Source organism: Sorex fumeus, unplaced genomic scaffold (assembly GCF_029834395.1).
Source record: "Sorex fumeus unplaced genomic scaffold, SorFum_2.1 ptg000044l, whole genome shotgun sequence".
NCBI classification, from domain to species: Eukaryota; Metazoa; Chordata; class Mammalia; order Eulipotyphla; family Soricidae; genus Sorex; species Sorex fumeus.
In genome coordinates this window covers 52,577,510-52,649,598 of record NW_026606101.1, presented here as the reverse complement: position 1 = coordinate 52,649,598, position 72,089 = coordinate 52,577,510, and the positions used below count along the sequence as shown (strand labels likewise).

Sequence of the window (72,089 nt, the reverse complement as noted above, 5' to 3'; positions counted from 1 at the left end):
ATCCACACAATTATGTGTCAGGCTAAACGGTAAACACCCAGAAATCTACCACTTTCCTATATGCAAACAATAAAAGAAAGCAAAAACTTTAAAATCAATCCTTCAAAATTAATTCTCAAATATCTTAGAACCAACTTAGCAAAAAAGTGAAATTTGATGAAAGAAAACCATAAAACAATACAAAACAAAATAAAAGAAGACAAAGAATGAAAACACATCGCCTATTCATGGATTTTCAAAGGATTACAGGATGGAAGGCTTCTCTCTACCCAACTTTCAACTAAACTATAGAATCTCAGACCAATGGAATAGAATTGAGACAGAATCCAGAGACAGATTCTCAGGTATATAGGCAATTACACTATGATAAAGTCACAAAAAGTATGAAGTAAAAAAAGAAGTCTCTTCAAGAAATGATATTAAAAAAAATTGGTTGGTCATATGTAAAAAGAGAAAAGCAAACAAACAAAATAACTCCCTCAAACATGTATCTGACACCAGGGAAAAGTGATTTGAAAATATATTAAAGTGTTTCTGTTTCTTCAATTTCCTAGAAAAGTTTGAACACACATAGTATGAGACCAACACCCAAGGATAGGAGAAACAAGGGCCAGAACAAATGGTCCATGGTTAGAAGCCTGTCTAAAGGGCTGGGGCAGAGAGCAGTTGGGATAGAGAAGGGATCTTTATGATGACACTGATGGTTGGAAGGGGTTGGTCTGGATGGTAAATGTGTGCTGAAAGTGGATAAAGGGCCAAACATGATGGCATCTCAGTATCTGCATTTCAAAACAAAATGCGCAGAAGGATAGAGAGAGAAAACAGAGAGGAGAGAGAAAAAGAGAGAGACAGAAAGAGAGAGAGTGCCTGCCATTAAAGCAGGCTGCAGGAGGTGGGGGGGTTACGTGAGAGATATGAGGGATATTGGGGATGGGAAATGTATACTGGAGGAGGGATGAATGTTGGAACATTGTATGACTGAAGCCCAATCATGAAAGCTTTGTAACTGTATCTCATGGTAATTCAATAAAAATTAATTTAAAAAATGTGTTAAAGAGACTAGAATGATAGTAGAGTGGTTAGGCTGTTTGCCTTGTGTGAGGTTGACCCAAGTTTGATCTCAGCATTCATTATTGTCCCTGAGCACTGCCAGGTATAGTTCCTGAGTGTAGAGTCAGGAATAAACACTGAGTATCACAGATGTGACACCAAAAGACAAAAAAAGGGAAAATTAAAAAAAAATGTATTAAAGACCTTGAGGGACTATAACAACAATACAGGGGATAGGGTGCTTGCCTTGCATGGGTCAGCTGGGGTTCGATCCCTAGTCTCCCATATGGCTCTGAGTAAACCAGGAGTGATCCCTGTTCACTGAGCCAGGAGTAAGTCCTCAATACCATCAGGTGTGGCCTCCAAATCAAAAAATAAAATAAAAAGACCTTGATAAAAGACATGAATTCATAAATTGTACTGGGGAAAACACTCAGAACAGTTTATGACATTAAATCTTGAAGCCAAGCAGATGGAAGCAAAGATGGGAATACATAAAATGAAGAAACTACTACACCACAGAACAAACAATGATTGGAATAAAATACACTCACAAACTGTGAGAAAGTATTTTTCACTACTCATCTGACAAAGGCTTAATAGCCAAGACATAGCAAGCACTTGTAAAACTTACTAGAAAGAATCAACTCCGGTCACAAATAGGAGAAGAGATGAACAGAAACTTTCTCAAGGAAGACAAACCAACGGTCAATAGATATATATAAAATGCTCTGTGTAACTGCTTATTAGGGAAATGCAAATAAAAACAAGTGTCACTGGTATGCGTAACTGGCACACAAAGAACTATAGCCAGTGCTGTTCTGGATGTGGGGGAAAGGAATCTTTATCTACTGTTGATGGGTTCAACCATTTTGGAAAATATATGCAAATGTCTCCAAAAAACTAAAAGTTGAACTTCCATACGACCTCCCAACTCCACTTTTTGGCATCTATTTCAAAGGCCCCAAAACTATTCAGAAAATACCTGTTCATTGCAGCTCTATTCACAATCGCCCAAATCTGGAAACAACCCTTGTCCAAGAAGAGATGACTGGATGAGCAAACTATGGTATAAATACAAAATGGAATACTTCCCTGTCATGAGAAAAAAAGCCAAAAAATCATACAATTTTCCACTATGTGGATGGAACAGGAGGACACATGCCGGTAGTATCATCCAGAATGAGAGAGACAGGTGCGGAATGATCACCCCACATATATGTGGGGTATAAGGAAACACAGTAAGGGAATAAAAAACATCCGAGAGTCTGTGAAGTGGTGTCCAGAACTGAGTTTACCATAATGAGAAAATAGGGGTTTGAGTATGTGCATGTGTATTGTATGTATGTGTGTGTGTGTGTGTGTGTGTGTGTGTGTGTGTGTGTGCATGTGTGTGAGAACCCTGAGACAGTGGTGGAGAAAAACAAACACTGTGGCAGGGGATGTGGAGTTGGAACATGTGTACATGAAACTCTATCATTGACAGTATTATAAATCAGGGTGAGTAAAATAAGAATGTTTTCATGTATGAAATACCTTAATATTAGACTAGGATCTATAAAATTTATCAGCAAAATTATAAGACAGGACTTTCCATGATGTAGACTTATGGTGTATCTTCAATGAATCAATGCCATTGGCTAAGGAAGCAGTAGGTGTAAACAAATGAGACTCCATCAAATGAATTATTTTCTGTACTGCAAAAGAGATGATGACTAAAATTTAAAATACCTTCCTGTGAGATTCCCTTCTACATGTTGTGTGTGGTTGTATTTTATCACAGAATACTAGACCATTGAAGAAAGTGATCTTTGGATTAGGCAGACCAAACCCATTTCCGTAAATGATAGTCCTGAGAAAACATGCCTAAAACCACACAACCAATCAGATTTTAACCCCAAGCCCCAAACCCCAAACCCAGTCATTTTCTAACTGAGTGGGTGGTATTTGTTGTTCTTTTTCAGAGATCTTACTGAATCAATAACTAAGAGGACAAACAATTACCCATTAACTGCTACACAGAAAGTCAATACACATCTCCACAGTTTTATCTAGCTCCTACTAATACATGGATCCCTGGGCTTACAACAGAGACCAAAGTCCCTCAAGAATAAATTTGTTTTTACCAGAGTCAATCTGTGCCTGGTCACTGAGGAGGACATGAGGAAATGAGTAGCACCTCTTTGTGGTGAGTTGCCACTGAGTAGCAGCTCGGAGTGGAAGCATCAGAACTCAAGAGTTGCTAAATGAATGGATGAAATTTATCACTAGCTGACTGACTTCAGGCATAGTATGTCTCTGATTCTCAATTTTCCCAGAAGTATGATGGGGACCATCTATATTATAATAAAAAAATGAAAGCATGTCTATGTTGTGTGCCAGTTAATTATAAATCACAATAAATCAGAATATTTTCCCCCTTTTTAATGAATCACCCTGAGATTCACGATTACAAACTTGTGGGTCAGTGGGTTTCAGTCATATAATGTCCATCTCCTGACTTACATTGCTTAGTATGACCTCCTCTAGTTTAATTCACGTTTGCTATAGAAGGACAGATTTTTAATTTTATTATAGCTGAACTGTCTTCCATGATATATGTGATCACTTAATCACTTAATCACTTAATCCCCGTTATTCATCAATTTACTCGAGCGGGTGCCAGTAACGTCTCCATTCATCCCGGTTGTGTGCTAGCGTAGCCCAATGGTATCTGTTCGTTCTAGGAACATGCAGAGCCTCAAATCGATCATTCAGGGTCTTGACAAAGAAGTCTGACCATCTTGGAGGTGGGCGTCCACGTGATCTTTTGATGTCCTGTGGAATCCAATCAGTAATGGCTCTAGTCCAGCGGTTGTCTGTAAACCTCATTACGTGTCCAGCCCATCTGATTTTTGATGTCTTGGCAAATGAGACAGCGGCCCTGATTCTTGAGCGTTGACGAAGATCAGAACTCCGGATTCTATCTCTCATTTGAGTGAATCGTGATATTCCAAGCATAGCTCTTTCGATTCCACTTTGAGAGACCCGAATAGCGTTCTCATCCTGTTTTCGTAGGGTCCAGGTCTCTGAGGCATATGTTAATGCAGGAAGAACAGTGGAATCAAAGAGATGTGCTCGTAGCTGGAGGTTCTTTGTCCTTTTAGTTATTTCTTCAATGCTCTTGAAGGCATTCCAAGCCGCTCTCTTCCTCCTGCGCAACTCAGGTGCCAGGTCATTTATCATGTTGATTTCTAGACCTAGGTATATATAATTGTTGCATTCGGAGATGGTGGTTCCATTGAGAGCGAATGGAGCGTCAGGAACAAGGCTGTTTCTCATAAACATTGTCTTCATAAGATTCAGCTGTAGTCCGACCTTTCCACATTCACGGTCAAAGTCGTTCAGCATTTGTGCCGCTTGGCTAATGTTTGGTGTTATTAGAACGATGTCATCAGCAAAGCAGCAGTGGTGTAGTTGCTGACCATCACTCTTCACTCCCATGCTTTCCCATTCTAGTCGTCGCATGATGTTCTCGAGGGTGGCACTGAAGAGTTTTGGTGAAATGGTATCACCCTGCCGAACCCTTCTCTTGATATGGATGATTACTTCTTTGTAGAATGGTGAGATCTTGGTAGTGAATCCGCAATAGAGCTTACGAAGGATCCTGATGTATTGAGTTTGTACGCCCTGATTGGCTATGGCTTCCATAACCGCTTCCGTCTCAACAGAATCAAAGGCCTTCTTTAAATCAATGAACGTTAGACAGAGCGGCATCTTGAACTCCCGAGAAACCTCAATGAGCTTAGTAATCGTGTGGATATGGTCGATGGTACTGAATCCTTTTCGGAATCCGGCTTGTTCACATGGTTGTCCTTCATCTAGTGTTCTGCTAATCCTATTCAGGATGACTCGAGTGAACAGTTTGTAGATGACAGACAATAGGCAGATTGGGCGATAGTTGCCAATATCGTGGATGTCTCCCTTCTTGTATAGTAGTACAGTCCTGCTGGTTTTCCATTGGGATGGAACATTGCATTAAGACAGGTAGCGTGTGAAGAGCCGAGCCAATGTATTGATGAGTACTGATGGTAAGTTCTTCAGGTGTTCAGGTCTAATCTTGTCTGGGCCAGGTGCTGGCCCAGACAAGATTAGATTTGTTTCTTTACGGATGAGATGGCATGATGGATTTCGGAAGGGAGAACATTGGGAACGACATATCCATCATGTGATATGTGGTATGTGGTCAAGTGGATGTGGCTATTAAAGAGATCTGAGTAGAAGTCATGAATAATCTTCTCCATTGCCCTTCCGGAAGATGTGATAGATCCATCATGATGTCGGAGGGCAGTCATCTTGGTTTTGTAGTTGGTGAAGGACAGGCGGGCATTACGAATGCTTTTCCCAGCTTCTGCCGCATCTACCAGTACTGCTGCTCTCCTGTTTTTAAGGTCATCCTTGATGGCTTCTCTGCACTGCTTTGCCAGTTCGGATGTTCGCTTGTGGTTGCCTGAGGCATGTGCCAACCCACGTTGGCGAATCAGTTCAAGAGTGTTCGAAGAAAGGCGGTATTCTGTGGTTATCTCTCTCTTGGCATTCCTCGCACAATCATGGAGGTGCTGAATCATTCGATCGTATTCCTCATCAATGTTGTCAATGACGGCATCTTCCCATGTTGCCGCAACAGAGCCAAAGAGCTCCCAGTTGGTGGTCGTTTTGGGAGTCCTCTTCTTAAACCTTGCGTTCTTTTCTCCTCATTCTGTGAGGTAGAATTTTGCACGAAGAAGACGGTGGTCTGATCCCGTTTGGAATTTTGGGACAACAGCAACATCGGTTAGGCAAAACCGCCGATTGAATAGGATGTGGTCTATTTCATTGTGGAACCGTCCATCGGGAGACTCCCATGTCCAACGTTTAGATTCAGCCTTTTGGAACTGTGAGTTACCATGGAAGGTTTTGGTTGACATGATGAACTCAGACAGTCTGTCACCCTGTTCGTTCCATTCCAGGCCATGGGTCCCAATGTGGAGTTCATCGACTGATCTTCTTGGTCCTATCTTGGCATTAAAATCACCGACAATGATCTTGTAGAAGGTGTGATCTTCTTTATAGAACTTCTCCAGCTCCATGTAGAACTTCTCAGTTTCTCTTTCACCATAACTGGATGTTGGTGCATAGACAACAAAGATAGAAACTGCCGGTAGTGAGCCACATCTATTCAAGTGTAATTGTCTGATTCAGGTTGTTAGGCATTCGAATGAATCAATCCTCGTGGCTAAGTTTGTGTTAACAAGGATACCGACACCACCGACGCCTCTTTTATCACATGTTCCAAGGAACAGTTCTTCTCCAGTGTCGAAAACAGCATGATGTGATTGATGTCTTTTCGTTTCGGTCAGACCAATGATGTCGTACTTGATCTTTTGCGCTTGTACCATAAGGTCTTCAATGGATGCAGTAGATGCCAGCATACGAGCATTAAAAATACAGACAATCATTTTTGTTTTTCTGCGTTTTGGCAGCCTATTTCTGCCTTGGTATTTTATCAGCCTCTCCTTCCATATCCTTCTCGACTCTGCGTATTCAGGGTTAGGGGAATGAGATCCATTTATTACTGGATTTGGCATATCAATTTGGTCTATTTGTCATAGACCACGGATAGCTTGCCAGGCTCTGCCATGCGGGTGGGATATTTAAGGTGCCCTGAAAACTTAGAGAAAAGTAAATAAATAGTTGCGTGGCCGCGAATGCGGCCACGCTCTCCCGGGAGCTTGTTGTGATAATCTCTGGATCCTGGCCATTGTTCGGGTTACACGGCAGTTGGAGGGCATAACTGTCTAGCTACTGACAGGTCCAGTCCCAAACCGTGCAGGCTTGGAGATCTCAGCCCCGGGTCCCACACACCTGGTTTCCTCTGCCAGTTCTGTTATGCCTGAGGCTTATCCAAGTGTGTGGAGAGTGGCCCCAGTAAGGCCTTGGCTGGGGCCTGGAGGTCTTCAGCTGTTGGGCCCTGGCGAGGATAGTCAGGCACAGGGTAGGAGACTCTGCCTTGTGCTCTCCCGGGAGCTTGTGTATATATATATATATATATATATATATATATATATATATATATACACATACATATACATGTATATCACATCCTCTTAGCTATTTCTTCGAGCATTGAAGAAATAGCTAAGAGGACGAAGAACCTCTGGTACCGGGCACATCTCTTTGATTCCACTGTACTTCCTGCATTAACATATGCCTCAGAGACTTGGGCCCTATGCAAACAGGATGAGAACACTCTTTTGGTTCTCCTAAAGAGGAATCGAAAGAGCTATGCTTGGAGTATCAGATTTTACTCAAATGAGAGAAAGAGTCCAGAGTTCTCACCTCTGTTGACTATCAAGAACCAGGGACTCTGTCTCATTTGCCAAAGCGTCTGAAATCAGATGGGCTGGACACGTAATGAGATTTGGAGACAACCGCTGGACTAGAGCCGTTGCTGACTGGATTCCACCGGGATGTTAAAAGACTGCATGACTGCCCACCTATGAGATGGTCAGATTTCTTCGTCAAGACCCTGAATGATCAGTTTGAGGCTCTTTGTGTTCCTAGAACGAGTAGACGCCATTGGGCCACGCTAGCACATGGCAAGGATGAATGGAGACGTTACTGGCGCCTGCTCCAGCAAATCGACGAGTAACGGGATGTCAAGTGATCAAGTGATCACATCCAGCTTTTATTTCAAGTAATTATAATAAGCTACCCAAGAAAAGGGTTTTTGTTGTTGCTGTTGCTTTGGTTTTTGAACCACACCTGTCGATTTGCCAAGAAGAGGTTTCTAAGTAGGAAAGGTACTGATAAACTATGTATTCTATGGCTGGATAAAGGGATAATGGTGTGGTGTGACGTGGCAACATATAATGGAAGAGGTGTAGAATTGCATCTGCATCTTATGAACAATATAACCTCAATTTAAAAAAGAAAAAATTCAGTGAATGAAAATTCTTGGAAAATAAAGATTTCAAGGTTTCTGCCATAGAGTAATCTCATTATATCTCTATGCGTGTAAGTCAAAGTATAATAGGTTTACATATAATACGGATATGGTAAATTTTCACTAATTCTTCAGGGACTTACAATTTAGCACACTGGTCCCAGGGAAATTGTGTTATTAAATATTCACCAATGTTGAGTGAAATAACAGTCATATTTTGTTAATCTAGACGTAAAATATGTTTGAAAAGCAATGTGAAAAATCCCACAAAATACAAATCTCTTAATTTCTCAGACTCCAATTACTCTGCAACTCAGGTCTAACCATAATTTTTTTTTTGCATACCCATTTGTGTTCACGGCTTCCTCCTGGCTCTGAGCTCAAGATTGACCCTTTGTTGACTTGGGGTATCATATGGGGTGAGGATCAAACTCAGTTTGATCACTTGCAAGGTAAGCAACCTATCCATCGTTACTATAACTCTGGCCCCACCATGAATATTTTTTCTGTGTTTTGCAATTTTGTCATTCTCTCCTTCACCCCTCTTTCAGCACATACATAAAAGCATAGGTAAATTCTATCTTTTAACTTGAATTACTTAAAGCTCTTGACAGCTTTGTATATCATTGTGCCTAAATAAAACTTTTTAAATGTAAAACTTAGTACTTTGAGTCAAGTCTGTTTGGCTGAGTCACATTTCTGCATCATGTATTTCCCAGACCATGGCTGAAAATAGGCTGAGTATACACCACATGTGTTGAACAACATTGGGTTGTCCTTGCTCTTCCCACAGGGAGCTTAGGTTTATTGAGTTACTCCTACAACAGTGTTCCTGAGACACACCTAATTCCATCAGGCACTAATAATCCCATATTGCTTTTCTCTTCCCTCTATGTCCTTTGTGTGGTTTAGCAATGTCCTTTTTTGTATAGACACAAGAAGACAGTTCATGCTATGATTTTGTAGCTTGGGAGTTAATTGACTTTAAATAATACTTACTCCTGGACATCCATCATATTTACTTGACTTAAGCCTCAGTTGCCTTTACTTCCTAACACCCTCAAAAGGAGGGTCTTGGCAAGGGACAAAGATGGACCCAGGGTAATCTGTAAGATACCCTGGCATCAGAAAGGGTATAAGTGCTAAGTGCCATATAAAGTATAATAAGTTAAGAACACGGTCATGGAACAAACTTCTGTCATGACCCAAAAAGAAGTAACTGAATAAGGACCCTATTGGGGTTAGGAAAGACTAACCTGTCCTGATGACTCTAGCCTGGGATAGAGAGAGAGATGTCCCCAGGAAGAGCCAACCTGTAAGCTTAATATATCTCTTACTGTGTTCATACAAAATGACTAGAAATATTAGTAAGAAGTAAATTTACTACAACTGTTTCAATGGATTACTAGCTGAGGAAAAGAGAAAGCAATACAACCTAGATGGAATTCCAGCCCTTGAGCAGATCTCCTGGTAATCTAGAGAGCTGAACTCTCAGATGTGATTTTGGTCCATGGGTTAATCTCCTAGAACTTCCCCTAAAGTGAAGGAGTGGCTTTATATCTGTTTGTTGTTCTGAAAATGTTCAACCCCACCTATGTGTACCCCCACTCTTCATGACTTCTATATAACTATGCTGTAAGGAGTAAGAGGAGAGGAAGACTATGAGGAAGTCAAAGACTATGAGGATACTAGGATGATGGAACTATGATGACTGGGATTATGACAAAACTTGACTATCACTGTGCTGTAAGGGTGAGATCCAACTATGCTAGGGAGGAGAGAAAAATAAACTATCAACCAGCCTGGGACCCTGTTTCTTCATTACCCTAGTCCTTTGTTCATCTGTTGTGGTGGGCTGACCAAGGCAACAGTTCTCAGCCACTGAACGCTCCAGTCCTATGCCCCCATGCTTTTCTTTTGAAACTCACAACACATGCCTATAATCATTGCCTTCTTACACAAGCAGGTAAGAATAACTGGAAGCAAAATTTATCTGCTGCTTTCAGGAAAAAGGCCAAGGCCTAGATGTCCTTCTGTGGAACTGCCATGTTGAAGGACATAAATCATGCTTTCTTCTTTTTTTTAAAAAAAAAACACACATTTATCCTTCATGTAGCTTTATGCTTGCTTGTGTCTATATGTGTATATGCCTTTATAACTTAATTTCAAAATGAACAGTAATTTGTATTTCTTTTATTAGTGAGAAACCATGAGGTACAACTGTAGACTTACAAATTTTGTCCTTGGGTTTCAGTTACACAATGATCAAATACCCATCCCTCCACCAGTGCCCATTTCCCATTACCACAGATCCCAGTATCCCTCCCACCCCCCATCCTCCCCATTCTACCTTGCCTCTATGGCAGGACATTCCCCTCTGTTCTCTCTCTCCTTTTGGCTGTTGTGGTTTGCAAAAGAGTCATTGAGTGGCAATCATGTTCGGTCTATAGTCTACTTTCAGCATGCTTCTCCCATCCTGGGAGGATCCTCCCAACACCCTTTATTTGGTGCTCCCTTCTCTATCTGAGCTGCCTTTTCCCCTAGAATGTGTGGCTGGCCTCCAAGCCATGGAGCAAAATTCCTGGTACTAATCTCAGCCACTCTTGTGTGTTAGTCTCCTATTTTGTTACTTTATGTTCCCCAGATGAATGCAATCTTTCTATGTCTATCCCTCTCTTTCTGGCTCATTTCACTTTCTCAAAGAAGAAATACGAATGGCTAAAAGGCACATGAGTAATTTGCATTTATAAAAATATATGTATTTTTAGAAAATGTGGGCACATGATTTACAAGACCATTAATAATAATTTCAGGCTTTCAATGTTCCAACTCCATACCCAGCACCGGAGCCAGAGTCTCTGTACGGGTGTTCCATAGTTCTCCTCCAACAATCTCTAAACTACCCTGGCAGGAAAATTGCTTTTTAAATTGAATTACTAAAGTTTGAATCCCGTGCTCATTTCGGCAGCACATATACTAAAATTGGAACGATACAGAGAATATTAGCATGGCCTCTGTACATGGATGACACACAAATTCATGAAGAGTTCCATATTTACAAAAAAAAAGTGTAGATCCTATGTTTGCAGTAACAGTAACACTCCTGGCTTTGAAATACAGATTTCTCTCATCTTGTTATCTTCACTTTTTTTAAATGTAAAGAAAAATTCTAATAGATGCAATGATGGGTTCTTTAACAGGTGTTTAAGATAAATTTAAGATCATTGTAAATTAATGATAAATATTTATCTAAATGATAAATTCCTTTGGTTTGTTTTCCCACTGTCTTTACCACAGGCACCAGACACAGGTCCATGACCATTGACCCATAAGGGGCTGAATAGTTTGCTTGTTTGTTTGTTTTTAATATAGTAGCTTTTTTTTAAAATCCCCAACCCTGAGCTGCCCGGCAAGCTACCGAGAGTATCTTGCCCGCACGGCAAAGCCTGGCAAGTTACCCGTGACGTATTCGATATACCAAACACAGTAACAAGTGTCACAATGGAGACATTACTGGGCCCACTCTAGCAAATTGATGAACAATGGGAGGACAGTGACAATGACAGTGACCCTGAGCTGCACAATTTAAAAACTACAGCATACCAGGCCAGGGAGACAGAAACAATCAAGGTTGGACATGGTTTAGGCAATACCCAACTAATACATTTTTGATTCACTTTGGGGTCACACTTAGTAATATTCAGTGTACAGGCTGTGCTAGTAGTTGTAAGGGTTGGATGTGTGGCTCCCAGTATGCAAAGCATGCACTTCAGAGACCAGACAAATAGTACAGAGATTAAGGCATTTTCCTTACACACAGCCAATCCAGGTTTGATTCGTGGCCCCAAACACAATCCCCTGAACACTGCCATGAGTTATGCTTAAACACAGCAGGATGTGGCCAAAAACAAAAAACAAACAAACAAAAGAATCAAAAGCCCTTCAGATTGTGTCACCATTTCCACAGATGGAAACCAGAATGACCTTTATGTTTATGGGCTATATTTCGAACTTCTGGGGAGAAGGATCACATGACAGTTTTGTTTGGTGCCAGAGACTAAACCCAAGGCCTCACACACCCAAGGGAAATGCTCAACCATAGAACAAGAACCACAGTCCTCAGGTATTACTCAGCTATGTTTCAAAGGTCATAAGAGTGATGAAATCCCTGATGGGACTCAGTTTCTTCTAAATTCTGATATTCAGGAAAGTAACTTTCACTACAAACTGCTTCCATACAGATCTATCAGCAAATATATAGCTGAAAGGAGAAATATATGAGGTATTGAATAACAAAAAGAGAGAGTGAGAGAGAGAGAAGAGAGAGAGAGACAGATGCAGGCATACACAGAGTCCAATAGCTTTTAAAAATTTATTTATTAATTGCATTACAGTGCAAAACACAGTTGCAGAGTTGTTTATGATTAGAATTCAGTCATATAATATTCTAACACCCATCCTTTCACCAGTGTACATTTCCCACCAATTCCAGTGTCCCCAGTTTCCATTCAGCTCACCAAGAGCCTGATGTTTGGCTGAGGCCTTAGAGGTCTTGGAATCAAACCACCCAGAATACAAGTGGACAAAGTAGTGTCACTACTTCACTTCCAGCCAATATGCCAAGACCAAATACAGTGACTTTTTATTTATCACTTTGTACATCTCATTTATCTCTAGCACTCCCCCACGACTGCTGTGGGATTCTGGTCCCCTGGAATCACCTATGTGGCTCTCAGGGGGGAAGAACAAGGTGGTTCGCATCCCGGGCTGGTCCTGGACACTCGGCAGAGCGCTGTTCCTTTGAGGGAAAAGGTAGGACAAGCAGTTTCTCCTCCAAAGGCCCAATGAAGAGGAAGGAGACATCCAGGGCCTGTCCTTCGGGATCTGTGGTTAGGTCCAGATGCACAGGGAACTCCTCCACTGGACTCGGGTCCTGTGACTGTTCAGGCCTCTCGTCATCCAAGTCAGGAAGTTTCTGGACAGTTCCTTTTGGACCTTTTTTGGCTTCTGCTTCTTTGTTCCCAGGGTCTTGCACCTTGGGGAGCTTTGCAGCCTTTTCACCTTCAGCAGCAGCGTCCTGAAATAAAGAGACTTTCACATGAGGGGCCTCCCCAGGGAAATTCCAGCCCTACCTGGGATCTGGCTAAGCTGTGCTGTGCCTTCCCATCAGAAAGTTTTATGTGGAGATCAGACTGGGTGATGGACCTCTGTTAAAGCGATAAATGTAAAAGGGGAAAGGTCAGGGTGCCAATAACTCTTGGGAGCTTGATGGCAGGTCGTGTGAACTTAGATCTGAACATGAGTCTAGAGAGGACTGTGGTCTGTTCCAGGTCCCACTGAACCACTTCCCTGCTCCAGTAGAACCATGGAAGCCCCTATGTGATGGTTTTTGCTCTCCCAGGTCACTCAGCCTCAACACTCAGGGCTTTGCACACTCTTTCCCAGGGATCTGCAGGAGGAGCTGTTGCCATCCCAGCTACTCAGGAGGTCGGCGAGACTCAGAGAGGCAGGATGTGCCCTTGTCACACAGCTCTCAAGTGGTGGAGCAGGACTGGAACCCAAGTGGCTGATGTCAACCTTCCCCCTAGGCTGATTCACGGAAGTGCTAAATAAATCCTCTGCAAAGGGAAGGGATATTCCAGAACATGAACTTTTCTGTATTAGTCAGTGTAAGGGTCTTAGGAACACTAAATTTTTTTGCCTGGGAAACCTGAGGCAACCAAGTTAACAGGTCTTTATTGTGAAGAATAACTGACTCCATGGGACAACAGCTAAACAATTCTTTTAGCTAAACAGAAAAAGGAAGTCAAATCCTTTCTGACATCTACCCTTTGTGTGTGGGATAAGACACACTGAATAAAATGGTAAGCAAAAGTGTTGGGAAGATAAAAGTGGAGGATGGAAGGGTATCAGCAAAATGGTGGATAATTGCCCTGTTCTTCTCAGAAAGGTAAATGATTAGACTGAAAATACATATACCTGTGGTTCAAAGAAGTCACAGTTCACTACAACAATCTTGTCTGCTTTGATTTCTGTCAGAGAACCTTCGCAAAGGCCAACAGGCTAAAGAAAACACAATAGTGTGTGAGTATTACAAGTATCAAGTCTTACAGAGAAATTAATGTTCTACTCCTTCTTTAGACGCTTGCCAATCAAAACTAAAGCTTTGGTCTTTGCCATATAATAGGCGAAAAAGTGCTAATTCCATCCGGGTCATTCCTAGGAAAGAATGACACAAAGTAAACTAAATTGAATAAGGAGAAACCAGGAACTGGATTACCAATTTTTGAATAATATAAAATTATTTATAGTGGGTAAAAATCTGTTTCTATATAACTTTTTTTTTTGCTTTTTGGGTCACATCCAATGATGCACAGGGGTTACATCTGGCTCTTGCACTCAGGAATCACTCCTGGCAGTGCTGGGGGCACCATATGGGATGCTGGAAATTCAACCAGGATAGGCTGTGTGCAAGGCAAATGCCCTACCCACTGTACTATTACTACAGCCCCATGTTTCTATATAACTCTTACCTCAACTTATCAATAGCACTTAGAGTGTATCTGCTACTATTCTCTACTTCCTGCCTCACAATTTTATGAGGAGAAGGTTAGAATTTTCTGAAGTTGAAAAAAATCCATTACTGCAGGTAATCTTTGCAGGATGGTATCTCACACTTTTCTCTCTCCTTTTTATCCTCAAGACACATAAGGTAGGACTTCTTAAAGAATGTTTTGCAGGGAATGCTGGGATGGATACTATAGTTTGACTGTAACAACCTGGGATGGATGTACTGAACTTTTGCAAATTATTGGTTAAGATGGTGTTGGTTAGAAGATTCACAGAGATGGAGCTTTTGCATCTACCTGTGAGCTCTGGAGTTAGGGACCATATTTTCCATCAAGATTTATATTTCTTACTTTTTTAGAAGGAAGAAAACAGATGGTGATAATGATCTATATTAAAAACGCCAGAAACAGAAATGTTGGCAAGTCTTGAATCCGTGAGAAAAGATATTAAAAATATTAAAAACAAGTCTATAAGATCCAGCAATCTCACTTACAGCTATTTGTCTGAAGAATACAAAATCACAAATTCAACATGTACATTTGCATACCCATGTTCATTGCAGCAAAATCTACAACAGTCAGGTATAGGAACAACCCTGATGCCCATTGAGAGATGAGAATCTAAAGAAGATTTGGTATATGCACACAATGAAGTTCTAGTAATCTCTAAGAAAAGAAAAGATAAAACCTTTTCTTTCTGGAGCAACATGGATGGAATCAGAGCTTACCATGCTAAGTGAAATTAGTCAGGAGTAAGATAAATACTGTACTCTCTCACTTGTACATCAATAGAGAGAAGCACTAGAAATAAATATCCAAATATAAACACAACCCCATGGATTCAGACTCCAGAATTATGATTTTCAGAGAGACTGAATGAAGGGAATAAAAGAGTGGTGAGATACAATGAACCGTGGTAGACTGATATCAGTACTGAGAAGGTGGGAGAGGGATGGCGAACATTTTGAAGAGGTGCGAAATTATATCCCTAAATATTGTCATAAAAACAATGTGACATCAATAAAATGTTTGTGCTCAGTAAAAATGAATGTAGAGTACAAAATCCACAGACAGAATTTTTCCATATATTGTGGTCTTATAAAAGGTTCACTCCATTGTATGACTGAAACCTGATTATGAACAGCTTTGTAACTATGTATCTCACAGTGACTCAATTTAAAAAAATTTAAAAAATAAAATAAAAAGTTCTTTTATGAAGACAGGATAGAAATTAGTGGATTAGCAGTTTCAAGGTTTACATGTGATAGGGAAAGAGAAATAATTAAAAGGTAATAGACTTTTGGGGGGAATAAAGAAAATATTGTAAAATCAGATACTGATGATTGTATTACAATTTTTACATACTAAACATTTCACTAAAATATGCAAGTGATAGGCCTGAGTGGAAAATATAGTGGCTATTTGTCTTGCATGCATCTTTCCCAGGCATGATCACCGATCCCACATATGGTTCCCTAAGCCCCACTGGGAGTGATCCCAAGGCACAGAGCCAGAAATAAGTCCTGAAGACACTGGGTATGGTCAAACCAAAAGAAATAAAATAAAATATGCAAGTGAGGGTGTAGCTTGTGGCTGTGACTTATGCTGTAATAAGAGTTTCTATACTTTATAGGTAAATGGGTGAGGGGGTGTACAAGGGGCTCTTGATGCATTTTCCACCATTGTGGTACACCACACATGTCAATTGGCATGATATTTCCTCAGTGTGTTTCACTAGTGGCAGCCTGCCCTGTGTTGGATACACTGAAGGTCTATTTAACTTTGTTCTCCTAAGGAGTGAGGCAGGGAACGAAACACCACGCTGTATTCTAAATGCAGCTGGTTTTGTTCAGATGAAAGTAGAACCATCATAACCACCGATTCATGTCTATTTTGTAGTCTCTTGTGACAATTGTTTTTGCAAAGATGTAACATTGCTGATGCAAGCTGACCTAAAAATAAACACTTATTCATGAGATAGCACAATTTCTACAAAGTAATAAAAGGATCTGGTGCAAAATAACACCTCATGTAAAATTCATGCTCAGAGATATGCTCAGAAATGTAATCAATCTTGTCACATAAATATAATATTTTGAAGACATTCAGAAACACTCACCACCGGGTCTGGGGACTGAAGTGCGCAGGTACTATCCATGGATTTGGTACACGGTTGTGGTATCTCTTTGATTAAATATTCCACAAAGTTAGAAGGACCATTCACCCACTAGTATGAGACAAGAGTTGAGATACAACAATAAATCTTTTGTATGTGGAAAATGAGTTAGTGTTGACAGCATCTTATTGACTGAATTATATATTCCCAGAGTCAATTTCAAAACAGGTGTCCTGTTCTCTTTGATACCCACCATGATCAAAGTTTGTATTATGATTCTGTTCTTTTGAAAGCAGAAAAAATCATACGGTTTTTACCTTTTAAAGGACTAGAATGGGCTCTGAAAATCTTCCCATGATTAGGAGGACCAGAGCAGGCAGGGTGCTTGCCTTGCATGCAACTGAGCCGGGTCTGAATTGCTGCCCCAAACAGTTCCCCAATCCCCACCAGGAATGGTTCTTGAGTGCAGAGCCAGGAGTAAACCCTGAGCACTGCAAGATGTGGTCCCCAAGCAAAACAAGAAAACACAGAAAATTCTTTCCATGATTGAGCTTATTTTTCCTCAAGCACATTATTATTAGATTAGGTTTTCCTTAGTATTGTAAAGATCACCAAAATCTAATGTAAATGAGCCTGCATTTCCCTAAACCAATAAACCCCAAAATTCCTCTGCTCCAGGACTTAGCATTGAGCAGGAACTGGTCTGCTAATTAATCCATGGTCCACCAGGAATGACAATGTATCTCTAAGTAGGTTACCTAAGTATGATAACCAGGGAGATTTTCTTTTTGCCTTAAGGCCAATGAAGGTAAGTGTAGAAATCTCTGTCTTTAGATAAAATAAATAAAAATACCCACAACCAAACACGATTGTTATGGAAGAGTTCTATAAAGCAAAATATGAAGAAAATACTCTTTATTTGTTATCCAATAACTTAATAACCCTCAGCTTAGGGGCAATGGCAGCAGTTCAGTGACACATTATTGGTATAATTGGGGTGTTTTCATCTTACCTGACTGGAAGCCCTTGTGACTTCAACAAGAGAATACTGCTTCGATGTGTGTTGTCTGTTGTATTTTGCAAGAGTCTCAGTAACAGCTTCCAAAACCTTGGGATCTGAACCATCAAGAGAGCTGGGGCTGGGGCAGTCAGGACACATCCTGTGGATTGATCTTCGAGAAACTGTTGATACCAAGAAAATGGCTGTCACAACTAGCACATTGAATTCTTAATGATTTCTAATATTCCATAAATCATGTAAACACAATCGAGGTCGAAGGTGAATAAAGTATAAAATTGTCACTGTAGGAAAGAAGTGAAAAGTTATTTCCTGGAAAGAAAAGGAAAAAAGGGAAAGTCATTTTGGAAAGAAGGGAAAGTCATTTTTTGGAGAAAAAGTTAACTCTCAGCAAAGATTTCTATAATATGAGAATGCGTACATTCAAAATTTAAAAAAATAGAAGATATTTCCATTCAGACAATTACTTACCCTATAAATTACATTCAAATCCCTGTTACATGATTATTTTAACAGAAACACTTCCTTCCATCAATTAGCTCAGTATCTTTTTTTTTTTTAATTTTTGGGTCACACTCAGCAATGCACAGGGGTTACTCCTGGCTCTGCACTCAGGAATTACTCCTGGAAGTGTTCAGGGAACCATATGAGATGTTGGGAATCAAACCTGGGTTGGTTGCATGCAAGGCAAATGCCCTACCTGCTGTACTGTCATTCCAGTCCCCTAGCTCAGTATCTCTTTAATTACTGCTTTGCTAAGGCAGATTGAGTATCTTTAAGAGTTGAGGCCTTGCACTGTCATGTCTTATTTACCTTTTAGTCCATCACTAGTAATTTATTCATTTATCTAGATGAATGAATGTGTGAATTATTTAATGAGAATGGAAACACAAGCTTTTTGGTTAAAAAGTCATCTGACAGGCTAATGAAATACATCAATATTCTGAGTGTAATCTTTGTTTGTAGGAGGTCTGGGTTAGATTCCTGGCACTACATATAATCCATTAAGTATCACCAGGAGCAACTTTCAGAGAGCCAGGAGCATCCCCTGAGCACCATCATGTGACTCCAAAACAAAAGATAGAAAGAAATGAAAATACAAAGAAGACACAAAAAATACTGTGAGATCACTAGAGAGAATAATTATACTTATTTATATACTTATTACTTCTGATAGTAATGCGGCAGGCTGTGAGAAACCCCATGTGGATGTTGGCTATAAAACTTGTCTGGGGCTTGATTTTCAAAGTAAACACATTGTTTTGCTCAACTGTAGACTCACTGGATGTATGCTGGAGAATCCCACACCCTGTGAGAACTAGCACAATTCTTAGAGGCTGCTTCCTGACCTCTCATATCTCTGGTACCTGTGACTTTCATTGATGTCTAGATTTCTAGGCAGGGGCGGGGGGGATGTCTCTGAATTGCATAGACAAGTCTTGTATGACAAGGACAACACTTAAATGGCTAATAAAACCTTCTCTCTGTTCTTCTGTTCCTCAAAGGACAAGCACTGTTATCATTTGGTGCTTGTTAGAAATGCAGAAGTCAGATCCCATCCTCAATCTATGAATTAGAATCTGCCCTTGAACAAGATCTACGTATGTATTCACATGCACATAATAATTTGATAAACAACCAAATCCTGCTTCCCCAAGCCTCCTATGCTGCCATCTCACCCAGTGTGAAAGCGTCTTGATAATTCAAATGTCATTAGCTTCAGACTCACTGTAATTTACTTATTCATTAAAGTTCTAACTAACCAATGGACTTATATAACTAACTATAAGAGAGCTATTGATGGGAGGAAGAAAAGAAAAAATATTTACATAAATTATGGCATAAATATATACATAATTGCAGAAGTCTCTAAATCTAGAAGTATGTGTTCCATGAATGTTTAGGCTAAAGTGTTGTAGAACAGTAAAGCAATATGTTTCTCTTGGAAGCAGAAAATATGGAGGAAACTGCATTGGCAATAGCTCTAAAGGATACACATGAATTTCAAGGACAAAATGATCAGGGAGAACACCCTCTTTACAGGGAGAGACACAAAAAGACATGGAGATTGGAAATTGGAAATTGTAACATCTCTCGACAGTGAGGCATCCAGAGAACTGAAACTCAAGGGGCACAGAAGAGAAATAGTGCAGAGATGGCAAGACGGCTACTCCAGAGAACAGTTGCACAAGCCTGGTATTTAGCTCAGGTGAAAAATTTTGCATTTTAGATCTAATACATGTGGCAGCTAATCCTTAGAAAGATTTTGTGTGAAAAGAAAAGCAGTGAAAATATTAAAATTTTTAAGTATGTTGGGCCAGAACGATAGTACAACAAGTAGGGCATTTGCCTTGCATGTGACCTACCTGGCTTTGATACCCAACATCACATATGGTCTCCCCAGCACCGCCAGGACTAATTCATGCGTGCAGAGCCATGAGTAACCCCTGAGCAACACTGGGTGTGACCCAATAAGCAAAAAAAAAAAAGTTTTAATAATCTGCTCTTATGGTAGTGAAACTTAGGACAGGAAGCTCCTCTACCTCATGGATAGAGCTAAGTGCTTTCTCCACATCTTTTATTAAAAAATCAGACAGATTTTTTACCTGGACGAAGAGTACAATTATAAGCCACTGTATAGAGAACTCTTCTTGGTTTGTTAATATAAAATAATGCTTTGCATTGGCCATAAACCTAGAAAAAACAAAAACATTTTAAGACAGATTAGGAAAAAACTGCGCCTTTTAAAATTCCTCCATGTAAAATTGACCGTTTTTGGGTAAATTCTTTTTTAAAAAAATAATGTAGGAGTATTGCTATTTTTTCAGCCATTGATAAAGCTGATGGAATTGGGCATGAACTCCACATTACTTTTTTATTTTATTGTATCACCATGAGATAGAGTTGCAAAGCATTCATTTTTGGTAAATTTTTTATGTATGTATCTTTATTATTTTCATTTAAAAGTTTTTATTTAAAAAGAAGTTCTTAATGAGGTAACATTGGTTAACAGAAGCAGAAAAGTTTATAAGGTTTAGGTTATAATGTTACCTCACCACAAACATAATTCTAGTATTTGTCCAAACAGTGCATTGGTCCTTCATGAATTAATTTAGAAATCATTTCTTTACTTGGTTTTGGGACCACACTTGGTGGAACCAGGAGCTACGCCCAGGGGAGTGCTTGAGAGCCACATGGGCCCAGGCCTCCATCATGCAAAGCAACAAGTGTCACAGTGCAAACAGGCGACTTGCTTTCAAAACTAATAGGTTCAGTTTGAGCAATTTAATTATACAAATTAATTTGATATGTCAGCCACCTATTTTATTTATTAACACAATCCTGGACCTATACACTTTAACTGATATAAATCTAAGAATGATGGTGAATAAAATGAAAACTTTTTTTTTCCAATTTACTTGCAGTCATCCGACCCAGGTTCAATTCCTCCACCCCTCTCAGAGAGCCCAGCAAGCTACCAAGAGTATCACACCCGCACGGCAAAGCCTGGCAAACTACCCGTGATGTATTCGATATGCCAAACACAGTAACATCAAGTCTCACAATTTGTTGTGAGATGTTACTGGTGCCCGATGGAGCAAATCGATGAACAACGGAGGACAGTGCAGTGCTACAGTGCTACTTGCAGTCATCAAGAGGCTAGATTCTGTTCTTTTGAGCAGCGGGGGGGGGGGGGGGGGGGGCGTTCCCTAGAGATGCTCAGGAAGGCCTGAGGGTCCCTCCTGACAATACCCAGACAAATGGACAACAAGAGGGTGAATGTGAGGCCCAGAGGATGAGATGCTGCTTTGGCCATTCCTTGCTGGGGGTGCCAGGGACTCCCTGGAGGTGCTTAAGGACATCCAGGGCCCCACCCAGCTGTGCCTTTGAGCCTCCCGGGCTGCATGCAGAGATGACTTAGGGACCATGTATCTGGGGATCAAACTGGAGTCTGCCCAAGGTGTGTGTTGTAATCCCTGTATGGTCTCTCTAGCCTCAGTATTCAAAAATTTGTTTATTTAAAATAAATTTTTAGTGGCCGGGAAGATAGGACAGTGAGTAAGACATAAGAGTTCAATCCTGGGCACCCAACATGTCCTCCAGACAATGCTAGGAGTGATTCCTGAGTGCAGAGCCAGGAGTAACCCTTAAGCATTGCTGGGTGTGTCCCAAAATCAAAAACAAGAAAAACAACAAAACCAAAAATTTATTTTGGTTTCTTTTATTTTGGCATTGGGGTGACAGCTGGCAGTATTCCAGTTCTTTGCTTGAGAGTCATTGCAACTCAGGAGTTGGTGTGGTGCCAGACACACAAAGAGGGCCTCCAGCATGCACAAGACTCACAACACACACTCAACACTTTTGTTCTCAGGGTCAAGAACAAAATATGAACTGTAGATTCTCTGACTTATCTGGAAACTTCAGCCTGAGCACTTTTGGTCCACAGTTCTAAATTACATATCCGTATTCATTAAAACAAAATCTGCACTGTACTACACTGTCCTCCCATTGTGCAACGATTTGCTCAAGTGGGCCCAGTAACGTCTCCATCATGAGACTTGTTGTTACAGTGTTTGGCATATTGAATATGTCACAGGTAGGTTGCCAGGCTTTGCTGTGCGGGTGAAATACTCTTGGTAGGTTGCCATGCTCTCCGAGAGGGGTGGAGGAATCAAACCAAGCTCGGCCAGGCTGGCTGCTCGCAAGACAAATGCCCTACCACTGTGCTATCGTAAAATAAATCAAAGAAATAAGCTCTCCCTTCCTACTTTCTATCATAATCCTTAAACACACACAGGGAGTGCTTCATCTCAGGGTTGTTTTCTCAGGCTTAGACACCGGCTTAGAACCTCTACATGGGTTCTGGTGGTAGAAAGAAAAATTGAGGATGACTTTCCAGTGCAGTCCCAGAAACCTCTCCAATTAGTTCAGCTCAGTGTCATCTATAGGATTGGAATTACTACAGGGGCTGTCAATGAGGAATTACTACAGGAGTTTTCAATGAGGCTGTTACAGCTGATGCCCCATGCTGAGCAATCTGCATCCTGCAGAGAGGCACCAGTTTCTCCCCCTGGAAGTCCCCAGACACAAGCACTTACTGTCTCATGCAGGTGCCTGCTCTTACAGTCCCTCCAGGACTTCCGGCTGAGCACATGGCTTCTGGTCTCTAACACATCCAGGGTGAGATAGAACAGAGAGCCCCCGGGTTCGTCATCCTGTGGGCATGGTGAAGTATTAGAGGGCATTCCCCAAGAAGCACAAAACCCAAATGATGAGTCCCCAAAGTTTCTGTTTGAATGACAAGGTCAAGCCCATGAAGTTTGTGAAACTTGCTCTCAACTCTGGAACACCAGAAAAGTGTCAAGTTGGATAAGTAAATACCAGCACTTGTCCCCAAGAACTGTCCCCAAGAGATTTTTTGCAGAGAGCAGAAACTTCTATGTGTCTCTCTGATTGGGGAGCAGGTGCCCACACAAGTCACAGGGTTCTCCACACTCACATACCTTGGCCCCCAAACCTGTACAGCACCTGCCGGAGAGGGGCCTCCACTCACCTGTCTCTGTTCACGGACATCGCTCACTCGGTTGAGACTGAGGATGTAGCCATCCTTTCGGTCCTTGTTGATGTCCTCCAGGGCAAAGCCAGCAAAGGACAGCACATCCGAGTCATTGCAGCCACGAGAAAGAAAAGGGAAGAGGTTTTTGGTGGTCTGCTGAGCTGGGAAGGCAGCGCTGTAGCTTGTGGCCAGGGCGCAGAGCGCCAAGGGGAGCAGTAGACCCATCCTGCAGGGAGCATGGGCTGGGTCAGTGTGTGGACTCGCAGGAAGTGGTTGTTTATAAGGCTCTGGTGGACCTTCCTGAACAGTATTGTAATTTCCGCTGAACTAGTGACCAGGATCTGAAACGTCATGTTCTCTTCTATCTCCTTGTAATCCCAATGTCGATTTCCCTGAGTCAGACCTAGGGATAGGGTTAGCCAATTTTCCTAACCTTAGACCCCATGTGCACTCGATAAATACATCCATGTAAACATATTTGTTTCCTAATATTTTCCCAGGAAATCAATATACACACATTGATCAAGGACATTGGGAGGTCATGATTATATTCTGATTTGTGTTCAGGGCATATTTTGTGGTAGAATGTATGGGTTTGTATTTTCTCTCTCTTTCATTTTTTAAAAACATGTTAACATTTAGAAAGTTTTTACAATATTGTTAATCACACCTTTTTAGTATGCATCAATCCAACATCAGAGAATCAGGCCCAGCATCAGAGAACCCACTTCCCTCCACCTGCTAGTATCTCTAGGGGCACTTCTAATGCTCCCATCCCTCACCCCAGGAAAACTCAGTTCAATAGACAAAATTTTCAGTTCCAATGAGTTTGACCATTTGTTGTTCCCTTACTATTCCCCCCCTCCTTTGTCAGAGAGATCTCTTTGTGAGCTTGTGTGAAGAAGATGACTCCTATACCATGTAGATGAACAGAGCTAATTGTCTAAAATTCCACAAAACTGTATATCAACTTTTTATTCAAAAACTAAAATTTTTAGACACAAAGAAATTTAAAGATTACTATGGATGATAATTCTGTGCTAAGACATTTTGGAGTTTACATCGAAATAGGTAAATTCTACAAATGTAACATTTAGTAGAGTGAAGAGAATTAACAAATTTAAAGTGGTTAAAAAATTAAAGGGTAAAATCTAAACAGGACTATGAAAGTACTAACTGTGTTTCATCCTATGAAAGGGAATATCAGAAATAATTATATTGTAGACACTGCTTAGATTCATGCATTAAGTAAAAGATACAATAAAAGTTTCTGGATATGAAAGAGTCTTAATCACACAGAACATTCAATATAAATGAGACATTAATTTGCTATTGAAAATATGTAAAATCCGTTAGAACGTTTGAAGTAAACATAACTTTCTCTGTCTAGTCAAGGACCACCATCAGCACCATGAGTGAGTATCATAGTGCCACATTCTGAGAAGTTTGAAAATTGGGGATTTAAGGACATTGAAATGATCAATTAAAAAAAAAGATGTGGGTTAAGGGTGAGAGAATGAATCGCAGTGGTCAAAGATACAAACTTCCAGTTATCAGAGGTCTTAGGATCTAATGTATACTATGGTAACTGACATTTAGTCTTGAGCGAATGTTGGAAATGTGATAAGAAGTTGATCTAGGAGGTATGGTGCTGGCGGCACCATACCTCTGTACCTATGAGACAAGTGCATCAGCAGCCTAATGGCACCTTCAGTCTTCCAGATACCCCAAAATTGCTGCTGTGCCTTTGGCCATACCCCAAAAACTTGAGACAAAGTTTACCAAGAGAGTAAACAGCCAAAAGTTAGGTATGTGGGAGACACACACACAAACCACCTCTGGCTCAGCTATATAATTGGAGGCAAGGCCTCTCTGGTTCCTGATTGAACTGCTTAATGGCCATGATCCCAGAGACTCAGAAACAAATCTCGACACCCAGTGACTTTTGGCAGAAATACATCCTGTCCCTGCAGTAGGTTACCGGGGCTGGGCCAACCCAGGTGGGAATAGGTTTCATGCCTTGGCCCGTACCCCCACGGTGGCCTGGTGGCCGCCATCCTCCAGAGGCCACTGGACAGTCAGGTTTGGGCCCGCAGTGACAAGACACGCAGGGCCTCATGGGATGGGGGTCGAGCCGGTCCTGTCCTCCCCACCCCAACGAGATCCAAAAACATTGCCCACGAACAGCCTCTCTGTTTCCTGATCAAGCTGCTTAATGACCATGATCCCAGAGACTCAGAAACAAATCTCAAAACCCAGTGGCTTTTGGCAGAAATGGTTCCAGACCACACAGTAGGGTACTGTCGCTGGGCCACCCCAGGGGGGAAAGAGTGTTGTCCCTCTGCCTGCTTCCTCCTGGCGGCTCGGTGGCTGTCATCCTCAAGAAGCCACTGGACAGTCAGGCTTGAGCCTGCAGTGACGAGACATGTTGGGGCTCACGGGATGGGGCAGAGCTGGGCCTGTCCTTCCCACCCCAACGAGACCCAAAGTCATCGCCCACGAATGGCCTCTCTGGATCCTGTTCAAGCTGCTTAACGACCATGATCCCAGAGACTCAGAAACACATCTCGAAACCCAGTGGCTTTTGGCAGAAATGTGTCCGGACCCTGCAGTAGGTTACTGTCACTGGGCCACCCCAGGAGGGAAACGGTACTGTCCCTCTGCCTGCTCCCCCTTGGTGGCTCGGTGGCTGCCATCCTCCAGAGGCCATTGGACAGTCAGGTTTGGGCCTGCAGTGACGAGACATGTTGGGTCTCATGGGATGGGGATGGAGCCGGTCCTGTCCTCCCCACCCCAGTGAGACCCCAAGAGAGACCCCAAGTCATCGCCCACGAACAGCCTCTCTGGCTCCTGATCTAGCTGCTTAATGCCCATGATCCCAGAGACTCAGATACAAATCTCAAAACCCATTGGATTTTGGCAGAAATGAGTCCGGACCACATGATTCCAGAGACTCAGGAGCAAATCTCGGAACCCAGCAGGTTTTGGCAGAAATCCCTCCAGATTTAACCGTTAAAATGTTGGAATTTCAAAATTGCGTGGCCACTCCTACAGCCACGTGACACCATATGTTATTCATAAGCAGCAATAGAAAACAAATTGTCTCCTGTTGCCTTTTCAGCAGATCTGAGTGTTGGGGTAAAATCTCAAATAATAATGGTGGGGCTAGTGTCAAAATATTGAATGTGATCAAAGTAGAGAGAGAGAGAGTAATGTGGAAATTATCTGAACAGGTAGGGGGAGGGTGTGGGATGGGGGTATACTGGGGTTGTTGGGGGTGGAGAATGGGCACTGGTGAAGGTATGGGTGTTTCAATGTATGACTGAGACTTAGACCCAAAAGCTTTGTAACTGCTCTCATAGTGATTCAATAAATAAAACTACAAAAAATGAAAAAAAAATAAGGTGGAGTTCATGCACAATTCAATCAGTTAATCAGTGGCTGAATAAATAGCAGTACGCCTACATAAAAAAAAAGAAAAAAAGAAGTTGATCTAATGTACTCTACACATGTGCATGAAACAATGGTTATGTGATATGACATATTTATTAACTTACTATTATGCAATCATTTTTCAGTATACGTGTTTCAAATAAACATAAAACTCATCCAATGTTTTGTGTCAATTATATCTCATTGAAATTGATAATAAAGGAATCTGGGATAGAATCAACGAAAGTGAGAGGTATCTCACCAAGCATGGGAGAACTAATGTTACAAATCAACAAAATTTTTCAATTGTACACTATCACTCTAACTAAAAAATCAATGTAGAAAATATTAAACTATAGGTGGTGTATTTGTTCTGAGGATTCTTAAAATTTGCTATTGTTTATTTTTGCCTAAGAAATGAAACTTAGGCAAGTGTTGCAAAAAACACCTCATATTCATCAAACAATTAATTTTGATTAATTTTTGGTCATGCATTTAGACAGACTTGTTGTGACCTCCACATTCAGGGATGTGACCTCAGATGTGATGGTGACCCATAGCTTAAAAAGTGAAAATTTATTTATTCACTGTTGGAAAATGTAGACAATACATATATGATCTATTTTATGTAGTTTAACCTAGTGATTATTTCTAGCTAGCTATTTGGGTACCCAGGTTCCAAGTTTGAAAGAGTGAGGGTATGGGAAAACAAAGAAAACTGACTTTTAACTGGTACTACAGTAATAGTATGAGTTAATGATTTAACATAGATGTGTGTGTGTGATCACAAAAAAGATGAGTGAATGCAGCAGCTGGTAGCAGTGTCTCTCTCACCCACCACGTGCGTTTGGTGGCCATGTGCTGCTTCCCCCACCTGGATCTGCACCCACCACCAACAGACGCATGAGGAGGGAACAGAGCTGGTTGGTGAACAGTTGACATCTATTCCTTTCTCCCCATGCACCTGTTACAGTCTCACTAAGCACCCCATTCCATACTCACACTGCCCCTCATTCCCGTCTCCTTCTGTCCTCTATGCTAGTATGTCCGTGCTCCTTGGTCTCAAGTCCAACCTCCAGGTGATGACGGTGGGTCCCATGGGTGACTTATGTGAAGCTGGGTGGAGAAAGACAGTCAGTTTCTCCCCATCCGCTTCTGCCACCCGGGACTCAGGGTCACTGGGTTCTTGTCTTGCCTCGCAGAAAGGAATTTCAGGAGTAGACAAGCAGTGAAATAAATAAATTTTATTTGGAGGTTTTTGAAGGTGTGGAGGGGAAGAGACAGAGAGAGAGAGAGAGAGAGAGAGAGAGAGAGAGAGAGAGAGAGAGAAACACACTCAAGAGAGAACATGAGCTTTTCCAAAGGCAGAGAGAGTCCCTACATATATCCTAGCATTAGAAACAAAAGCATGAAAGTACACATCTCAAGAGGGGAGATGTGGGTGACACATGTGCTCAGGCACCATGTGCTCGGCCTCGTGGTTGCAAAAAGGACATGGTCTCAGGCAGCATATGTGTGCCCTTCCTTTGTTCAAGGAGGCTTTTATAGGGTTTATCCAACCTGCCCCCATGTGGGGCTTCTTCCTCGGTAAAAGTCCCGTTGCTTAGGAGGTTGCCCAGGAGGTTGGGAGTGGTGATGGTCTTCTTTGGGATAAATCACTAAAATTAATCAGATTGAGGGAGAGGTCCAAGGGAATTCAAGGAATTTCCTCATAGGGAGGAGTTCAAACTCCTCAGGTCCACTGCTCAAGGTCTTATCCTTATCCACAAAGTGGACCAGCTTTGGAATTTTCCTCCCAGAAGTTCTGCTGACCTGTTTCATTGTCCAGGATCTTTCCCTATGTACTTGCCTACATCACAAGCATTCAGGGTAGCAACCACACAAGTGAGAGAGCATTATCAACAAAAGTTCTTCCTTCCCGGAAGCTTTTCTAAAGATCTCCTGCAGCCACAAGATCTGCTCAAGGGCCAAATACCGTTAGGAATGTGTTTCTCCTTTCCTTAGTCCAACAACCATTTAAAAATTCAATTTAATTCTATTTCTTAATGTTAATTAGTCCTGGACACGGTAAGAGATAAATTAAGGTTGTAGGGTGACTCTCCTGGGAACATCTCCCAAATTATCCCAGAATACAATGCTCAGGCCAGATTAAGCTTTCCTAACCCTAGCAGGGTCCTAATCCAGTTATTACTCTTTGGATCATGACAGAATTTGTACATGACCGTGCTCTTAACTTATAATTATTATGGCGTTCAGCCTCCCGTTTTGATGCCAGGGTAGCTCAGAGCTTGCCCTGGGTCCATCCAGTCTCTCATCGGGATCCTGCTTTGTGGGTGCTAGGAGCTAAGGGCAACTGAGGCTTAAGTCGAGAAAACAGATGCCCAGGAGTGAATATTATTTGGAGTCAATTAGTTCCCAAGTTGCAAAAGCATAGCATTAACTGTCTTCCTGTGTCTATACTAAAAGGACATTGCTCTGAAGTAAACTATACAAAGAACATAAGAGAAGGAGAAAAGTAACATTTCACTTACAAATACAGAATCAGAGATTTCTGAGAAATTTGGCTTTACAAGTCACTTTACAAGTCATAGATACTGCTTAGGGGAAATGAGTGATTAACAAGTAGAGAAAGCAAAGCACAGGGAAGTTAAAGATGACTACTGAGGAAATGGGAGTGCTTTGGGAGCATTGTCATGGGTATTACTTAGTAAAACTAAGCTCCCTGTAGCAGAGGAGATAGCACAAACCAATGTTATCCTACAGATATGCATGAATGAGAGTTGATATGATGTAGTATGTTACTTGATTTGCATATGTTGAATTATCCTTGCATCCCTGGAATGGATCCCATGTGATTGTGATGTATGATTTTATTGTTGTTGTTGTTGCTATGCTATTGTATTTCATTGACATTGCATTGTTTGAGAATTTTTGAATTATTGTTTGATTGGTCAAACTTTTTTTCCCCTAGAACTGTCTGTATCTGCTTTGGGTGTTAATGTAATGTTAGCTTCATAGAAGGCGTTAGGAAGGATTCCTGCTTCTCTAATATTTTGGAAAAGCTTAAGAAGTAAAGGCAGTACGTCTTCTCTGAAAGTTTGATATAACTCACCAGTGAACCCCAGGACTTTTGTTCTTGTTCTTATTTACTGTTTTGATTTCTCTGCTTGTAATAGGTCTGTCTAGGCTCTCTACTTCCTCTTGTTTTAGTTTCAGAGTTGTACCAAAGAGTTTATTTGATCGGAAAGATGAAGAGTCAAAGTTGGAACAAATGCTAGTTCAATTTCTGCAGGGAATTCAGGTGATGTACAAAGATAGAATCTATGCATGTTACCACAAAATGCAAGAGATCAGAACTGAAGGAAAAAAAAACCTTTGTGAGATGACAGCAGAAGCCCTGAAGTCACATTGAACTACCTGAGGGAAAAAGTAAGCAACCGAGTTTTTGTATAGCACCACCTGGATTTAGAGACTGCTGTCAACATTAAAACATTAATTTTAAGGGGGCATGGTGCCACAAGCAGATCAATCTGTACTTGTGAGGTGAGTGCATCAGCAGCCTGATGGCACCTTCAGACTTCCAGATACCCCAAAATCGCTGCTGTGCCTTTGGCCAGACCCTAAAAACTTGGGGCAAAGTTTACCAACATAGTAAATGGCCAAAAGTTAGGTATGTCGGAGACACACCCACAAGCCACTTCCTGCACAGCTATATAATTGGAGGCATGGTCTCTCTAGTTCCTGATTGAACTGTTTAACGGCCATGATCCCAGAGACTCAGAAAAGAATCTTGGAACCCAAAGGTTTTTGGCAGAAATGCATCCTGTTCCTGCAGTAGGATGCTGGTGCTGGGCCACTCCAGGTGGGAATAGGTTTCATTCTTTGCCTGTTCCCCTTGGTGGCCGGGTGACCACCACGCTCCAGAGGTCACTGGACAGTCAGGTTGGGTCTGCAGTTATGAGACACGCGGGGCCTCACCAGATAGCTCCAGAGGCAAAAGAACTTAATCCAGAGCCTGGCAGCATGCAGCAGAGAAGTGAATGGACCATGCGTTAAACTATGGCACCGTGCCTCCCTGGGAGGGAATGGGTGTTGCTCCCTTCTGCCTCCCCCCCCCCCCCCTCCACCACCAGTAGCAAGGTGGCTGCTGCCTCAGAGCTTATTGGAAAGCCAGGTGTGAGCCACCAGTGACGGGGCAACTGTAGTCTCATGGGATAGGGGACAGTACCGGCTTGTCCTTCATGCACTACCAAGCTTACCAGTTGCCACCCATGAGCGGCTCTCCAGCACAGCCATGGCTCCAGAGGCAAAAGGACTTAACCCAGAGCCCAGCAACTTGTGACAGAAAAGTGAATGGACCATGCGTTAAACTATGGTGCCATGCCTCCCTGGGAGGGAAAGGGTGTTGCTCCCTTCCACATTCTTCCCCCGGCAGCAAGGTGGTCATTGCCTCAGAGCTTATTGGAAAGCCAGGTATGAGCCAGCGGTAATGGGGCAACTGCAATCTCATGGGAAGGGGGGGCGGTACCGGCTCGTCCTTCACGCTCCACCGAGGTCACGAGTTGCCCCCCATGAGCAGCTCTCCAGCACAGCCATAACACCAGATGCACAGAAACCAATCTCGTAATTATCTGGCTCTTTGCAGAAATCCAAAATCACGAGGCTGCTATTGCGGCTACGTGAGATTATATGATTCTCATAACCAGCTATAGAAACAAAGTTTTTCACAATGCCTTTTCAGCAATTCTGATTGTTGGGGGGAGGGGGGAAATTCTAAACAATAATGGTGCATCTTTTGTTGAAATTATGAATGTTATCAATATAGAGAAGAGTTAAGTGGAAATCATCTTCCTCACAGGCATTGGGAGGGGTGGGAGAGGGGTATATTGGGATTCTTGGTGGTGGAAAATGAGTGCTGGTGAAGGGAGAGGTGTTTGATCATTGTATGACCGAGACTTAAACCTGAAAACGTAGTAACTTTTCCCACAGTGATTCAACGAATAAATATAAGAAGAAAAATAAATAAATAAATAAAATTATGAAAAAAAAGGTAAGGTGGAGTTCATGCTCAATTCAATCACCTGATCAGTGGCTGAATAGATAGCAGTACTCCTAAATAAAAAAAACCATTAATTTTACTTTACAGAAGCTTATTTTTTTTATTTATTTTTTTTATGATTTTTTCCCCTTTATTTTATTTTATTTTTTTAAAGTTGTAGATTTACAATTTTTTGTGCTTTGGTTTCAATTATACAATGATCAGATACCCATCCCTCCACCAGTGCCCATTTTCCACCACCATGGATAATATCCCTCCCACCCCCATCCCCCCATCCCCCCTGTTTCTGTGGCAGGGCAATCCCCTGTGTTCTCTCTCTCCTTTTGGGTGTTGTAGTCTGCAAAAGAGGCATTGAGTGGCAAACATGTTCAGTCCATAGTCTGCTTTCGACATGCATCTCCCCTCCTGGGAGGATCCTCCAAACATACTTTATTTGGTGCTCCCTTCTCTATCTGAACTGCCCTTTCCTCTAGGATACCTGGCTGGCCTCTAAGTTATGGAGTAATCCTCCTGGTGCTGATCTCAGCTATTCTTGGGTATTAATCTCATACTTTGTTACTTTATATCCCCCAGATGAATGCAATCTTTCTATGTCTATCCCTCTCTTTCTGACTCATTTCGCTTAGCATGATACTTTCCATATTGTACCACTTGTATGTAAAGTTCATGACTTCATCTTTTCTAAGAGCTACATAGTACTCCATTGTGTAGATGTACCAAAGTTTCTTTAACCAGTCATCTGTTCTTGGGCATTCAGGTTTCTTCCAGTTTCTGGCTATTGTAAAGAGTGCTGCAATGAACAAACAAGTGCAGATGTCACTTCGACTATACATTTTTGCCTCTCTGGGATATATTCCCAGGAGTGGTATTGCTGGGTCAAATGGGAGCTCAATTTCTAATTTTTTGAGAATCGTCCATACTGTTTTCCAGAAGGGCTGAACCAGTGGACATTCCCACCAACAGTGAAGGAGTGTCCCTTTCTCGCCACATCCACGCCAGCATCGGTTGCTTTTGTTCTTTTGAATGTGGGCCAGTCTCTGAGGTGTGAGATGGTATCTCATTGTGGTTTTGATCTGCATCTCCCTGATGATTAATGATGTAGAGCATTTTCTCATGTGCTTTTTTGCCATTCGGATTTCTTCTTTGAGAAAGTTTCTGTTCATTTCATACAGAAGCTTATTTTTTAAAAATAAGATGAACCAAGTCCTTAATGAAATATCATTCTGTTTAATACAGAAATTGAGGATCTTATTCTTGCAGCATGAAAACAAAAACTACAAGTCTTAATCTGTGTATAAATACAGAGCAAAAATCAAAATTATGAGTTGGCATTTGCTTTATTCAGTTAGGTTTATTCCAAAGAATTTTATGTTGACACTCCCACACTAAACTCCTTGAGGAAACCAAGTGAAGAAATAACCACATGGGATTGTTGTGGGAAGTGTCCAATGAAGTCAGGTTTATACATATCAGAAATTGGTCATTCCTTGAACCCACTCCAGTTGAGCACATAGTAATAAGCAGAGACAGTCATGAGCTATGGGCCTGACCATACTCATGAATTACAGATAGACTAAGGAGAGAAACACTGAGGTAAAAAAAAATTACAATGTGTGTGTGTGTGTGTGTGTGTGTGTGTGTGTATTTGTCCAGGGTACCTCTTAAGCTCACAATACTTCACTAACTATTTGATAATATTGTGCAATGTGTGATACTGTTTAAACATATTCTGGTTAAATATATTTTTACATTTTAGTAGGGCTGGAGCAATAGCACAGAGGGTAGGGTGTTTCCCTTGCATGCAGCCAACCAGAGTTTGATTCCTCCGCCCCTCTCGGAGAGCCTGGCAAGCCACCTAGAGTATCTCGCCCTCATGGCAGAGGCTGGCAAGCTACCCGTGATGTACTTGATATGCCAAACACAGAAACAAGTCTCACAATGTTATTGGGCCTGCTCTAGCAAATCAATGAACAATTGGAGGACAGTGCAGAGAGTGGAGTGCTACATTTTAGTAATTATTAATAACCTAATAATCCTCATACCTGAATAAAGTTTATCTAACACATGCTTTTAAAACATTGTTTTTAGAGGGCTGGAGCGATAGTGCAACAGGTAAGGTGTTTACCTTGCATATGGCCAACCCAGGTTCAATTCCCAGCATCCGATATGGTCCCCTGAGCACCATGAGAGCAATTCCAGAGTATAGATCCAGGAGTAGCCCTGTGCATTGCCAGGTGTGGCACAAAAAGCAAAAAAAGAAAAGAATAAAAAACATTGTTCTTAGGAAGTTCTTGTTAAGTACGATATTATAGTGTTTTCATGCTATGATTGGAGATTAATTATCACATCAACATCATCAACAGAAAGCACAAAATTTCAAGATATGTGGTAGTAAATAGAACTCAAAAAACGAATTGGTATACAGCTAGAAAGCTGAGAGAAGTATTTAAATGGCCTTTTCTGACCTGAGTTAGGAATATGCATCACAGTAAGACTCAACTTTTAAAAAAAAATTTTATTAGTGAATTACCGTGAGGTACAGTTACAGATTTACATACTTTTGTGCTTGTATTTCAGTCATACAGTGCTCTGGTACCCATCCCTCCACCAGTGCCCACTCTCCACCACAGACGATCCCAGCATGCCTCCCACCCACCCCACTCCACCCTCCCCTTCCACCCTGCCTCTGTGGCAGGGCATTCCCTTTTGTTTTCTCTCTCCCTTTGGGTGTTGTGGTTTGCAATAGAGTTATTGAGAGGCCATTGTGTTCGATATATAGTGAAAGACTCAACTTTTTACCCCATCTCTGAAAGCAACAATGTGTTACAAATATTGATTTTGGTGCTACAAATGAATTTTAGTCAGTATTTGATTTTTATATATAGAATCTGCAAGTAATGACAATTGAGTAACATGTACTGTCCACCTTCCCACCAGGATGCTATGGGGGCACAGAAAAGAGGCAGAGATACCTGACCACACTGGAGAAGGATGTGTGCCATGGATCATGTGCTCCATGATTAATATCTCTGTGAAGCTTGTTACTGGAAATTACGAGGCACCATCTGACTCGGTAGTTCCGTTGTATCTCATGAGCAAGCAATCAGGTAAAAGAGAACGAAACTTAATAAAAGAAATCCTACGTACAGTTGCATCTCCCAAAATCAAGACCTAGGAATCAACAAAAGAGGGCAGTATTTTTACAAAGAAAACTATAAAGCACTTTAAACACTAGAAGATACAACATTTGAAACATATTACTTGTTGGGCCAGAACAGTAGTGCAGTGAGTAGGGCATTTGTCTTGCACACGGCCTACAGGATTTCGAGCCCCAGCATTCCATATGGTTCCATAATGGTACCCCAGCACCACTAAGAGTGATTTTTGAGTGCAAAGCTAGGAGTAATCCCTGAGCATCTCCAGGTGTAACCCAAAAAGCAAAAAAATATTCCTTGTTGATTAACTGGAAGAGTTAACTTTGCTAAAGTGGTCATCCTACTCAGAGTCACGTACAAATCCAATACAGACCTTCACATTCCCATAGCATACTTTAGTGACTTGAAACAAATACCACTAAAATTTATATGGAGGAATAAAATAGCCTCACTAAAAGAAGGAAAAGAAAATAGATGTCTTTTCTCCCCATAACTTTAAATTCTACAATAAAGCTATAGTAATAAAAACTGTGTAGTACTGGAATAAAGACTGATTCTCATGTGGTTAAAATAGAATTAAGAGTCCAGATCAGATATGTGGACAGTAAAAAACTATGAGAAGAAACGGTTGCATGAATTAGATCAAGGAAACACCCTTCAAAAATGGTGCTGAATAAACTGTTTAACCCTAGGCCAGAAAAGGAAAAAAGAAAAGAAAATAAGAGAGAAAAAAAGAAAGAAAGAAAGAAAGAAAGAAAGAAAGAAAGAAAGAAAGAAAGGAAGAAAGAAAGAGAATTACTGCAAAATGTATGAAAGTTGCATGCCCCCACCTTCCAACTAAGTCTCCAACCTTCCTGTCCCTCTCCCAGTATCTGAAGGATTTGAAGACTCATCTTCTGAAGGATCTTTGTTCTAGGTCAAAGGCATGCTTCCCCTCCCCCATGTCTCTAGGTACTGAGTCCCCCATCTTCCCTCAACGCCCCCATCTTCTGCATGATCCTGCCCAAAAGACAATGCCTGTTTACCCCAGGTTGACTCCTTTCTCACAGTTTCCAGAACAACATCACCATGCAATGGCTCCTTACCTCACACCCCACAGGGTTACTTAGACCTCCTGCAGTGAATCAAGGATTTTTCAGGCTATTCCAGAAATCTGAAGAAACAGTTTCTGTGAGGCAAATATCATACAAATTCGAAAAGCTGATAGCTTAATATATGCAAGTCAACCAATTTACAATATCAATGCAATGATAATATCAATAGATACAGAGATAGTATTTGACAAGAGTCAACACCATTTATAATTAAAACACTCAACAGAATAAATATAGAAGAATATTTCCTCGATACAGTTATTAAAATTTCCACCATGAACCCACAACTAACATCATACTCAGTAGTGAAAAACTGAAATCCTTATGTCGAAGATGAGGCAAAATACAGGTAGTCCTCTCTCTCACTATTATTCAATATACAATGGGAAGTTTTTGCCATAACAAGTAGACAAGATAAAGATATTTAAAGTATTTAGATTGGAAAAGAGGAAGTTAAACTCTCACTATTTTCAGGTGACATGAAAGTTATAGAATCAGAATTAATTTAAGCTCAGAATAAATTTAACCCCAGAATTCTTATAAATTTTTATAAATGCTCTATGTATTTTCTCAATTATGTGTTAACTTACTAAACTCTAAAGAATCTACAAAAAATTCCTAGAAATTAAAATCCACACAATAATGTGGCAGGCTAAAATGTAAACACCCAGAAATCTACCACTTTCCTATATGCAAACAATAAAATAAACCAAAAACTTTAAAATCAACCCTTCAAAATTAATTCTCAAATATTTTTAAATCAACTTAACAAAAAAATGAAATTTGATGAAAGAAAACCATAAAACAATACCAAAAAAATAAAAGAAGACAGAAAGAATGAAAACATATCACCTATTCATGGATATTCAAAGGATTAAAAGAGGGAAGGCTTTTCTCTACCCAACTTTATTTGTTAATTTTTTTTTTATTAGTGAGACATCATGAGGTACAGTTGTAGACTTACAAAATTTTGTGCTTGGGTTTCAATTATACAATAATCAAATACCCATCCCTCCACCAGTGCCCATTTCCCACCACGATGGATCCCAGTATCCCTCCCCCCCCAACCCCCCCCATCCCACCCTGCCTTTGAATCAGGCATACCCTTTTGTTCTCTCTCTCTCTCTCTCTCTCTCTCTCTCTCTCTCTCTCTCTCTTATTGTCTACCCAACTTTATTTTTTTTTCCCCCTTTATTTTATTTTATTTTTTTTAAAGTTGTAGATTTACAATTTTTTGTGCTTTGGTTTCAATTATACAATGAGCAGATACCCATCCCTCCACCAGTGCCCATTTTCCACCACCATGGATAATATCCCTCCCACCCCCATCCCCCCATCCCCCCGTCTCTGTGGCAGGGCAATCCCCTGTGTTCTCTCTCTCCTTTTGGGTGTTGTGGTCTGCAAAAGAGGCATTGAGTGGCAAACATGTTCAGTCCATAGTCTACTTTCGACATGCATCTCCCCTCCTGGGAGGATCCTCCAAACATCCTTTATTTGGTGCTCCCTTCTCTATCTGAATAGCCCTTTCCTCTAGGACACCCGGCTGGCCTCTAAGTTATGGAGTAATCCTCCTGGTGCTGATCTCAGCTATTCTTGGGTATTAATCTCATACTTTGTTACTTTATATCCCCCAGATGAATGCAATCTTTCTATGTCTATCCCTCTCTTTCTGACTCATTTCGCTTAGCATGATACTTTCCATATTGTACCACTTGTATGTAAATTTCATGACTTCATCTTTTCTAAGAGCTACATAGTACTCCATTGTGTAGATGTACCAAAGTTTCTTTAACCAGTCATCTGTTCTTGGGCATTCAGGTTTCTTCCAGTTTCTGGCTATTGTAAAGAGGGCTGCAATGAACAAACAAGTGCAGATGTCACTTCGACTATACATTTTTGCCTCTCTGGGATATATTCCCAGGAGTGGTATTGCTGGGTCAAATGGGAGCTCAATTTCTAATTTTTTGAGAATCGTCCATACTGTTTTCCAGAAGGGCTGAACCAGTGGACATTCCCACCAACAGTGAAGGAGTGTCCCTTTCTCACCACATCCACGCCAGCATCGGTTGCTTTTGTTCTTTTGAATTTGGGCCAGTCTCTGAGGTGTGAGATGGTATCTCATTGTGGTTTTGATCTGCATCTCCCTGATGATTAATGATGTAGAGCATTTTCTCATGTGCTTTTTTGCCATTCGGATTTCTTCTTTGAGAAAGTTTCTGTTCATTTCATTGCCCCATTTTTGGATGGGGTTGGATGTTTTCTTCTTGTGGAGTTTAACCAGTATTTTGTATATCCTGGATATCAACCCCTTGTCAGATGTGTATTCGGTGAATATCCTTTCCCATTCTGTAGACTGTCTTTGTATTTTGGTCACTGTTTCTTTGGAGGTGCAGAAGCTTCTTAGTTTAAGATAGTCCCATTTATCTAGCTCTGTTTTCACTTGCTCGGCCAGTGGCGTGGCATCTTTGAAGATACCATTAGCTTCAATGTCATGGAGGGTTTTGCCAACTTTATCTTCAATGTACCTTATGGTTTCTGGTCTGATGTTGAGGTCTTTAATCCATTTTGATCTTACTTTTGTACATGGTGTTAGGCAGAGTTCTGAGCCTATTTTTTTGCATGTAGCCGTCCAGTGATGCCAACACAATTTATTAAAGAGGCTTTCCTTACTCCACTTCACATTACTTGCACCTTTATCAAAGATTAGATGAGCATATGATTGAGGAGAGATGTCAGTGTATTCAATCCTGTTCCATTGGTCTGCAGTTCTGCCTTTGTTCCAGTACCATGCTGTTTTAATTATTACTGCTTTGTAGTACAATTTGAAGTTCGGGAGGTTGACTCCTCCCATTTTCTTTTTCCCAAGAATTGCTTTAGCTATTCGTGGGGGCTTATTGTTCCATATAAATTTCAAGAGTGTTTGCTCCATTTCTTTGAAGAATGTCATGGGTATCCTTATAGGGATTGCATTGAATTTATACAATGCTTTCGGTAGTATTGCCATTTTGACAATGTTAAGTCTCCCGACCCATGAGCAGGGGATATCTTTCCATTTCCTCATGTCCTCTTTTATTTCCTGAAGTAGCGTTTTGTAGTTTTCTTTGTACAGGTCCTTTACTTCCTTAGTTAAGCTGATTCCTAGGTACTTGATTTTCTGGGGCACAATTGTGAATGGGATTGTTTTTTTCATGTTGCTTTCTTCTCTCTCACTGTTTGCGTATAGGAAAGCCATGGACTTTTGGGTATTGATTTTATAACCTGCAACTTTACTATACGAGTCTATTGTTTCTAAGAGTTTTTTGGTGGAAGTTATTGGGTTCTCTAAGTAGAGTATCATATCATCTGCGAATAGTGAGAGCTTGATTTCTTCCTTTCCTACCTGAATGCCCTTAATATCTTTTTCCTGCTTAATCGCTATTGCAAGTACTTCCAGTACTATATTGAACAGCAGTGGAGAGAGTGGGCATCCCTGTCTCGTCCCTGATCTTAGAGGGAAGGCTCTCAGTTTTTCCCCATTGAGGATGATGCTTGCTGTAGGCTTGTGGTAGATGGCTTTAATTATGTTGAGGAAGGTCCCCTCTATACCCATTTTGGCTAGGGTTTTCATCATAAAGGGGTGCTGGATCTTATCAAATGCTTTCTCTGCATCTATTGATATGATCATATGCTTTTTATCTTTTCTTTTGTTGATATGGTGGATTATGTTGATTGATTTCCGAATGTTGAACCATCCATGCATCCCTGGGATGAATCCTACTTGGTCATGGTGTATGATCTTTTTGATGAGTAGTTGGATTCTATTTGCTAGTAGTTTGTTGAGGATCTTTGCATCTGTGTTCATCAGGGATATCGGCCTGTAATTCTCTTTCTTTGTGGTATCTCTGTCTGCTTTTGGTATCAGTGTGATATTTGCTTCGTAGAAACTGTTTGGAAGTGTTTTTGATATTTCAATTTCGTGGAAAAGCTTAAAGAGTATTGGGAGTAAGTCCTCTTTAAAGATTTGGAAGAATTCACTAGTGAATCCATCCGGGCCAGGACTTTTGTGCTTGGGGAGACTTTTTATTACCATTTCAATTTCCTTGATGGTGATAGGTCTGTTCAGGTATTCCAGGTCTTCTTGGTTCAGCCTTGGGAGTCTGTAGGAGTCTAGGAATTTATCCATTTCCTCGAGGTTTTGATGTTCCGTGGCATAAAGCTTCTCAAAGTACTCCCTGAGGATCCTCTGAATTTCTGTGGTTTCTGTTGTAATGACCCCCTTTTCATTTCTGATTCGGTTTATTAGGGTTTTCTCTCTCCCTTTCTTTGTGAGTTTTGCTAGAGGCTTATCGATCTTGTTAATTTTCTCAAAGAACCAGCTCTTGGTTTCATTGATCTTTCGTATTGTTTTTTGGTCTACCCAACTTTAAACTAAACTATAAAGTAGTAGAAATCAAAGCAGTGTACTACTGGAAAACGAATAGAATCTCAGACCAATGGAACAGAATTGAGACAGAATCCAGAGACAGATTCTCAGGTATACAGGCAATTACACTATGATAAAGTCACAAAAAGTATTAAGTAGAAAAAGAAGTCTCTTCAAGAAATGGTATTAGAAAAATTGGTTGGTCAAATGTAAAAAGAGAAAAGCAAACAAACAAAATAACTCCCTCAAACATGTATCTCACACCAGGAAAAAACCAATTTGAAAATGTATTAAAGTGTTTCTGTTTCTTCAGTTTCCTGGAAAAGTTTGGACATACATCATATGAGACCAACACCCAAGGATAGGAGAAACAAGGGCCAGAACAAATGGTCCATGGTTAGAAGCCTATCTAAAGGGCTGGGGCAGAGAGCAGTTGGGATAGAGAAGGGATCATTATGACACTGATGGTTGGAAGGGGTTGGTCTGGATGGTAAATGTGTGCTGAAAGTGGATAAAGGACCAAACATGATGGCATCTCAGTATCTGCACTTCAAAACAAAATGCGCAGAAGGATAGAGAGAGAAAAGAGAGAGGAGAGAGAAAGAGAGAGAGACAGAGAGAGAGAGAGTGCCTGCCATTAAAGCAGGCTGCAGGAGGGGGTGTGGCATGAGAGATATGGGGGATATTGGGGATGGGAAATGTATACTGGAGGAGGGCTGAATGTTGGAACATTGTAGGACTGAAGCCCATTCATGGAAGCTTTGTAACTGTATCTCATGGTAATTCAATAAAAATTAATTTAAAAAATGTGTAAAAGAGGCTAGAACGATAGTAGAGTGGTTAGGCTGTTTGCCTTGTGTGAGGCTGATCCAAGTTTGATCCCAGTCTTCCATATTGTCCCTGAGCACTGCCAGGTATAGTTCCTGAGTGTAGAGTCAGGAACACTATAAACACTGAGCATCACAGATGCGACACCAAAAGACAAACAATTATCCATTAACTACTACATGGAAAATCAATACACACCTCCACAGTTTGCTCTAGCTCCTAGTAATACAAGGATCCCTGAGCTTACAACAGAGACCAAAGTCCCTCAAAGAATAAATTTGGTTTCACATGAGCCAATCTGGTCCTGATCTCAGAGAAGCACAATCTGAACAGCACCTCTTTGTGGGAGAACTCTTAGGTGAGTTGCCACTGAGTAGCAGCTCTCTGTGGAACCATCAGAACTCAAGAGTTGCTAAATGAATGGATGAAATTTATCTCTAGCTGAGTGACTTCAGGCACATTATGTCTCTGATTGTCAATTTTCCCAAAAATAAGATGGGGACCATCTATATTATAATAAGAAATGAAAGCATGTCTACGTTGTGTGCCAGTTAATTGTATATCACAGAAAACCACAATATTTTCCCTTTTCTTTAAATTGAATCACCCTGAGATACACAGTTACAAACTTGTTGGTGAGTGGTTTTCAGTCATATAATGTCCATCTCCTGACTTATGTTGCTTAGCAATGAAACCTCTAGTTTCATTCAAGTTTGTTACAGAAAGACAGGTTTTCATTTTTATTATAGCTGAGCTGTCTTCCATTATATATGTGATATATATATATACATATACATGTATATCACACCCAGCTCTTATTTCAAGTAATTGTAATAAGTTACCTAAGAAAAGGTTTTGTTGTTGTTGTTATTTTGGTTTTGGGGCCACACCTGTTGATGTGCCAACAAGAGGTTTCCAAAGAGGAAAGGTACTGATAAACTATGTATCCTATGGACAGATAAAGGAATAATGGTGGGGTGTGATGTGGCACATATACTTGATGTTGTGTAGAATTGCATCTGTATCTTACAAACAATATGACCTCAATCTAAAAAAGAAAAAAAATTGTAACCAACTTAATCAATGGCTGAATAAATAGCAGTGTTCCTACATTAAAAAAAAAGGAAAAATTCAGTGAATGAATATTCTTGGAAAATAAAGATTTCAAGGTTACTCCACAGAATAATCTCATGATATTTCTACACAAATAAGCCAAAGTATAATAGGTTTAGATATAATTGGGACAGGATAATTTTTTTCTTTTTTTAAAAATTTTTATTAGTGACACACCATGAGATACAGTTATAGACTTACAAATTTCTGTGCTTGGGTTTCAATTATACAATGATCAAATACCCATACCTCCACCAGTGCCCATTTTCCACCAACACGGGTCCCAGTATCCCTCCCTCCCACCCCCCATCGCACCCTGCCTCTGTGGCAGGGCATTCCCTTTTGTTCTCTCTCTCCTTTTGGGTGTTGTGGTTTGTGAAAGAGGCATTGAGTGGCAATCATGTTCGGTCTATAGTCTACTTTCAGCATGCTTCTCCCATTTTCTCCCATTCTGGGAGGATCCTCCCAAAACCCTTTATTTGGTGCTCCCTTCTCTATCTGAGCTGCCTTTTCTCCTAGCATGTGTGGCTGACCTCCAGGCCATGGAATAAACCTCCTGGTACTAATCTCGGCTGTTCTTGGGTGTTCTTGGGTCTCCTATTTTGTTACTTTTTGATCCCAGATGAATGCAATCTTTCTATGTCTATCCCTCTCTTTCTGACTCATTTCGCTTAGCAAGATACATTCCATGTAGTACCACTTGCATGTAAATTTCATGACTTCATCTTTTCTAAAAGCTACACAGTACTCCATTGTGTAGATGTACCAAAGTTTCTTTAACCAGTCATCTGAGTTCTTGGGCACTCAGGTTTTTTCCAGATTCTGGCTATTGTAAAGAGTGCTGCAATGAACAAATAAGTGCAGATGTCATTTCGACTATACTTGTTTCCCTCTCTGGGATATATTCCCAGGAATGGTATTGCTGGGTCAAATGGGAGCTCAATTTCTAATATTTTTGAGAATCGTCCATATAGATTTCCAAAATGGCTGAACCAGTCAGCATTCCCACCAGCAGTGAAGGAGGGTCCCTTTCTCGCCACATCCGCGCCAGCACCAGTTGCTTTTGTTCTTTTGGATGTGTGCCAGTCTCTGTGGTGTAAGATGATATCTCATTGTGGTTTTGATCTGAATCTCCCTGATGATTAATGATATAGAGCATTTTCTCATGTGCCTTTTTGCCATTTGGATTTCTTCTTTGAGAAAGTTTCTGTTCATTTCGTTGCCCCATTTTTTTTATGGGGTTGGATGTTTTCTTCTTGTGGAGTACAACCAGTATTTTATATATCCTTGATATCAACCACTTGCAGATGTGTATTGGGCGAATATGGGATAAGATAAATTTTCACTAATTCCTCAGGGACTTATAATTTAGTACATTGGTCCAAGGGAAATTGTATTATTAAATATTCACCAATGTTGAATGAAATAATACTCAATTTTTTAAAGTAGAAAGTAGGTGATGGGTTAAAAAGCAAGAACCTTCTAAATTCTACCTTCAAGTGACTCAAAATACATAAAACAAGTGTTAGTTGCGTCTAAATAAAGAAAATTATAAAAATGCAGCAACATCAGGGTAATTTCACACCCAAATTATATCAACAGGTAGATTCTTCAGGCAAAAAAACAAGGAAATATAATCTTAATGATATATTAGATAAGATGATATTAAATAAGATGATATAGTCAATAATATTATATACAGAATATTCCATCCAAAAGCAAAAAATTATACATTTTCCTCAAGTACACAAAGAACAGTCTCAAATATATGTTGGAGTATAAACAAGTCTCAACAAATTAGAACTGTAAACACTTCAAATATTTTTTTTCCAGCCACAGTGGTACGAGAGTAAAAACAAAGTCTGAGAACTGGAAAAGTCACAAATACATGTAAACAGCAAGCTTTTGAGCAATTATTGGAACACCAAAGAGATCAGTAAAAAATTATATGGATACAAATGATAATGAATGTTACATACCAGAATCTTTGTAATGCATGAAAAACAAAAGAGGAAAGGTTTTATTAATAAAAGCTTAGCTCAAAAGACAAGAACAATCTCTAATACCTTACGGGTTCTGGTGGAAAAGAACACTTTCTCTTTTCTCGAAATTCATTTCCATTCATATTTTTTCCAGTAGACCCAAGTCATCATTGTGGATCTAGTAACCTTTTCACCCAAAAATTGGACTATACATCAATGTTTTTATCCTCATGGAATTCTTTGCCCTTGGGTAAATATGCTCTCTTAAACCTCAGTAAACAAAAATCATGACAGGACTATTATAAAAAGTTAAGCTCCTATTAGAAACTAATTTTTAGTTCCTAAAAAACTGTTGGCCTCATGTTAAGCGAAATGAGTCAGAAAGAGAGGGATAGACATAGAAAGATTGCATTCACCTGGGGAACATAAAGTAACAAAATAGGAGACTAACACCCAAGAATGGCCGAGATTAGTACCAGGAATTTTGCTCCATGGCTTGGAGGCCAGCCACACATGCAAGGGGAAAAGGCAGCTCAGATAGAGAAGGGAGCATCAAATAAAGGGTGTTGGGAGGATCCTCCCAGGATGGGAGAAGCATGCTGAAAGTAGACTATAGACCAAACATGATTGCCACTCAATGCCTCTTTTGCAAACCACAACACCCAAAAGGAGAGAGAGAACAGAGGGGAATGCCCTGCCACAGAGGCAGGGTAGGATGTGGGATGTGGGATGGGGGGATGGGAGGGATACTGTGATCCGTGGTGGTGGGAAATGGGCACTGGTGGAAGGATGGGTATTTGATCATTGTATAATTGAAACCCAAGCACAAAATTTGTAAGTCTACAACTGCACCTCATGGTGTCTCACTAATAAAAATTAAAAAAAAAAAGTAGAAAGTAAAATATCTTTGAAAAGCAATGTGACAAATCCCACAAAGATAAAACCTCTTTCTTAATTTCTCAGACACCAATTACTCTGATTACTCTGCAACTCAAGTATAACCATGATTTTTTTTTTTAGTGCATACCCAGCTGTGCTCAGGGCTTACTCCTGGCTCTGAGCTCAAGGATCACCCCTGGTTGACTTGGGATATCAATGGGGTTGAGATCAAACTCAGTTTGATCACTTTCAAGGTAAGCACCCTACCCACCATTACTATAACTCTGGCCACACCATGAATATTTTTCCTGTTGTTTGCAATTTTGTCTTTCTCTCCTCCACTCCTCTCTCAGCACATACACACACGCATCGGTAAATTCTATCTTTTGAGTTGGATTTTGTAAAGCTGTTGACAGCTTTGTATGTCATTGAGCCTAAATGAAACTTTTTTTAATGTAAAAATTAGTACTTTGAGCCAAGTCTGTTTGGCTGAGCCACGGTTTTGCATCATGTATTTGCCAGACCCTGACTGAAAAGAGGCTGAGTCTACATCATATGTGTTGAACAATATTGGGTTGTCCTTGCTCCTCCCGCAGGGAGCTTAAGTTTATTGAGCTACTCCTACAACAGTGCTCCCGAGGCACACTTAATTCCATCAGGCACTAATAACCCTATATTACTTTTCTCTTTCCTCTATATCCTTTGCATGGTTTAGACATGTCCTTTTTGTATAGACACAGGAAGACAGTTCATGCTATGCTTTTGTAGTATGGGAGTTAATTGACTCTAAGTAAAATTTACTCCTGGGCATCCATCAAACTTACTTGACTTAAGCCTCGTTGCCCTTACTTCCTAACACCCCGAAAAGGAGGGTCTCAGTGAGGGACAAGGAAGGACCCAGGGTAAACTGTAAGCTACCCTGGCATCGGAATGGGACAACCTAAGTGCCATATGAAGTATAATAAGAGCGCAGTCATGGAACAAACTTCTGTCATGATCCAAAGAGAAGTAACTGAATAAGGACCCTACTGGGGTTAGGAAAGACTAACCTGCCCTGAGGACTATAGCCTGGGATATAGAGAGAGATGTCACAGGAAGAGTCAATCTTTAAGCTTAATATATCTCTTACTGTGTTCATACAAAATGACTAGAAATATTAGTAAGAAGTAAATTTACTATGATTGTTTAAATGGAGATTAGCTGAGGAAAGGAGAAAGCAATATACCCTAGATGGAATCCCAGTCCTTGAGCAGATCTGGTAATGTAGAGTGCTGAACTCTCAGATGAGATTTTTGTTCTTTTAATCTCCTAGAACTACCCCTAAAGTGAAGGAGTGGCTTTATATATGTTATTTTTTCTGACAATGTTCAACCCCACCTATGTGTACCCACATCCTTCATAATTTCTATGCATAATAACTATGCTGTAAGGGGTAAGAGGAGAGGAAGACTATGAGGATACTAGGATGATGGAACTATGATGACTGGGATTACGACAAAACCTATAACTATGATTGCGCTATAAGGGAAGGATGGGATTATCCTGGGGAAAAGAGAAATAAACTGACTATCAACCAGTCTGGGGCCATGTTTCTCCATTAACCCATTCACCTGTCGCTGTTGGCCAGCCAGGGGAGCGGTTCTCAGCCACCAAATGCTCCAGTCTCAGGCCCCCATGCTTTTGTTTTGAAACTCACATGTGCCTATAATCATTGCCTTCTTATGGGGGCAGGTAAGAATAACTGGAGGCGAAATTTATCTGCTGCTCTCAGGAAAAAGGCCAAGGCCTAGATGCCCTTCTGTGGAACTGCCATGTTGAAGGATATTAATCACACTTTCTTCTTCTTTTTTTTTAAAAAAAATTCACACTTTGAAGTTCTTCTTCAAAACAAAAAAATGTTTATCCTTCATGTAGCTTTGTGCTTGCTTGTGTCTATATGTATATGTGTCTTTTTAACTTAAATTTCAAATGAACAGTACTTTGTATTTTTTTAAAAAACCAAATATATATTTAGAAAATGTGGGCACCATGACTTACAAAACCCTTAATAAACAATTTCAGGCTTACAATGTTCCAATTTCATACCCAGCACCAGAGCCAGAGTCTCTGCACGGGTGTTTCATAGTCCTCCTCCATCAACCTCCAAACCACCCTGGTAGGTAAATTGCTTTTTAAATTGAATTACTAAAGTTTGGATCCCATGTTTGGAGTAGCAGTAACACTCTTGGCTTTGATATACAGATAACTCTCACCCTGTTGTCTTCACTTTTTCATAAGGTAAAGGTAAGGTAAAGGCCCTCCCGTTGATCGTCGATTTGCTCGAGCGGGCCCAGTAACGTCTCCATTGGAGACTTTGTTGTTACTGTGTCTGGCATATCGAATACTCTCAGTAGCTTGCCGGGCTCTCCGAGAGGGGCGGAGGAATCGAACTCGGGTTGGCCATGTTGGCCGCTTGTAAGGCGAACGCCCTACCTGCTGTGCTATGGCTTTTCATATGTAAAAAAAATTTCAGTAGATGTAATGATGAGTTCTTTAACAGGTGTTTAAGATAAATTTAAAATCATTGTAAAATATTTATCTAAATGATAAATCCCAGTGGTTTGTGTTCCCACTGTGTTTATCGCAGGCACCAGACACAGGTCCATGACAATTGACATAGAAAGGGGCTGAATAGTTGCTTGCTTGTTTGTTTTTAATATAATAGCACTTTTTAAAAAAATCCCCAACCCCTGAGCTGCGCAGTTTAAAAACTAGAGCATACCAAGGAGACAGGAGCAATCAAGGTTGGACATGGCTTAGGTAATACCCAGCTAATACGTTTTTAATTTGCTTTGGGGACACACTTGGTAATACTCAGTGTACAGGCTATACAGTGTCCTGGTAGTGGCAGGGGTTGCTCCAGCATGCAAAGCATGCTCTTCAGGGACCAGAAAAATAGTACAGAGATTAAGGCATTTTCCTTGCACACAACCAACTCAGGTTTGATTCCTGGTCCCACACATGGTCCCCTGAGCACCGCCATGAGTTACGCTTAAACACAGCAGGATGTGGCCAAAAACAAACAAACAAAAACAACAAAATGCAAAGGCCCTTCAATTGCGCCACTATTTCCTCAAATGGAAATCAGAATGACCTTTATGTTTATGGGTTGTATTTCGAACTTCTGGGTAGAGAGATCACATGACAGTTTTGTCCGGTGCCAGAGTATTGATGAGTTCTAAGCCCAGAACTAAGCCCAGGGCCTCACACACCAAAGGTAAATACTCAACCACAGAACAAGAGCCTCGATCTTCAGGTAGTACTCGGTATGTGTTTAAGAGGTTATAAGAGTGATGAAATCCCTGCTGGGACTCAGTTTCTTCTAAGCTCTGATATTCAGGAAAGTAACTTTCACCACAAACTGCTTCCATACAGATCTATCGGCAAATATGTAGCTGAAGGGGGAAATATATAAAGTATTGAAGATTGGGTTTCAGTTATATAATATTCCAACACCCATCCTTTCACCAGTGTACATTTCCCACCAATTCCAGTGCTCCCAGTTTCCATCCAGTCCACCAAGAGCCTGATGTTTGGCTGAGGCCATGAAGGTCTTGGAATCAAGCCACCCAGGATACAAGTGAACAGTGTCGTGTCACTATTTCACTTCCAGTCAATATGCCAAGACCAAATACAGTGACTTTTTATTTATCACTTTGTACATCTCGTTTATCTCTAGCACTCCCCCACGACTGCTGTGGGATTCTGGTCCCCTGGAATCACCTATGTGGCTCTCAGGGGGGAAGAACAAGGTGGTTCGCATTCCGAGCGGGTCCTGGACACTCAGCAGAGCGCTGTTCCTTTGAGGGAAAAGGTAGGACAAGCAGTTTCTCCTCCAAAGGCCCAATGAAGAGGAAGGAGACATCCAGGGCCTGTCCTTCGGGATCCGTGGTTAGGTCCAGACGCACAGGGAACTCCTCCACTGGACTTGGGTCCGGTGACTGTTCAGGCCTCTCGTGACCCAGGTCAGGGAGTGTTTGGACTGTTCCTTTTGGACCTTTTTTGGCTTCTGCTTCTTTGTGCCCAGGGTCTTGCACCTTGGGGAGCTTTGCAGCCTTTTCACCTTCAGCAGCAGCGTCCTGAAATAAAGAGACTTTCACATGAGGGCCTCCCCAGGGAAATTCCAGCCCTACCTGGGAGCTGGCTAAGCTGTGCTGTGCCTTCCCATGGGAAAGTTTTACGGGGAGATCAGTCTGGGGGATGGGCCTCTGTTAAAGCGATTGATGTAAAAGGGGGATATGTCAGGGTGCCAACAACTCTTGGGAACTTGATGGAAATTGTGCACTTAGATCTGAACAACAGTCCAGAGGGGGGGATGTGGTACCACCAGCAGGTCAACCTGTACCTGTGGAGTGAGTGCATCATCAGCCTGATGGTGCCTTCAGGCTTCCAGATACCCCCAAATTGTTGCTGTGCCTTTGACCAGACTCCAACAACTTGGAGCCAAGTTTATCAAGAAATTAAATGGCCATAAATTAGGTACGTGGGAGAGATACCCACAAACCACCTTTGGTACATTTATATACTCATTCATTGGTCTTATTTCAGAGATCTATAAATCTTAAAAGAGATCACAAGATGCAGTTAGGGTTGGTATTGCAGAGGTAGGTGGGAACCCGTGACTGAGAGCTCCAGGCCCGCTTGGATCAGGTCTGGGCCTCCTCTCTGCAGGTCCCCAGTTCTCCAGTAGCTTGGCAGTCACACCCACAAACTGGCCCCAAGCACCATGTAATCTCATTAACTGCCAAGACCCAGGGACTATAAACTAAAACTCCCGAAAGAGAGTGCTGCAGAATGTCCTGACCCTGTGCCAGGCTGTCTTCATCGGGGTGCCCCAGAGGGAGCAAGTTATGAGCCCTCCCCACTCAAAGGACCCAGTTATGGCAGGGTAGTCAAAAACTTCCACAACCCAACTGCTACCATGCTCCAGGCTGCTCCCGATGCACTTGGGCCAAACCTCACGCATGAGTGGAGTCCTGCGTAACTCAGGTAATGAGGAACTTTGTGAACTTGGACTCTGGGCTCAACGGGACCAGGAGCAGAGGTCTTCTGAATGCTTTCCCCAGTCTCCCACGACCCAGGGGTCACCCCCATAAGCCTTCTCCTTCCTGCACCAGATAATCATTATCGACCACCGTCCAGATCACATGGCTGCTTCTCCCAAAAGGGAGTGTAACATGAGGTCCCCATAACCACGCCACTGGACTGCGTGCCAGGCTGCTTCACACAGGGCGCCCCAGAGGGGATTGGGCAGGAACCCTCCCTGCCCCAAGGGACCCAGCTCTGGCAGCCAAAACCTCCACAACCCAACCACCGCCATGGTCAGGGCCGCTCCCCATGCACTCGGTCAAGTCTCACATATGAGTAAATATATTGCAGGACACATCATAAAACATCCCTACCCATTCTCCATAATTACCACACCGCATTTGATGGGGTTCAGATAGTAGGCAACAAATCATAGAGGCAAATATATGCACATATGCATATATATATACAATCAGATATATATACCAAAGCTCACATCACCCAAACTTTTACAACATGCTAGGGATATCCTATAGAATGTCTTAATGGCTCCTGCGAAAGTGGAACAATCTTCACACTGATTCCTATATGAACACATTTTTGGAAGCATGTTCAGCAGTTTTCCATAATAGACAATACGAAATAAATTCTTTTGGTTGTGTTTTGGAACAGGGATTGGGGTTTGGGATGGAAACATCTCGAATTTGGTGGTTGGAAGGTATAATGGTGGTGGCATTGGTGTTTTAATATTGAAAGTAATCAAACATTGCAAACTAAGTTATAAAATTTTAAAAATTAAAAAAATTAATGTGGAATTCATGCCCAATTCAATCAGCTCAATCAATGGCTGAATAAATAGCAGTGCCCCTAGATATATATATATATATATATATATATATATATATAATATAACAGCGGTAGGGTGTTTGCCTTGCACGCAGCCAACATGGCTGACCCGAGTTCGATTCCTCTGCCCCTCTCGGAGAGCCCGGCAAGCTATGGAGAGTATCTCGCCGGCACGGCAGAGCCTGGCAAGCTCCCTGTGACGAATTCGATATGCCAAACACAGTAACAACAAAGTCTCCAATGGAGTCGTTACTGGGCCCACTCGAGCAAATCGACGAACAACGGGAGTAAACAACTTTATATATATATATATATATATATATATATATATATATATATATATACAGTCCAGAGAGGACAGAGATCTGTTCCAGTCCCAGGGAGTCGCCTCCCTCCTCCAGTAGAGCCATGGCAGCCACTATGTGACGGTTTCTGCTCTCCCAGGTCACACTCGACCTCACCATTTAGGGCCTTGCACATGCTTCTCCCAGGGATGCTGCCATCCCCAACTATCCTGGAGTTAGCTGAGACTCAGAGAGGCAGGATGTGCCCTTGTCACACAGCTCTCATGTGGTGCAGTAGGACTGAAACCAAAGTGGCTGATGTCAACCATCCCCCCAGCCTGATTCAGTGGAGTGCTAAATAAATCATCTGCAAAGGGAAGGAATATCCAGAACATCAACTTCTGTGTATTGGTCAGTGTAAGAGTCTTAGGAACACTCAATTTTTTTCCTGAGAAAACTGAGGAATTCAAATTAACAGGTCTCTATTGTGAAGAATAACTTACTCCATGGGACAGCAGCTAACCAAATCATTTAGCTTAACAAATAAAATGAAGCCGAATCATTTCTGACATCTACCCTTTGTGTGTAGGATAAGACACACCAAATAAAATGGTAACCAAGAATGTTGGGAAGATGAAAGCAGAGAATGGAATAGTGTCAGCAAAACTGGGAATAATTGCCTTGTGGGCTGAAGCAATAGCACAGCAGGTAGGGCGTTTGCTTGCATGCGGCCGACCAGGATTCAATTCCCAGCATCCCATATGGTCCCCTGAGCACCACCAGGAGTAACTCCTGAGTCATGAACCAGGAGTAATCCCTGTGCATCGCCAGGTGTGACACCCCCCAAAGAAAAAGAATAATTGCCTAGTTCTATAAAGGTAAATAATTAGATTGAACATATATATACCTGTGGTTCAAAGAAGTCACAATTCACATCAACAGTCTGCTGTCCTTCGGCTTCTAACAGAGAGCCTTTACAAAGACCAACAGGCTAAAGAAAGAAAACATAATAGTGTGTATTACAATTATTGAGTCTTACATAGAAATTAATGTTCTTCTCCTTGTACAGACAAGTGTTAATCAAAACTATATGTTCCTGCCATATAATAGGCCAAACAGTGCTAATTCCATCCAGATCATTATGAGGAAAGAATGACACAAAATAAACTAAATTGAGTAAGAAGAAACCAGGAAGTGGATTATCAATTTTTGGATAATATAAAATTATATATGGTGGGAAAAATCTGTTTTTATATAACTCTTTCCTCACCTTACCAATAATACTTAGAATGTATCTGCTCCTAATTGTATTTAACAGATTACTCAAACTATACTCTGCTTTCTGCCTCAAAAGCATATGAGGAGAAGGTTAAAAATTTCTGAAGGTGAAAAAATTGTTATTGTAAATTATTCTTATGGAATAAGAGTATTTCACTCTTTCCCCTCTCCTTTTTATCCTAAAATTACATAAGGTTCAGAATTTTTTTTTGCAGAGAATACTGGGATATTTTCTATAGTTTGGCTATAACAACCTGGGTTGGATATACTGAACTTTTGCAAATTATTGGTTAATGTGGTGTTGAAACAGAAGATTCACAGAGATGGAACTTTTTCATGTGCTTAACCTGGGACCTCTGGAGTTAGAGATTTCTTTCTACGGAAATTGATATTTCTTAGTTTTTAGAAGTAAGAAAACAGATTGTGATAATTATCTATATTAAAAACACCAGAAATAAAAGTGTTGCCAAAACTGGTACCCTTGAGACAGAAACACTTTCACATGGTTGGTGCAAATGCAATCCACTCATTCTCTATGAAAAACAGTACAGTGAATTTCCAAACTATTAAAAACAAGTCTGTAAGATCCAGCAATTTCACTTCCAACTATCTGTCTGAAGAACACAAAATCACAAATTCATCGTGTACATTTGCATACCCCTGTTCATCGCAGCAAAATCTACAACAGTCAGGTATAGGAACAACCCTGGTGCCCACTGAGAGATGAGAATCTAAAGAAGCTGTGGTATATGCACACAATGAAGTTCTAGTCATCCCTAAGAAAAGATAAAATGAAACCTTTTCTTTCTGGAACAGCGTGATGGAATTAGAGCATACCATGCTAAGTGAAATAATTAAGGAATAAGATAAACACTGTGCTATCTCACTCATACATCATTAGAGAGAATCCTGAGAGAATTTTTGCATCAATAGTATTTTATTTTATTTTTGTGCAACAACTACAAAATCTAGTGGTATGATATAATGATTCTGCTGATCTGGACCTTGCTCAGATGATCTTGACTGACCTCACTCAGGTCTATGCAATTAGCCATTGAATCACTGGGAGTTTGGAATTCTGAGTAGTCTCATTGATATTTCTGGCTGTAGGCTTGTCATCTGAGGATACCGGGGTGATTGAGTCATATGGCCTCACATTATCTAGCAGGTTTGTCTGGGCATGTTCTTATGGCGGTAACAGTGTTCCAGTGGAAGGAACAAAAATATTCAAACACTCCTGAGAACTAACCCTAGACAGTACACAAAGATTTCTGCCATATTTTGTTCATTAGATCAGGTTGAACAGCCAGCCTGGTACTGTTAAGAATCACTTGACAGAGTAGGCTCTATCTGTGTTGAGATCTGAATGCCAGGAAGTAGTTGGGAAGTAAATATCCAATAAAATAAAATCAAATAAATACAAAAGGCTTCCAGAGAGGGTGAGTGAAAAAATGAAAGGGTGATGAAGTACAGTGAATTGTAGTAGAGTGATACCAGTGAGAGGGTGCGAGAGGGATGGCAAACATTTTGAAGAGATTTAAAATTATACCCCTAAACATTTTCATGACGTCAATGTTTAAAATGTTTATGCTCAGTGCATGAATGTAGATCCCAAACTACACGACAGTATGATTTCATGTAATGATGTCTTAGAAAATAGATATTTATGAAGACAGGATGGAGATTAGTGGAATAGCAGTTTTTTAGGCTTTTATGTGATAGGAAAAGAGAAATAATTAATAAAAGTAAATTGAGTTTCTTTGGGGAAAGAAGAAAATATTGTAAAATCAGATGGTGCTGATTGTATCACAGTTTTGTATATGTTAAAATTTCACTAAAATATGCAAATTGTGGGCCTGAGTGATAGCATAGTGGCTATTTGTCTTGCATGCATCTTTCCCAGGCATAATCATTAATACCACATATAGTCCCCTAAGCCCCACCTGGAGTGATCCCTAGACACAGAGCTAGAAGTAAGCCCTGAGGATTCTGGGTGTGGTCCCCAAACCAAAAGAAAGAAAATAAAATATGCAAGTGAGAGTGAAGTTTATGGCAGTGAATTATGCTGTAATAAGAGTTTCTATACTAAATAAGTAAATAGGTGGGGGGGGTGAGGGGCTCTTGATGCATGTTATTTCCTCAGTGTGTTTCACTGGTGGCAAGGCAGCCTGCCCTGTGTTGGATACACTGAAGGTCTATTTGATTTTGTTCTTCTAAGGAGTGAGGCAGGGAAAGAATACCAGACTGTATTCTAAATGCAGTTCATTTTGTTCAGATGAAAGCAGAACCATCATTACCAATAAGGAGATTCATGTCCATCTCACAGTCTTTTATAGCAATTTTTTTTAGCAAAGATATCACATTGCTGATGCAAACTGACCTAAAAATATTACTCATGTGAGCTAGCACAGTTTCTACAAAGTAATAAAAGGGTCTCATGCAACATAACACTACGTGTAAAATTCATGCTCAGATGTATGCTCAGAACTGTAATTAATCTTGGCATATAAATATAATATTTTGAGGACATTCAGAAACACTCACCGCTGGGTCTGGGGACTGAAGTGCGCAGGTGCTGTCCATTGATTTGGTACACGGTTGTGGTGTCTCTTTGATCAAATATTCCACAAAGTAAAAAGGACCAACCACCCACTGGTATGAGACAACAATTGAGATACAAAAACAATTTTTACATATGGAAAATTAGTCTCTGTTTACAGCATTTTATTGACTACATTACATATTCCCAGAGTCATTTCAAAACAGGAGTCCTGTTGTTCTTGATACCCCTTGATCAAAGTTTGTATTATGATTCTGTTCTTTCAAAAGCAAAGTATATATACATATATATGTATATATATCATTCTTCCCTTTTTAAAGACTAAAATGGGCTATGAAAATCTTCCATGGTTAGGACCAGAGCAGGCAGGGTGCTTGCCTTGTATGCAACCGAGCTGGGTCTGAATTGCTGCTCAAAATGTTCCCCCAGGCCCCACTGAGAGTGATTCTTGAGTGCCAAGCCAGGAGTAAGCCCTGAGTACTGTAAGGTGTGATCCCAAAGAAAATAAGAAAACAACATAGAAAATTCTTTGCATGGTTGAGCTTATTTTTCCTCAAGCACATTATTATTAGATTATGTTTGCCTCAGTACTGTAAAGATCACCAGGGTCTAATGTAAATGAGCCTGCATTCCCCTAAATAAATAAACCCCAATATACCTCTGCTCCAGGACTTAGCATTGAGCAGAAGCAAGTCTGCTAATTGATCCATGGTCTATCAGGAATGAGAATGTATCTCTAAGTAGGTTGCCTAAGTACAAGAACAAGAGAGAAGATTTTCTTTTTGCCTCAAGGCCAATGAAGGGAAGTGTAGAAATCTCTGTCTTTGAGGAAAATAAATGAAAATCATCAGAACCAAAACATGATTGTTGTGCATGAGGTCTACCAAAGCAAAACATGAAGAAAATACTCTTGATTTATTATCCAACAGCTTAATAACCCTCAACTTAGGGTCAATGGTAGCAGTTCAGTGACACATTGTTGGTATAATTGAGGTATTTCCAGCTTACCTGACCGGAAACCTTTGTGACTTCAACAAAAGAATACTGCTTTGAGGTGCTCTCTTTGTTGTATTTTGCAAGAGACTTAGTAACAGCTTCCAAAACCTTGGGATCTGAACCATCAATGTTCAGGGGGCCAGGACAGTCAGGACATGTCATCTGAATTGATCTTTGAGAAACTGTTTAAACCAAGAAAATGACTGTAACAAGTAGCTTTTTTAATTCTTAATAATTTTTAATATTCTACAAATCTGTAAAAATAACCAATGTAGAGGAGGAGGAGTGACAAAGTATAAAATTGTCATTTTAGGAAGAAGTGAAATGTCATTTCCTGGAAAGAAGGGAAAGGAAGGGAAAGTCATTTTGGAAAGGAGGGAAAGTCATTTTCTGGAGAAAAAGTTAACTGTCAGCAAAGATTTCTATGCTATGAGCATACAGGTATTCAAAAATTAAAAACAAATAGAATATATTTTCATTCAGACAGTACCCTATAAATTATACTCAAATCCACATTATGTGACATTTTATCAGAAACACTTTCTTTCCCGGGCTGCAGCGATAGCACAGCGGGTAAGGTGTTTGCCTTGCATGCAGCGGACCCGGGTTCGATTCCTCCACCCCTGTTTGAAAGCCCAGCAAGCTGCCAAAAGTATCTCACCTTCACGGCAAAGCCCGGCAATCTACTCATGACGTATTCCATGTGCCAAAAACAGTATCACAAGGTTACTGGTTCCCGCTCGAGCAAATTGATGAACAATGGAAGGACAGTGCTATTTCCTTCCCCCAATTAGCTCAGTGTCTTTTATCACTACTGCTCCTCTAAGGCAGATTGAGTATCTTTAAAAGTTGAGATCTTCAAAACAACAATGAGATATCATTTCACACCACAGAGACTGACCCACATCCACAAGAACAAAAGCAACAGGTGCTGGCGTGGATGTGGTGAGAAAGGGACCCTCCTTAACTGCTGGTGGGAATGCCGGCTGGTCCAACCCTTTTGGAAAATAGTATGGACGATTCCCAAAAAATTAGTCTTTGATCTCCCATTTGACCCAGCTATAGCACTCCTGGGAATATATCCCAGAGAGGCAAAAAGGTATAGTCGAAGTGACATCTGCAATTGTTTGTTCATTGCAGCACTCTTTACAATAGCCAGAATCTGGAAAAAACCTGAGTGCCCGAGAACAGATGACTGGTTAAAGAAACTTTGGTACATTTACACAATGGAGTACTATGTAGCTGTTAGAAAAGATGAAGTTATGAAATTTACATACAAGTGGTACTTCATGGAAAGTAAGCGAAATGAGTCAGAAAGAGCGGGATAGACACAGAAAGATTGCATTCATCTGGGGAACATAAAGAAACAAAACGGGAGACTAGCACCCAGGAATGGCTGAGATTAGTACCAGAAATTTTGCTCCATGACTTGAAGGCCAGCCACATGTGCTAGGTGAAAAGGAAGCTCAGATAGAGAAGAGAGCACCAAATAAAGGGTGTAGTGAAGACCCTCCCAGGGTGGGAGAGTCATGCTAAAAGTAGTCTATAGACCAAACATGATTGCCACTCAGTGCCTCTCTTGCAAAACACAGTACCCAAAAGAAGAGAGAGAGAACAAGGGGGAATGCCCTGCCACAGCGGCAGGGTGGGATGGGGGGGATGGGGGGTGGGAGGGATGCTAGGACCCGTGGTGGGGGAGGATGGGCACTGGTGGAGGGATGGGTACTTGATCATTGTATAACTGAAACCCAAGCACAAAAATTTATAAGCCTATAACTGTACCTCATGGTGTTTCACTAATAAAAAACACGATAAAAAAAATAAAGGTAGAAAAAAAAATAAATGAAAGTTGAGATCTTGCAGTATCATGCCTTATTTACCTTTTTGTCCCTAATTTCCAACATACTATCCAAAACTTAGTGAGTTATCACTTATAACTTAGTCATTCATCTAGGTGAATGAATGTGTGAATTAATTAATGAGAGTGGAAATACAAGCTGTTTTGTAAAAAGTCCTCTGAAGACTGATGAAATACATCAATATCTGAGAGTATGCTCTGTTTGCAGGATATCTGAGCTAGATCCCTGGCACTGCATATAGTCCTTTAAGTACTACCAGGAGCAAATTTCACAGAGCCAGGAGCATCCCCTGAGCACCACCATCATGTGACTCACAAAACAGAAGAATATAAAAAGAAGTGAAAATACGAAGAAGACGGAAAATATATTGCTCAAATCACTGTGACTTGGAGAGATTAATTAAACTTCCTATACAGTTATTACTTTTGATGGTAATGAGACAGGACGAGGAAACCCCCTGTGAATGTTAGTTTTAAAACTTTCAAAGTAAACACAATGTTTTGCTCAAATGTGGTCTCACTGGATGTATGCTAGAGATTTCCACATCCTATGAGTCCCTTCATAATTCTTAGAGATGCTTTCTGACCTCTTATATCTCTGGTACCTATGACAAGAGATATCTATGTTTCTAGATATCTAGACTCATTAATGTCTAGATATTTCGGGGGAGGATGTCTCTGATTTATTAAGGCAATAAATAAGTGTGTGACAGGAGAAAGCTTATATGGCTAATAAAACCTTTTCTCTCTTCTTCTATTCCTCAAAGGACAAGCACTGTTATCACTTGGTGCTTATTAGAAATGCAGAAGTCAGAACCTACCCCCAGTCATGAATTAGAATCTTCCCTTGAACAAGATCTACCTAGGGATTCATATGCACATAATAATTTGATAAGCAGCCAAATTCTGTTTCCCCAAGCCATCCATAGTGCTCACTCACCCAGTGTGACAGCATCTTGATAATTCAAATGTCATTAGTTTCAGACTCTTTGTAATCCATTTATTCATTATAGTTCTAACTAACACAATGAATTTATTATATATAACTATTAGAGTGATATTGAAGGGAGGTGAAAAGAGAAAACTATATATATATATGTGTGTGTGTGTGTGTGTGTGTGTGTGTGTGTGTGTGTGTGTGTGTGCAGATCCTCTAAACCAAGAAGTATGTGCTCCTTGAATGGTTTGACTAAAGTATTGTAAGAATGTAGAAAAATAAAGCAACGTTCTTTTCTTGAATGCAGAAAATTATGGAAGAATCTTAGGGCATTGCTATAGCCCTAAAGGATATACATGAATTTCAAGAACAAAGTGGTCAGGAGAGCATTCTCTTCACAGGGAGAGACACAAAAAGACACGGAGATTGGGAAGTGTAACATCTGTTAACTGAGTAATCCAGATAACTGAAATTCAGGGGGCACAGGAGAAAAATAGTGCGAGATGGCAAGATGGCTACTCCTGGGCACTATTGCACAACCCTGACATTTAGCTCAGGTGAAGCATTTTGCATTTTTAGATCCAGTACATGCAGCAGTCAATCTTCAGAAAGATTATTTGTGAAAAGAGAAGTGAAAATATTAAATGTTTGAAGAATCTGCTCTTGCAGTAATGGAATTTAGGACAGAAAGCTCCTCTATCTCATGGATAGTGCTGATTCAGTGCTTTCTCCATGACTTTTGTTAAAACAATAAGAGAGTTGGTTTTACCTGGTCGAAGAGTACAATTATAAGCAACTGTATAGAGAACTCTTCTTGGTTTGTTAATGTAAAACAATGCTTTGCATTGGCCATAAACCTAGAAAAAAAAAACATTTTAAGACAGATTAGAAAAACTGTGCCTTTTTCAATCACTCCAAGTAAAATTGGCCTTTTTTGGTAAATTTTTTATGTATGTATCTTTATCTTTTTCATTTAAAAGTTTTTATTTAAAAAGCAGTTTTAAATGAGGTAACGTTGGTTAACAGAAACAGAGATGTTTATAGGTTTTAGATTATAATGTTACCTCACCACATCCAAAATGAAAATTCTAGTATCCTTCCACCGCAGTGCATTGGTCCTTTGTGAATTAATTTACCAATCAGTTCTTTATTTGGTTTTGGAACCACACTTGGTGGAACCAGGAGCTACTCCCAGGTGAGTGCTTAAGAGCCATATGGACCCAGACCGGCATTCTGCATGTAAAGCAACAAGTGTCACAGTGCAAACAGGCGACTTGCTTTCAAAACTAATAGGTTCAGTTTGAACAATTTAATTATACATATAAAATTCATATTTCAACCAAATATTTTACTTATTAGCACAACCCTGGACCTATAAATTTTTATTAAATATAAATCTAAGTATAATTGCGAATAAAATGAAACTTTTTTTCAGTTTACTTGTAGTCATCAAGAGGCTAAATTCTATTCTTTTGGGCAGAGGGGAGGTGGTGTATTTCTCTAGAGATGCTCAGGAAAGCCTGAGGGTCCCTCCTGACAATACCCAGACAAATGGACAACAAGAGTGTGAATGTGAGACCCAGAGGATGAGATGTTGCTTAGGCAACATCTTGCTGGGGATTGCCTGGGACTACCTGAAGGTGCTTGCAGACATCCAGGGCCCCACCCAGCTGAGCTGCGAGCTTCAGAGCTGCAACCAGAGGCAACTTAGGGACCCCAAGTCTGGGATCAAACTGGGGTCTTCCCAACGTGTGTGTTATAATCCCTGTATTGTCTCTCCAGCCTCTGTATTCAAAAATTTATTCATTTAAAATAATTTGTAGTAAGTACTGGTTCAACTGCACAAAAAGAAAACATTCAACCCCATCAAAAAATGGGGAGATGAAATGAATAGAAACTTTGACAAAGAAGAAATCCGAATGGCTAAAAGACACATGAGAAAATGTTCCACATCATTAATCATCAGGGAGATGCAGATCAAAAACACAATGAGATATCACTTCACACCACAGAGACTGGCACATATCCACAAGAACAAAAGCAACAGGTGCTGGCGTGAATGTGGCGAGAAAGGGACCCTCCTTAACTGCTGGTGGGAATGCCGGCTGGTCCAACCCTTTTGGAAAACAGTATGGACGATTCTCAAAAAATTAGAATTTGATCTCCCATTTGACCCAGCTATAGCACTCCTGGGAATATATCCCAGAGAGGCAAAAAGGTATAGTCGAAGTGACATCTGCAATTGTTTATTCATTGCAGCACTCTTTACAATAGCCAGAATCTGGAAAAAAAAAGCTGAGTGCCAAGAACAGATGACTGGTTAAAGAAACTTTGGTACATTTACACAATGGAGTACTATGTAAAGTAAAAGTAAAGTAAAGGCCCTCCCGTTGGTCATCGATTTGCTCGAGCGGGCCCAGTAACGTCTCCATTGGAGACTTTGTTGTTACTGTGTCTGGCATATCGAATACTCTCGGTAGCTTGCCAGGCTCTCCGAGACTTGCCAGGCTCTCCGAGTACTATGTAGCTGCTAGAAAAGATGAAGTCATGAAATTTACATACAAGTGGTACTACATGAAAAGTATCATGTTAAGCAAAATGACTCAGAAAGAAAGGGATAGACATAGAAAGATTGCATTCATCTTGGAAACATAAAGTAAAAAAATAGGAAACTAACACCCAAGTATGGCAGAGATTAGTACCAGGAATTTTACTCCATGACCTGGAGGCCAACCACACATACTAGGGGAAAAGGGAGCTCAGATAAAGAGGAGAACACCAAATAAAGGTGTTGGGAGGATCCTCCCAGGATGAGAGAAGCATGCTGAAAGTAGACTATAGACCAAACACAATTGCCACTCAATGTCTCTTTTGCAAACCACAACACCCAAAAGGAGAGAGAGAACATAGGGGAATGCCCTGCCACAGAGACAGAGTGGGATGGGTGGATGGGGGGGTGGGAGGGATACCGGGATCCGTGGTGGTGAGAAATGAGCACTGGTGGAGGGATTTGATCATTGTATAATTGAAACCCAAGCACAAAAATGTGTAAGTCTGCAACTGTACCTCACGATGTCTCACTATTAAAAAAATTTTAATAAAAAATAAAATAAATAAAATTTTAAAAAAATAAAATAATTTGTAGTGGCCAGGGAGATAATACAGTGGGTAAGACAGTTGCCTTGCATGAGTTCCAGATTTCAGTTCTGGGCACCCAACATGATGGTCCCCCAAGCAATGCCAGGAGTGATTCCTGAGTGCGGAGCCAGCAGTAACATTTAAGCATTATTTGGTGTGGCCCAAAATCAAAAACAATAATACCAAAGAAACCAAAAATTTATTTTGGTCATATCTAGTAGTGTCCCCGTCCTTCGCTCTGGAGGTCATTGCAGTGCTACTCTTGGGTTGGTGTGGTGCTGGGCACATAGCCAAGGGCCTCCAGCATGCAAAACACACACTTAACCCTTTGAGTTAGGCCTCCAAGTCAAGGGACAAAATCTGAAGCCCTGGAGATTCTCTGACTTATCTGGAAACTTCAGCATCAGCCTTTTGGCCCACAGTTCTAAACCATATTCATTAAAACAAAATCAAGCGAAAGAAATAAAAGAAATAATTTCTCCTTTCCTGCCTTCTATCATCGTCCTTAAAAACACACAAGGAGTGCTTCATCTAAGTGTTTTTTCTCTGGCTTAGATCCTATTCATGGGCTCTGGTGGTAGAAAGAAAAATTGAGGATGACTTTTCAGTGCCATCCCAGAAACCTCTCCAGTTAGTTCAGCTCAGTGTCTTCTATAGGACTGGAATTTCTACATGGGCAAGACCAGGAACATTCAGTGAGGCTATTTCTCTGATGCCCCACCTGAGTAATCTGCATTCTGCAGACTGAGGCACCAGTTTCTCCCCTGGAAGTCCCCCGACACATGCACTTACTGTCGCATAAAAGGGCCAGCCCTCACAGTCCTTCCAGGACTTCCTGCTGAGCACATGACTGCTGGTCTCTAACACGTCCAGGGTGAGATAGAACAGAGAGCCCCCGGGTTCGTCATCCTGTGGGCACGGTGAAGAATTAGAGCACATTCCCCATGAAGCACAAACCCCAAATGACGAGTCCCCAAAGTTTCTGTTCAAATGACAAGGTCAAACCCATGAAGTTTGTGAAACTTCCTCTCAACTCTGGAAAACCAGACAAGTGTCAAGTTGGATAAATAAATACCAGCACTTGTCCCCAAGAACTGTCCCCAAGAGATTTTTGCAGAGGGGAGCAGAAACTTCTGTGTGTCTCTCTGATTGGGGAGCATGTGCCCACACAAGTCACAGGGTTCTCCACACTCACATACCTTGGCCCCCAAACCTGTACAGCACCTGCCGGAGAGGGGCCTCCACTCACCTGTCTTTGTTCACGGACATCGCTCACTCGGTTGAGGCTGAGGATGTAGCCATCCTTTCGGTCCTTGTTGATGTCCTCCAGGGCAAAGCCAGCAAAGGACAGCACATCCGAGTCATTGCAGCCACGAGAAAGAAAAGGGAAGAGGTTTTTGGTGGTCTGCTGAGCTGGGAAGGCAGCGCTGTAGCTTGTGGCCAGGGCGCAGAGCGCCAAGGGGAACAGTAGACCCATCCTGCAGGGAGCATGGACTGGGTCAGTGTGTGGACTCGCAGGAAGTGGTTGTTTATAAGGCTCTGGGGGACCTTCCTGAACAGTATTGTAATTTCCGCTGAACTAGTGACCAGGATCTGAAATGTCATGTTCTCTTCTATCTCCTTGTAATCCCAATGTCGATTTCCCTGAGTCAGACCTAGGGATAGGTTTTGCCAATTTTCCTAACCTTAGACCCCATGTGCACTCGATAAATACATCCATGTAAACATATTTGTTTCCTAATATTTTCCCAGGAAATCAATATACACACATTGATCAAGGCCATTGGGAGGTCATGATTATATTTTGACTTGTATTCAGGGCATATTTTGTGTTAAAATATATGGGTTTGTATTCTCTCTCTCTCTCTCTTTTTTAAGTGTTAACATTTAAAAAATTTTTAAACAGGGGTATGGTGCTGCCAGCAGATCAATCTGTACCTGTGAGGCGAGTGCATCAGCAGCCTGATGGCATCTTCAAACTTCCCGATACCCCAAATTTGCTGCTGTGCCTTTGGTAAGACCCCAAAAACTTGGGGCAAACTTTACCAAGAAAGTAATCGGCCAAAAGTTAGGTATGTGGGAAACACACCCATAAACCACCTCTGACTCAGCTATATAATTGGAGGCATGGCCTCTCTGGTTCCTGATCAAACTGCTTAATGGCCATGATCCCAGAGACTCAGAAACAAATCTCAAAACTCAGCGGCTTTTGGCAGAAATGCGTCCTGTCCCTGCAGTAGGTTACCAGTGCTGGGCCAACCCAGATGGGAATAGGTTTCGGGCCTTGGCCTGTTCCCCCTCGTGGCCCGGTGGCTGTCATTCTCCAGAGGCCACTGGACAGTCAGGTTTGGGCCCCCAGTGATGACACACGCAGGGCCTCATAGGATGGGGGTGGAGTCGGTCCTGTCCTCCCCACCCCAATGAGCCCCCAAGTCATAGCCCACGAACGGCCTCTCTGGCTCCTGATCAAGCTGCTTAATGGCTTTGATCCCACAAACTCAAAAACAAATTTCAAAACTCAGTGGCTTTTGGCAGAAAAGCGTCCGGACCTCACAGTAGGTTACTGTCGCCGGGCCACCCCAGAGGGGAAAGGGTACTGTCCCTTCACCTGCTCCCCATTGGTGGCTTGTTTGCTGCTATCCTCCAGAGGCCATTGGACAGTCAGGCTTGGGCCCGCAGTGACGAAACTTCTTGGGCCTCATGGGATGGGAGTGGAGCCGGTCCTGTTCTCCCCATCCCAACAAGACCCCAAGTCATCGCCCACTAATGACCTCTCTGACTCCTGATCAAGGTGCTTAACGGCCATGATCCCAGAGACTCAGAAACAAACCTCAAAACCCAGCGGCTTTTGGCAGAAATGTGTCCAGACCACTCAGTAGGTTACTGTCACCGGGCCACACCAGAAGGGAAAGGGTGTTGTCCCTCCGCCTGAGCCTCAGTGGGCATCATCCTCCAGAGGCCACTGGACAGTCAGTTTGGGCCCGCAGTGACGAGACATTTTGGGCATCATGGGATGGGGGTGGAGCCTGTCCTGTCCTCCCCGCCCCAACAAGACTCCAAGTCACTGCCCACGAACGGCCTTTCTGGATCCTGATCAAGCTGCTTAACGGCCATGATCCCAGAGACTCAGGAGCAAATCTCGGAACCCAGCAGGTTTTGGCAGAAATCCCTCCAGATTTAAGTGTTAAAATTTCGGAATTTCAAAATCACGCAGCCACTACTGTAGCCACAGTGATTCAATAAATAATATTATAAAAAATGAAAAAAAAGTAAGGTGGAGTTCATGCACAATTCAATCAGCTAATCAGTGGCTGAATAAATAGCAATACTCCTACAAAAAAAATTCATCCAATGTTTTGTGTCAATTATATCTCAATGAAGTTGATAATAAAGGAATCTGAGATAGGATCAACAAAAGTGAGGGGAATCTTACCAAGCATGGGAGAACTAATGTTACAAATCATCAAAATTCTTCAATTGTACATTATCACTCTAACTAAAAAATCAATGCAGAAAATATTAAACTATAGGTGGTGTATTTGTTCTGAGGTTTCTTAAAATTTTTCCACTTGCTATTGTTTTTGCCCAAGAAATGAAAGTTAGGCAAGTGTTGCCAAAAACACCTCATATTCATCAAGCAAATAATTTTGATTAATTTTTGGTCATACATTTAGACAAACTTGTTGTGACCTCCACATTCAGGCATGTGACCTCAGATGCGTTGTGATGCATAGCTTAAAAAGAGAAAATTTATTTACTCACTGTTGGAAAGTGTAGACAATATATATATGATCTATTTTATGTAGTTTAAGCTAATCATTTTGTCTAACTGGTAGGGCATTTGCCTTGCATGGTCTCATGCTGCCGAACAGAATGCGATTCCTCCGCCCCTCTCGGAGAGCCTGGCAAGCTACTGAGAGTATCTCGCCCACAGGGCAAAGCCTGGCAAGCTACCCATGATTTATTCGATATGCCAAACATAGTAACAATAAGTCCCATGATGGAAACTTTACTGGGCCTGCTCAAGCAAAACGATGAACAACGGGAGGACAGGGCTACAGTGGTGCTACTGCAGCTATTTGGGTACCCAGGTTCCAAGTTTGAAAGAGTGAGGGTATGGAAAAGCAAAGAAAACTGACTTTTAATTGGTACTACAGGAATAGTATGAGTTAATAATTTAACATAGATGTGTGTAGCAATAGCACAGCGGTAGGGCATTTGCCTTGCATGCAGCCAACACGGCCGACCCAAGTTCGATTCCTCTGCCCCTCTCGGAGAGCCCAGTAAGCTACCAAGAGTATCTCGCCTGCACAGCAGAACCTGGCAAGCTACCCGTGATGTATTTGATATGCCAAACACAGTAAAAACAAAGTCTCCAGTGGAGACGTTACTGGGCCCGCTCGAGCAAATCGATGAACAATGGGAGGACAGTGACAGATGTGTGTAATCAGAAAATAGATGAATGAATGCTGCAGTCGGTAGCAGTGTCTCTCTCACCCACCACGTGCGTTCAGTGGCCATGAGCTGCTTCCCCCACCCGGACCTGCAGCTGCCGCCAACAGATGCATGAAGGAGGGAACAGGGCTGGTTGGTGAACAGTTGTCATCTATTCCATTCTCCCCACGGCGCCCCATTCCAGTCTCACTCTGCCCCTCATTCCCGTCTCCTCCTGTCCTCCATGCTAGTATGTCTGTGCTCCTTGGTCTCAGGTCCAACCTCCAAGTGATGACGGTGGGCCCCACGGGCGACTTATGTGAAGCTGGGAGGAGAAAGACGGTCACTTTCTCCCCATCTACTTCTGCCACCCGGGACTCAGGGTCACTGGGTTCTTGTCTTGCCTCCCAGAAAGGAATTTCAGGAGTAGACAAGCAGTGAAATAAATAAATTTTATTTGTAGGTTCTTGAAGATGTGGAGGGGAAGACACACACACACACACACACAGAGAGAGAGAGAGAGAGAGAGAGAGAGAGAGATAGACAGAGAGAGAAACACACTCAAGAGAGAACATGAGCTTTTCCAAAGGCAGAGAGAGTCCCTACATATATCCTAGCATTAGAAACAAAAGCATGAAAGTACACATCTCAAGAGGGGAGATGTGGGTGACACATGTGCCCAGGCGCCATGTGCTCAGCCTCGTGGTTGCAAAAAGGACATGGTCTCAGGCAGCATATGTGTGCCCTTCCTTTGTTCAAGGAGGCTTTTATAGGGTTTATCCAACCTGCCCCCATGTGGGGCTTCTTCCTCAGTAAAAGTCCCATTGCTTAGGAAGTTGCCCAGGAGGTTGGGAGTGGTGATGGTCTTCTTTGGGATAAATCACTAAAATTAATCAGATTGAGGGAGAGGTCCAAGGGAATTCAAGAGATTTCCTCATAGGGAGGAGTCCAAACTCCTCAGGTCCACTGCTCAGGGGCTTATCCTTATCCACAAAGTGGACCAGCTTTGGAATTTTCCTCCCAGAAGTTCTGCTGACCTGTTTCAATGTCCAGGATCTTTCCCTATGTACTTGCCTACATCACAAGCATTCAGGGTAGAAACCACACATGTGAGGGAGCACAATCAACTAAAGTCCTTCCTTCCTGGAAGCTTTTCTAAAAATCTCCTGCAGCCACGAGATCCACTCAAGGGCCAAATGCCATCTAGGAGTGTGTTTCTCCTTTCCTTAGTCCAACAACCATTTAAACATTCATCTTAATTCTACTTCTTAATATTAGTCCTGAACACAGTAAAAGATATATTAAGGTTGTAGGGTGGCTCTCCTGGGGACATCTCCCTATAGATCCCAGAATACAGTGCTCAGGCCAGATTAGGCTTTCCTAACCCTAGCAGGGTCCTAATCCAGTTGTTACTCTTTGGATCATGACAGAATTTGTATATGACCATGCTCTTAACTTATAATTAAGTATTATGGCGTTCAGCTTGGCCCGTTTTGATGCCAGGGTAGCTCAGAGCTTGCCCTGGGTCCATCCAATCCCTCATCGGGACCCTGCTTTGCGGATGCTAGGAACTAAGGGCAACTGAGGCTTAAGTTGAGAAAACAGATGCCTAAGAATGAATATTATTTGGAGTCTATTAGTTCCCAAGTAGCAAAAGCATAGCATGAACTGTCTTCCTGTGTCTATACAAAAAGGACATTGCTCTGAAGTAAACTGTTCAACGAACATAAGGGAAGGAGAAAAGCAACATTTCACTTACAAATACAGAATCAGAGATTTCTGAGAAATTTGGCTTTATAAGTCACTTTACAAGTCACAGGTACTGTTTAGGGAAATGAGTGATTAACAGGTAGAGAAAGCAAAGCACAGGGAAGTTAAAGATGACTACTGAGGACATGGGAGTGCTTTGGGAGCATTGTGATGGGTATTACTCAGTAAGCCTAAGCTCCTTGTTGCAGAGGAGAAAGCACAAACCAATGTTATCCTACAGATGTACATGAATGAGAGTTGATGTGATGTAGTATGTTACTTGATTTGCATATGTTGCATTATCCTTGTATCCCTCTGATGGATCCCATGTGATTGTAATGTATGATTTTATTGTTGCTGTTGCTATGCTATTGTATTTCATTGACATTGAATTGTTTTAGAATTTTTGAATTAGTGTTTGATTGGTCTAACTTATTTTTTTCCCCTTGAACTGTCTCTATCTGTTTTGGGTATTAATGTAATGTTAAGTTCATAGAAGGTGTTAGGAAGGATTCCTGTTTCTCTAATATTTTGGAAAAGTTTAAGAAGTAAAGGCAGTACGTCTTCTCTGAAAGTTTGATAGAACTCACCAGTGAATCCCAGGACTTTTGTTCTCGTTCTTAATTACTCTTTTGATTTCCCTGCTTGTAATAGGTCTGTTCAGGCTCTCTACTTCCTCTTGTTTTAGTTTCAGAGTTGTACCAAAGAGCTGATTTGATGGGAAAGATAAAGAGTCAAAGTTGGGACAAGTGTTAATTCAATGCCTTCAAGGAATCCAGGTGATGTATAAAGATAGAATCTATGCATGTTACCACAAAATGCAAGAGGTCAGGACTGAAGAAAAAAAAACCTTTGTGAGATGACAGCAGAAGCCTTGAAGTCACAGTGAAGTACCTGAGGGAAAACGTAAACAACGAGTTTTTGTATCGAACCACCTGGAATTTAGAGATTGCTGTCAACATTAAAACATTAATTTTACTTTACAAAAGCTTCACTGTCACTGTCACTATCCTCCCGTTGTTCATCGATATGCTCAAACTGGCCCAGGGACATTGTGAGACTTGTTACTGTGTCTGTCATATTAAATACGTCCTAGTTAGCTTGCCAGGCTTTGCCACGCAGGCAAGATACCCTTGGTAGCTTGCCGGGCTCTCCAAGAAGGGTGGAGGAATCGTACTTGAATCAGCCATGTTGGCTGCATGGAAGGCAAACGCCCTACCCACTGTGCTATCGCTCCATGAACCAAGTCCTTAATGAAATATCAATCTCTTTAATATAGAAGTTGAGGACCTTATTCTTGCAGCATGAGAATCAAAATTACAAGTCTTAATTTGTGTATAAACACAGAGCAAAAATCAAAGTTATGAGTTGGCATTTGCTTTATTTAGTTAGGTTTATTCCAAAGAATTTTATGTTGACACCTCACAATAAACTCCTTGAGGAAACCAAATGAAGAAATAACCACAATGGGATTGTTGTGGGAAGTATCCAATGAAGTGAGGTTTATACATATTAGAAATTGATCATTCCTTGAACCCATTCCAGCTGAGCACACAGTAATAAGCAGAGACAGTCATGAGCTTTGGGCCTGACCATATTCATTAATTACAGATAGACGTGATTACTTGATCACGTGACACCCCATTACTCATCAATTTGCTCGAGCAGGCATCAGTAAGTAACATTTCCATTTGTCCCTGTCCTTCAGCCCAGTGGCGTCTGCTCATTCTAGGAATACGAAGAGCCTCAAACCAATCATTCAGGGTCTTGACAATGAAGTCTGACCATCTCATAGGTGCGTGGCCATGCGATTTTTGACGTCCCGTGGAATTCAGTTGGTAATGGCTCTAGTCCAGTGGTCATCTCCAATCTCATTACGTGTCCAGCCCATCTGATTTTCAATGCCTTGGCAAATGAGACAGCATCCCTCATTCTTGTCCATCGACAGAGGTTCAAACTCCAAAATCTTTCTCTCATTTGAGTAAAGCAGGTCACTCCAAGCATAGCTCATTCGATTTTTCTTTGGGAGACCCAAATAGCATTCTCATCCTGTTTTCGTAGGGCCCAGGTCTCTGCGGCATATGTTAATGTGGGAAGAACAGTGAAATCAAAGAGATGTGCTTGGAGCCGCAGGTTCTTCGTCCTCTTAGCAATTTCTTCGAAGCTCTGGAAGGTGTTTCAAGCCGCTCTCTTCCTCCTGCGCAACTCGGGTGCTAGGTCATTCATGATGTTGACTTCATGACCTAGGTACACATAACTGTTGCATTCAGAGATGTTTGTTCCGTTGAAACCAATGGAATGTCAAGAACGAAACTGTTTCTCATAAACATTGTTTTCGTGAGATTCAGCTGTAGTCTGACCTTTCCACACTCACAGTCGAAGTAGGCCAGCATTTGTGCCACTTGGCTGATGTTTGGTGTTATTAGAATGATGTCATCAGCAAAGCGGAGGTGCTATAATCGCCGAATGTCTATCTTCCCATTCCTTACCATTCTAGTTGTCGCATGACATTCTCGAGGGTGGCACTGAAGAGTTTCGGTGAAATGGTATCGCCCTACCGAACCCCTCTCTTGATGTCAATGATTACTTCCCTGTAGAATGGTGAGATCCTGGTAGTGAATCCACAATACAGCTCACCGAGGATCCTGATGTATTGAGTTTGAACGCCCTGATTGGCTAGGGTTTTGATGACTGCTTCTGTCTCAACAGAATCAAAGACCTTCTTTAAATCAATGAACTTTAGACAGAGAGGCATCTTGAACTCCCAAGAAACCTCAATGAGCTTGATTATCACGTGGATATGGTCGATGGTGCTGAATCCTTTTCCGAACCCGGCTTGCTCGCATGGTTGTCCTTCATCTAGTATTCTGCCAATCCAATTCAGGATGACTCAAGTAAACAACTTGTAGATGACAGACAATAGGCAGATTGGGCAATAGTTGCCAATGTCGTGGATGTCTCCCTTATTGTATAGTAGTACAGTCCTGCTGGTTTTCCATTGGGACAGAACTTTGCATTCAGACAGGTAGCGTGTGAAGAGCCGAGCCAGTGTATTGATGAGTACTGACAGTAGATTCTTCAGGTGTTCGAGTCTGACCTTGTCTGGGCCTGGTGCTTTTCGCTTCTTTACAGATGAAATGGCATGTCAGATTTCAGAAGGGAGAACGTTGGGAATGACAAATTCATCCTGCGGAATTTGGTATGTGGGCAGGTGAATGTGGCTATCGAAGAGATCTTAGTAGAAGTCATGGAAAATCTTCTCCGTTGCCCTCCTGGAAGATGTGATAGATACATCAGGACGACGGAGGGCAAACATTAGTAATTACACGTAGACTAAGGAAACACTGAGATCAAAGAAAATTGCATTATTATTGCGTGTGTGTGTGTGTGTGTGTGTGTGTGTGTGTGTGTTTGTCCAGGGTGCCTCTTCTGGTCACAATACTTCACTAACTGATAATATTGTGTAATGTGTGCTACTGTTTAAAAATATACTGGTTATGTATTTTTTCATACATTTTAGTAAGGCAGACCCGAGTTCGATTTGCACACGGCCGACCCGAGTTCGATTCCTTCACCCCTCTCAAAGAGACCGGTAAGCCACAGAGAGTATCTCGCTCTCACAGTAGACTCTAGCAAGCTACCCGGGACATATTTGGTATGCCAAACACAGTAACAAGTCTCACAATGTTACTGGGCCTGCTCGAGCAAATTGTTGAACAATGGG

The 72,089-nt window shown here is 41.3% G+C and overlaps 1 protein-coding gene and 1 non-coding gene across 4 annotated transcripts; one reads left to right on the top strand and one right to left on the bottom strand.

The window, feature by feature from the left end:
• Positions 1-10,966: 10,966 nt before the first annotated feature.
• Positions 10,967-11,073, top strand: LOC130030809 (U6 spliceosomal RNA). The gene has a single exon (XR_008793492.1). It is a non-coding gene; the product is annotated as a U6 spliceosomal RNA (small nuclear RNA).
• Positions 11,074-12,372: 1,299 nt separating this feature from the next.
• On the bottom strand, positions 12,373-63,751 carry LOC130030050 (fetuin-B-like). Of its 3 annotated transcripts, none has more exons than XM_056121160.1 (7): positions 63,432-63,751; positions 62,975-63,091; positions 20,324-20,411; positions 17,712-17,881; positions 16,703-16,810; positions 13,994-14,077; positions 12,373-13,091 (listed from the first exon to the last, which is right to left on the bottom strand). In XM_056121160.1, exons 1-7 carry the CDS (start codon positions 63,657-63,659, stop codon positions 12,747-12,749), a joined length of 1,140 nt encoding a protein of 379 aa, XP_055977135.1. In that variant the 5' UTR covers positions 63,660-63,751; the 3' UTR covers positions 12,373-12,746. The 3 variants fall into 3 exon arrangements, with proteins under 3 accessions (XP_055977135.1, XP_055977133.1, XP_055977132.1); XM_056121158.1 differs by lacking the exons at positions 62,975-63,091; positions 63,432-63,751 and adding exons at positions 22,817-22,933; positions 23,272-23,613; XM_056121157.1 differs by lacking the exons at positions 12,373-13,091; positions 13,994-14,077; positions 16,703-16,810; positions 17,712-17,881; positions 20,324-20,411 and adding exons at positions 48,877-49,336; positions 52,323-52,406; positions 55,238-55,345; positions 56,262-56,431; positions 59,814-59,901 and having other exon boundaries at positions 63,432-63,744.
• Between the last annotated feature and the right edge of the window lie 8,338 nt (positions 63,752-72,089).

Bases quoted from the DNA above. Each gene is read 5' to 3' on its own strand.
- LOC130030050 (XM_056121160.1), bottom strand. From the start codon at position 63,659: ATGGGTCTACTGTTCCCCTTGGCGCTCTGCGCCCTGGCCACAAGCTAC. The intron at 17,882-20,323 runs GTAAAAAATCTG...TGGTATCAACAG, and splicing joins TAATTGTACTCTTCGTCCAG to TTTCTCGAAGATCAATCCAC. The intron at 13,092-13,993 runs GTATATGTATTT...TCTTTATTTCAG, and splicing joins GTGACTTCTTTGAACCACAG to GACGCTGCTGCTGAAGGTGA.